Here is a 72,089-nt window from a genome sequence, read left to right as displayed (position 1 = left end):
AAAGTAATACAGGAGGAGTTAAGTAAATTAGACAGAGGAAAAGCAAATGATCCTGATGAAATTTCATGTTGGGTGCTACGAGAATGTGCAAAGGAGTTAAGTAAACCATTATTTTTAATTTTCAAGAAATCCTTCAGTCAAGGTAAACTACCTGCTATTTGGAAGAAAGCAAATATTGTCACTTTATTCAAGAAAGGGAATAGACAAAATCCACTCAACTACCGACCAGTATCACTGACCAGTGTTGTAAGCAAGGTATTAGAAAAGCTTATAAGAAAAGCTTGGGTAAATCATCTAGAAGAACACAATATGATAACAGGAAGACAGTTTGGTTTCAGAAAAGGAAGATCATGTGTTACTAATCTGTTGAGCTACTATGACAGAGTGACAGACACAATACAGGAAAGAGAAGGATGGGTGGACAGTATCTATTTAGATTTCAAGAAAGCATTTGACACAGTACCACACCAAAGACTTTTATGGAAACTGTACCATCATGGAGGAATTCGAGGCAAACTGTTTTGCTGGATGCAAGATTTTCTCATAAAAAGAGAAATGAGAACAGTACTAAGGGGAAACTACTCATCATGGAAAGAAGTGACTAGTGGAGTACCACAGGGCTCAGTGCTGGCACCAATCATGTTTTTAGTGTATATAAATGATATAGACAGTAACACTGGAAATGAAAGCTATCTAAATATGTTTGCAGATGATGCAAAAATACAAAGGAGAATTACTAACAGACCCTTGTAAAGAGCTACAAGAAGAATTAAATAAACTTCATGAATGGAGTAATACATGGCAAATGGAATTCAATGTGGACAAGTGTCATGTAATCAAGTTTGGTAAAAGTGGAAAAAGACCTGATTAGGATTATACGTTAGGAACTAAAACCTTACACACATCAGAAAGAGAGAAGGACCTAGGTGTGATTATCAATAACAGACTATCTCCGGCTGACTACATCAGTGAGAAGGTACGGAACATGTATACACTGCTTGCAAATATGAGAATAGCATTCACATACATAAATGAAGACATGCTAAGAAGGATAATAACATCATTCATCAGACCAACCCTGGAGTATGCATCAGTAGTCTGGAGTCCTCATCTCAAAAAACACATAGACAAGATTGAAAAAGTTCAAAGGGCCGCTACAAGATGGATACCAAGCTTAAGGGATCTAAGCTACGAAGAAAGACTAAATAAACTGAATCTACCAACACTACAGGAGAGAAGGAAAAGAGGTGACATGATTATACTATATAAATGCATATCAGGGAAGGAGAAAATAGACATAAATGATTACTTAACATATGGGGAAGCATCAACAAGAGGACACTGCAAAAAACTGCATAAGAAGAGAGGTGATAAAGACGTGAGGAAATTCAGTTTCCCAAACACAGCAATTGATCAGTGGAATGCACTACCGAATGAAATAGTGTGTGCCAAAACAATTAACAAATTTAAGGATATGTACGATAAATATGGTTTAAGACACGGGACAGTACGAGCTTGACTCATTCCTGTAAAGATACAATTAGGTAAGAACAATTAGGTAAGAACACACATACACACACACAAAATCCTTGGTGTAACATACAATACATCAATGTCATTTAAACAACACATCACAAACATTAAAGATAAATTAACACCAAGACTCAGTGCCTTGAGGTCATTTGCCCTCACAACGTCTGGACACAACAAAGAAACCACAACCACAGTATACAAACAATATATACGTTCAGTAATGAATTATGCAAGCCCTGCTTGGGCTCCTGACCTCACTAAAACACTCTACAACACTCTACAGACCATACAGAACAAGGCCCTAAAAATAATCACAGGCTGCACAGCTTCTACACCCACAGACCACCTACACCAAGAAACCAAAGTCCCCAAGTCAAGGATCATCTAGACATGAGAGGCACCCAAATTCTCGCCGAAGCCTCCACAAACCCACACCATCCACTACACTACGTGGCAACACATCCACACACACCTAGGAACATTAAAACTACACACACCACACGATATCATACCCAAATACTGTCATCACTCCCCCCTCGCCCGCCTCAGACCAGCATCCAGAAGCATATCCATGCTTGGATCACTCGCCGCTCCATTCAGTAATTTAAAGACAACACACAGCTGCATACACGGCCTGTCTCCCTTGTGAGGACAGGATTCACCTGGCCAGGCTGAGATGTGGGCATCATCCAGCCCTCTTAAGTTATCAGATGAAGCTGGATGACACCATCGCTGATGCCTGTCCAGGATGCAACATAGCATCCCATACTATTAAGCACATTATGGAAGACTGCATTGCACACAATCACTTACGCCAACAACACAACATACACTCCTTGAGAGCTCTGTGAGAAAGCCTGGTCTAGGCCGTGGCCTTCCTTAGGGATTCGGGAGTGATCGACCAGTTTGCCTAGGGAACAACTACTATTACTACTACCTCTTTCCCTCCTAAAACTTCCCCGTTCTTCTCCAACTAATTTCTTTTTTATATGCCTAACTCTGTCAATGACTACCCTACCATATACCTTTCCTATTACACTCAGAAGACAAATACCCTTATGATTGCCACACACTTCTTTTTTCCCCTTTTCTTTTGTAGAGGAATAATTATACCTGACTTCAAATCCTCCGGGACTCCCCTCCTCCCAGGCCAATGTGCACATCTTCCATATCCATTCTACTACTATCTCTCCCCCATGTTTCATCATTTCACCACACCGTCAATTCCTGGGGTTTTCCCAATTTTGACTTTCTTAATAGCATCCACCACTTCCATCCAACTGATCGCTTCCTCCCTTCTCAACTCCCTTCTTGTCCCAGCCATTCCCTAGTCGTTCCCCAGCCACTCATACTCGCATTACTTTCATTCTGTATGTTTAACAGTTTCTTGAAGTGTTCTCTCCATCTGCTCACTTATTCTCCTATCTCCACTAGTAATCTACCATTTTTATCTTTCACTCCCCTACTAACTTCACATTCTTTACTTTTCCATTCATATCTCCAACCAGAAACGCTGTCTCATTCTTTTCAAACTTTTCCACGCACACTTCCAAATTTGCCCTAAACTCATTCACTCTGCTTGCACGATCTTGCGCTGACGCGTACACACACGCAAAATCACCCACGTTTGTGATCCTACTTTCAATCCTACCCACACAATCCTTGAATCAACTGATCCATACCCTCTTCTATTCTCCTTCCATGTCTTGCCTACAACAAAGCATGTCAATAGGTAAATATGTAGGTAGGTATCTTGGTAAGTAGGTGCCACCAATGTCAGTATTGTGGATAATCGTAGGGAATCATTGCCCCCAGTGTCGGGTATCGTACAGTTTCACAAATTACTTCTGCCAAATGTAGGTAATAGTCGTAGCTCAGGAGGCGAGGCACACATGTCACCAGTAGATGTAATGAGTTGTGAGGCGTTGGACAGCATGGAGATTGGGTTTTGTCTCTCTAGTCTCGAAGTAGGATCTTTCCCTGTCTCACTCGCCCCTCTGTCTGTCTTGTAAGTGAAGGTGAGGTAGAGACACTCTGGGGTTAATGGGTTTTATTGTGACAGTTGTAGTGTTCACTGCCTACCCCTGCATTTGTGCAATGAACAGAGTGACAGTTCATCTTTTACTGGTTGCTACCGCCTTCCTACTGCCCCTACAGCTGATTTCTGAATATATATTGCTGCCTGGTTTCCGGCTGGCTGACGTGTGTGTGTGTGTGTGTGTGTGTGTGTGTGTGTGTGTGAATAGTGTCTAGCACTCCTCCGTCATGTGGCTAACTGGCTTCCTTGAGATGTATTCTGTGTTTGACATACATCATGTGTTTTGACATTCTTGGTAGTCTAGGCCAGGGGAAATTATGTGTTTCTCTTCCTGATACCAGACATCCACCAACTTATTACATATTATGCTAGTGTTACATATTGTACTATGATTATATTAATGCCTATAACTATTCCATATGGTGCTATTTCTATATTCATGCCTATAAACATACTCCCTCTTTTGCTCTCTCATTCTCACCTACTCCTGCGCATATGCCCTGTCCCACTCTCTTACACTCTCACCTCTCAACTTAGTCTCAGTTAATTCGCGTCCATTTTTGCACCCTGAGGCACCTGGACAATCTCTCACTCTCTCACCTCATCATTTGCACCCCTTACATTCCATGTTGCAATCAGTACCATTTCCCTTGTTCGGTCCTTGGTCGTCGTCTGGTTGTTAGTCCTGGTGCGAGGGTTCTTGTTTGTTTTTAAGTTAGCTGTTTCCTGGGGAGCGGCACTAACCCTCCGCCAACCCAATTGTTGACACAAAGTAACACTTGTTGGTTGGTTATAATGTTACCACCTAGCGTTTTAAATGATCTCCTAGTTTACAGAAAATCATTTGGCATAACACTCAACGTACAGCTATCGTAAAATAGAGTACCACTACACTAAGTGAGTGGATGTTGGGCGCCCCCACCGACTGTTTATATTTTAGACCAAGTTACAAAAAAGCTGGGGAATATTTTACTAAAATTCCGAAAAAGCATATGCTTAAACAGCAGATATATTTCTCGGAACTGAATTAAGAGACGAGGAATGGAAATACAGTAAATTCCTCTGGCCTCGAAATCCATCAGACCCTGGTAGTCCTTTGAAAAAGTATCGTTTCAGATTTTTTTTTTTTTTTTTTTTTTTTTTTTTGCGCTAGCACTTTCTTATAATGTAACACACTAACGCACAACTTTCAGAATGCTGAGTGTCCCGAAATATGACAACCATTTTACATGGACAATATTAAAGGTGTTACAGAAACTGAAACAGAAATATTACAACTAATGGACTAACGAACCAAGAATGTAGAAAGGCAAATTTACCTTTGCAGAGCTGGAACACCGTTTCACTTTTAAACTATAAAATAAGGTAGGACTGCCCAGAATATGATACCGCTACCGGTAGTTTTCAGAATGATTTGGGTTACAATTAGAATGTTCATTCTGATGAGCTGAGTTTGAAACCTTTCGAACTTTCCCGAAGTTACCCTCACTACAAGGGCCATGTTAAGTCAGATTTCTATGTTATTTGATATATTAGGATTGTTAAGTCCAGTGATTATTAAGGCAAAATGTTTGGTACAAGAATCTTGGTGTAAGAAATTGGACTGGGACACTAACCTGGATGAGGGGTATGACGAAAAATGGTGACAGATCAAGAATGAAAATGAAAATTCACCAAGGATATACTTTCTTGGTAGATATCCAATGTGAAACAAACTTGCATATATTTTGCGACGCTTCTCGATGGGCGTATGGAGTAATAGCCTGTTGTATGTCTAAAGATCATAATAGACTTGTCATGTCCAAATCCAGAGTTGCACCACTTAACAAAGAACTCTTCCACAAATGGAATTAGCATCTACTGAAACAGAAGTTAGACTGGCTAGGTACGTACTTAGTTACTACTTTAGAAAATTCTGTTGCTGAAATGTTCATATTTTTTTTTTTTTTTTTTTTGCCTATCGACCATTGGGGCCGGAGTCCCTGGTCATTAAGGCAAAAATATATATATGTATATACATTGATACATATATACATATATATATACGAACATATATATATATACATACATACATACACACATCCATGCATATGAACATACACACTTTCATGCATATATATATATATATATATATATATATAATTTTTATTTTCATATCATATGGACTGACAGTGATATATGTCTTTACTGGAGAGATAAGGAGGAGAGTAAACCCTCTTGCGCACGCGTAAGTTTGGTAAGTTTTAAGGGACACGATTTTATTCAACAGCCCGCCCGGCCAGCCAGCCCGCGTACTACTGAAAACACATTTTCGCCAACCAAACCTCAATGTACTGCCATGAAACCTACATTATCTTATTCGCCAATGTTTGTTCTAGCCGATAAGCACAAAAAAAAAAAAAAAAAAAAAAACGAAAAAAGGCCAGCGTGAATAAACATTTCGGAATGCCAATCTCACTTCTCAACATCACAGTTCGAATGTTTTCCATCATACAGGAAAATGTTATCAGAAGTTTTGATAGAGAATTTCATCAGCTTTCTAATGAGCTTTGTCCGGTTGTGATAAGATTTGTAGTTTTCGAGAAAATAGCCAAAAACTCAAAGCCTTAAAAAAAAAACTGATTTTTGTTCAGGGAGTTCTACCGCAAAAGTTTTCTTGCACACTTTATGTTTTTTATTTCATAATATTGTGTAGAATTTCATGAGCTTTCTAGTGGTACCAGCAGATTTTTGATTGGCTTCATAGTTTCCGAGTAAATCGCAAAAAAACTACAGGGTACTCACGGCCGCGCTGCACTCTCGTCATGCGTACACAACAACCGTTATATTTCCGCCTACGTAACGACTTTTTATCAGAGACATTGCATTGTTATGTCCTGTACATACGTAGAATTCACTGATCTTTATCATGGTTTTTACAGGAAATCGATACGTCCAATAGTTTTCCAGTAATTGGACTACAAAATTAAATGCTCCTCCGAGCGCTGCCTACTTTTACCGCAAGCGAGAGAGAGAGAGAGAGAGAGAGAGAAACACTGCTTCCCCGCCTTTATCTCAAAAATATGCTCCCAAAGGCTTATATTTTGGTAATGACCATACGTAGTATTCACTGATCTTTATCATGGTTCTTACAGGAAATCGATACGTCCAATAGTTTTCGAGTAATTGGACGACAAAGTTAGAATACTCCTCCGAGCACTGCCTAGTTTTACCGAAAACGAAAAAAAAAAAAAAAAACTCTCCCCCCCCGCCTTTACCTAAAGAGTATGCTCCCAAAGCCTTTTTTTTTTTTTTTTTTTTTTCTTATGTACAGACTAAAATCTCCAAGGGGTGTTTTTATAGTGCTATAACCTACTCGACATGACCACTACTCTTTTTCCTAGTTACTGATAATAAAGCTGTACTTTCTGTCATATATGTAATCTATCTATCTATCTATATACCTAGGCTGCTTCCCCCAAGGAAAGGGAGGTAGCCGAGACAGGACGACACACTCCCCATTTACTCATCCATTCAAACACATTCATTCGCATCTTAGCCCCAAAGGGGAGAACGGACAGATCCTCACCGCACCACACCGCACAAGAGTCAACTGCGCAATGCAATCAGTGACATCCGCAGCAGGGCCCGACAGCAGAGCTGGTTTACCCCTGCCACATCAAAACAGACCCATCCCCTTACCCGCACCTGACCTGACTATAGTCTCACCAATCTAAAACCCAGGTTTGGGTGGAGTCTAGCCGGGGATTTCCCGGCGTACAGCGTTGCCTTGTTTCCTATACTCTCATTGGCTAGTGGCTGACCTGACACCGTTAGAGTTCGTCCGCTCCCATCTCGCCACCTGGCCTGACATGACTTCACCCACTTCTGTGTGTGTGTGTGTTTGTGTATGTGTGTGTGTGTAAAGACAAACTAGTTTAAGTTATAGATATAATCAAAATAATGAATTTAAAAGTCGCATTCTTTCTCTCTCATATAATTTATGATTTTTTACCTGGTTATAGCCTTTAAATTACACTCTACATATTAAAACTTAGACTTTCTTTCCACACCACCCAAGAGGTAAAAGTCACGGCGCGTTTTTTTTTTTTTTTTTTTTAAGAGGTTTCCCCGATAGGCCTATTCCTCTTCTCTTACAGCATGTAAGAAATTATCATGAATCCTCCTCATCAGAAGAGGTGAGAGTGATAGTGAAAGAATCAATGAAATTATCAATTGCCACATCTCTTTTTGCATCATCTGTTTGAATTTGTTCTGCGTGTATAACGGCATTTCTCCAGTTTTCTGATGTAATTTTCTCAATTGCCTCATGAATAAGTGGCTTCATATCGGCATTCCGGAATGTATTCCTTTTTGAGACATAGCCTTTAAGCTGAGCCCATATGAGTTCTATTGGGTTATACTGGCAGTGATAAGGAGGCAGGCGTACAACTCGATGGCCGTGCTCTGAGGCAGTATTGTCGATGACGTAATTTGTATCGGCAGCAGTGATGTGGCGAGTCACAAGTTCCATAAGTTCCACTTTCAGGAGACCCTCTGGTACTGTTATCCCCTTCTTCTCCAGCCATTCTATTATCGTTGCTTTATTGTTGGAACCTGTTGGTGGTTTATGCTTTTTCCTTGAGTGATAGGATGCATTATCCATCACAATAACTGAAGAGGGAGGAATGTTAGGTAACAGTTGTACCTGAAACCACTTCTCGAATGTCTCGGCATTCATCTGATCGTGGTAATCCCCGACATTTTTTGCTTGGAATATCAGGGCAGCTTCGGGAACAAATCCATTTTTGGTTCCGGCGTGCAGAATAATCCAGCGACCACCTTTCCCTGTCGGTACCCGCACTCCCTCGGCTTTTCCTGAGGTGCTGTCTACCCAGCACTTAGAAACCGTGTGGTTCTGATTTATCCAAGTTTCATCTAAGTAGACGATAGTCTTGTCAGAGCTTGTAAGTGCCTTCATTTCTTTCAAAAACTTGCACCTGGCAGAGGTTACGTCGCTGCGTTCCATTAGAAATTTCCGTCCATCAACGCTTGCGTACCGAAATCCTATTTTCTTCATAACTTTTCTTAAAGTTTCACGGCCGCCGGGGTAAGAAAGGTTACTCTTCATTTCTGCGTGGATTTTTTCAAGGGTAGGGATTTCTTTTCTGTCATAGAAATTTAAAACAGTTCTGCGTAACATATCTTCATTGAAGTTATCAAAAAAGTTTGCAATTGGTTTTACACGTTGCCTTTTCTTGGGAGACGAAAACTCTGGAGAGTTTTCTTCATTATCTCTTGCTTCTCTGCGTATTGCTTCAATCCTGCTCTTGCTAAGTCCTGTTGCTGCAGCTGTTCGATGAATTGCCCTTGAAACATCATCGAAAATTCCTCCGTACTGCTTCTCCTGCAGAAAATACTGGCTTACGTTGAAGGCCATTTCTTTGGCTTGACTATGTAGATGCGAGCGAGTTGGCGTAGCTGCCATTGTGTCTGCATCAACATAGAAAGTGAATAGTGGAAGCACCTGACAGAAGCTTAACTCTCCCTCCAATGGATTAACTCCCAGTATGGGCCTGGTGTTGCCGCTCGTGAGTGTTTTAACTTATTTATTTCTATTAAGAAAATAGCGTATGTTCTACTGATTCCTTCAAATTATATTATAAACGTAATTGTTACATTACTTACCCAACTTAGAACTACCGTGAAAGTCGGTAAAAGTAACTACATATTTTTCAGCACCACTGTAAAATATGTATGACACGTTTCTTTATTGATGTACAAGAGCCATATGCATTACACGTTTACCTTCCTTTTATATGCTAGAATACTTACGTTTATATTGTATTAGTATGTGTGTACCTATCTGTGATGCCTATTACATATATAACAGAATCTACTCATCGCTCGTTTAGGAAGTATGGCATGGCTGCACCCAGCGCCAGATCCCACCCAAACCTGGGTTTAAGATTGGTGAGACTATAGCTGATCAGACCAAATGCGGGAGAATATCCCCTCAGGGCTGCGTCATCACTTATTCATTCACAATTTCTCTCCATTTATTTCTGTCACGCACAGCCACTCTTCCTTGCTCAACAGACATCCCTCTTGCATCCAGCGCTTTCTTCACACTGTCCATCCATCCTATTCGTGGTCTTCCTCTCAGCCTTACACCTCTCACATCACATCTAGTTATCTTTTTCACCAATCGCTCATTATCCATTCTCTCCATGTGCCCAAACCATTGCAACACCCTCTGCTCAACTCTATCAGCCATCTCCTGAACAACTCCAGTTCTCCTTCGCACTTCATCATTTCGCACTCGATCGATACGAATCACTCCACACATACTCCTCAGACACCTCATCTCCATTACATTCAAACTTTTCCTCTCTGCTACACCCAAATTCCATGTTTCAGCCCCGTATAACGCAGTTGGTACCACAACACCCTCATACAGCCTTCTCTTTACATCCATTCTAAGCGAACGACATCTAAACACTTTTTTCATTCCTCCCAGCACCTTTCCTACTTCATTTATTCTAAACTTCACTTCTGCATCTATTCTTCCATCCACAGCAACATGTGACCCTAGATATTTAGAACACTCTACCTCCTCAAGCAACTCGCCATTGAAAACTATATTCATCCCCCTACCATCTACCAACCTCGTACACTTCATCACTTTACTCTTATTTTCATTTACTTTCAATTTCCTCCTATCACACACCCTTCCAAACTCCTCTACCAACTGTCTCAATCTCTCCTCTGAATCAGCCACCAGTGCAGTATCATCTGCAAACAGCAGCTGCTTCAGATTCCACTCTCCACCATCAACATTCACCAGACTCAGACCTCCACCTAAAACTCTTGCATTCACCTCCCTTACAACACCATCCATGTAAATATTAAATAACCAAGGCGACATCACACATCCCTGTCGCAGCCCCACTCTCACGGGAAACCAATCACTCACAGCATTTCCCACTCTTACACACGCTCTACTATTTACATAAAAACTTTTCACCCCTTTTAGTAACCTACCATCAAGTCCATACAGTCTTAAAACAGTCCACAAAGCTTCCCTACCAATTCCATCATACGCTTTCTCTAAATCCATAAATGCCCAAAACACATCCTTGCCTTTCGCTAAATATTTTTCACACACTTGTCTCATAGCAAACACCTGATCCACACATCCCCTCCCTCTCCTAAAGCCACACTGCTCATCACCAATCACTCCCTCTGTACCCTCTCTAACTCTCATAATTAACACTCTACCATACACCTTACCTACAACACTCAACAGACTTATACCCCTAAAGCTAGTACATTCATACTTATTACCCTTGCCTTTATACAAAGGGACCACACAAGCACTTGCCCAGTCAATTGCCACCATACCTTTCACAAAGCACACATTCAACAATCTTATTAACAAGTCAACAATAGTCACTCCACCACCCTTCAGGCATTCCAAAGCACACCCATCCATACCTGCAGCTTTCCCTGTTTTCATCTCCTTTACTGCCTTCTCCACTTCCTCCTTCGTGATCAAAGAATCATTCAACTCTCCCAACGCATTTATTCCTTGCACCCTCACATCTGCCACAATCTCAGCCACCCTTTCCTCCTCTACATTTAACAATCATTCAAAATACTCTGCCCATCTCTTCCTTACTGCATCCATCTCAATTAACATCCTTCCATCCTCTGCTTTTAGTCGTTCTTCCTTCCCAGACTCTCCCTTTCACACCCTTCTCACCTCCTTCCAAAACATTTTCTTATTCTGTTGAAAATTCTCTGTCAGCCGCCTACCCCACCTCTCATCTGCTGCCACTTTAGCATCACGCACAGCCCTTCTCGCCCTATTCCTCATTTCCTTATACCTTTCATATGACATCTCATCCTTCCTCTGTAGCCACACTTCATATGCACGTCTCTTTTCGGCCACAGCCATACTTACTTCCTCGCACCACCATTCACTTCCTTTTCTTACACCACCACCCACACGTCTCACACCACACGCCTCTTTTGCATGCCCCACCACAGCACTCTTAAACAACTGCCATTCCTCCTCCACATTGCCATTTTCACGATGTTTCACTGCGTTCCACTCATCTTTCAATTTCTCCTGATACTCTCTCTTTTTCTCTCTTTTATCCAACTCACTCACTTTCAAAACCTCCCTGCCACACCTATGTCTCCTAGCTCTAACCCATCTCTTACCTATTCTTAACTTTCCCTCCACCAGGTAGTGGTCAGACATACTTCCACCCTCCCCTCTCAGAACTCTCACATCCAACAATCTTCCTATTACATTCCTAGACACAACCACATAGTCCATCAATGCTCTATCAACAACCCTTCCACCCTCCTGTCTCACTCATGTATACTTACAAATATCTTTCTTCTCAAACAGCGTAATTCCAATCACCGTCTCTCGCTCAACACACATCGCTATCATTCGTTCTCCATTTTCATTTCTTCCAGGCACATTGTAATGCTGTGTTTTTAAGGCGACTTCTCGTCGTAAAAACACTAGCTACTGAAGCGGCGTCCTCTTTCTAGACCGGAAGTAAAGCACTAACAAAGGAACAGGACATAAAAACCAGGCAGTATACCGTAACACATCTATTACCTAGATCCTACTCGTAACAGTACACATAGAATGATATTTAAGATACAGAGACACAGAGATACAGAGTTAACACTTGGCTTCACAGAATAATCATATGCAGTACAATAATCACACAGGGAGATTGCGAGTGTTCTTTAATAGGGTTCTTATGTCACTTGGGGGTAATATATAAATGGGGTTGTTCACTTTAAGAATACACAAGGTTGGGAGTCTGGTTTAGGGATATTACTGTAAAAGAGGTAGGGTGCGGATAGCGACACTCGACACTGTCACCTTGTCACGGAGACACGTATACTTAACTTTTGACTCGCCCGCGCCCCTACCTCGAGACTCACAGAAAACTCCCTGGTTCCTTAGTATGGGGAGGGACTAAGATAATTCACAAAGTTCACTTTCTGCCCTGGTAACACTAAGTTCTGGTGGGCCACTGTTTACTATATTTTCTTGGGTAGTCACTGTCACTGTTTTCCTCTCTTTCCTGGGTATTGTCACTGTTAGTTACACTTTAGGGTACAGGGAGGCTCTCCCGTCTGGGGGCCTCGATCTGAGAGGCGGCCCTCGTCTTAGGGCCGCGCCGGTGGGGTGCAGGGAGGCCCTTAGGTCTGGGGGCCTCGACCTGACAGGTGGCCCTCAGGACTGAGGCCGAACAGCCGGAGTAATCGGGCCTGTTTCTTCCGACTCCGGGGAGTGAGGGAGCCTGGATCACCTTCGTCGTGGGTTGTGGAGTAGAGCCTGGGCGTCCTGGGGCTGCGGGTACCAAGAGGGAGAGGCGCCATCAGGACTGGACTGCGGCAGCGTCTCCTACGGGGCTCCGGCAGGAACAAGGAACTCCCGGGTGTGGGCGGTAAGTCCGATTTCGGGCCTTGCCACCACTCTAGTGTCTCCTCCGGGGCTATATTCCCGGATGGCGACGAAGGGCTCCCCGAAGGGAAAGAGGCTGAAGGAGGACTCACGTTGCCCGTGGTCTCTCGGGTGTGTCTGGAGGCCGGAGCCGGGGGTCTCTTTCCCCTATTACACACTTTGGCTGTAGCCGTGAACTTGCCCGGCGTACGGGGGACACCTATAGGGTGATCGGGGTCGCCCTTTCGCCGCGGCTTGGGACCGCCGGCGTGGTGTTGCTCCCATAGTAGGAGACAAGCCGGAGGGAGGGGCACAGAGGCCACACTCTCTCCAATACGGACTGAACCTACCTTCAGGGAATTCTCTACCCTGGTACGTGCCCCGGCCAGAGCCGAGTGTCTACCCGTATGAAAGACAACTACCGGTCGAACGAGTTCGCCCGCACGCTGCGGCTGGGGACCGTCCACGGGGTGTCGCTTCCATAATAGGGAAGTGCTACACGTACGGTAGCAGGGGCTCTTTACCCTGATCCGTATTCTGGTCGTAGCCAAGAGCCGATCACCTCCCACAGGAACATCTGCCAGGCAACCGGGGTCGCCCACTCGCTGCAGCTTGGGACCGTCCACGGGATGTTGCTCCTGAGGGGGAGAACAGCAGGAGAGGGATGCACTAAGGCAACTCTCCCTCCCTGGTGTGTTAAGGCCAGAGCCTGGGGTCGCCTTCCCCTTTACACACTCTTTTAGGCCATAGCCTAGGTTCATCGTTCTCTTTTTACTTTTTGTTAGGCCGTAGCCTTGGGCCTCCTGCCCTTGGGCCTCCTGCCCTAGAGGGTGTAACAAAGCCGTCAATACGGTGTTACCTGGGACTGATTTTATTTCAGTCCCACCCCTATTCTGTCGATCACTGCTCGTCCCGCACAGTAGTTCACTTCCCCTGATCACCTGGGGTTGGGGCACTTGCGGGGAACAGGGACCCAGGGCCGTGATGCCCTGATGACCCTTTTGCCTGGGGTCACTAACCTCACCGGTGTGTCCTCCTGGGGTGGTGGTGGGGTGGCGGCTAGGTGGTGGTGTGGGGGGTGGTGAGGTGGGAGGTCCTGCGTCGGGCACGGCGGGCATTTTACCACCCTCCACGTTGTTGAAGTCACGGCCCCGTGACTGGAGGTGGTAGGTGGTGGAGGTGGATGTCTGGTAGGCCGGGGTAAGGTGTTGGGTGAGGCTGACCCAGTGAGTGGTGAATGTGTTGGGCTCCTGATGGAGGTTGAGCGTGAGGTGGAGGGAGGACGGATGGTTGGTCCGGCGTAGGAGGCGTAGCAGGTGGTAGGTGCCCCTGCTTCTGGCTGGTGGGCGGTTGTATGGCTTCCAATGGACTTTCGTCACCTTCATCTCGGGGAATGGTGCCTGGTGGAGAGATGAAATTTGAATGCTGGAGAGTGACGGGAGGTTGGTGGTTTTATTGGGGCTACTTCGGTGGGAGGAGCGTCGCCTTTGGAGAATTGGGAATTGGGAGAGTTCCAACGTGCTTGGTGGAGGGGGAGGGTTATGGGGGAGGTGTTTGGGGGGGTATGTGGAGAGGGTGGGTTTTGGGGTGGGTGTGTGATGGGTGGAGGTGTCGGTGTGTATCTTGCGGGTGGGCGTGAGAGGCGTCCTGATCTGGTGGTGGTAGTGGTGATGTTGGGTGTGGGTGGCGAGGGTGGTTGTGCGTGTGGTGGTGGTGAGGGTGTGCGGGGGTTAGGGGGGGGATGGTTGGGGGCTCGGTGTGGCGCGTATAATGAGAGTGGTCATGAGGGAGGGTGGTGGCGGGTGTGGAGGTGGTGGGGTGGTGAGTGGTGTGGTTTTCGGGGGGGGGTGGGCGGTTGTGGTGCTGTGGGTGGCATGGGCGAAGTGGGTTGAGAGGTGGTGGGTGGATGGGTGTTAGGTGGGTGAATTTCAGGTTGTGAAGTAGTGGTGGTTTCAGCCTGTAGTGGTGGTGTGTCGGGGAGTGGGCTGGTTGCTGGTGAGTTTGAGGAAGAGGGTGAGAAGGAGTAGGAGTAGGAGTCTGGGGGGTGATTCTGAGAAAGGTCGGGGTGGACAGGTGTGCAGGCCGGGGTGCAGGTAGGCTTAGCGCGGGGGTGGGCAGTGTCAGGTGGGTGGAAGGGGCGCACGTGGCGATTTCTGTATGTGCGGTGTTGTCCTTGTTGATCTATAGTGACTTGGTATGGGTTGGGTACTCGCACAATTTTGTAAGGTCCGTTGAATCGGGGGGAGGTTTTGGGTGGGGTAGGCAGGTTTGCGACGACAACGGACTGGCCAGGTGTGTATGGGTTGGAGTGGGTTGCGTCGGGTGCTAGGTCTTGTGAATGCAGATGTTGGAGGCGGCGTTTGAGGTGGTGGAGAGGGTCGGTGGTGGAGGGTGGGGTGGGTGGTTGTAGGTGGTGGCAGAGTGGTAGGAGTAGGGGCGATTCTCCGAAAACTCTTTCATGTGGAGTTATTCCGTCTTCTCGTGGGCATGTATTTAAGCCCCATTGGATGATCTTGACGTGGGCAGGCCAGTCTTCGTTTCCTGTTTGCATAATGCGTGTGCGGACCTGGTTCATAAGGGAGCAATGGCTTCTTTCGCAGATGCTGTTGCCCTGGGGCCAGTAGGGGGATGAGTGGGAGATGTGGTATCCGAATATGCTTGCTAGTTCTTCCCAGACTTTTCCCGTAAATTCTGGAGCATTATCCGAATGTAGAGCCTGTGGAATCCCAAAATAAGGGAATACATGTCGGGTGAGGGCATCGGCAACTGATACTGCGCTGTGATCTTTGGCGGGGCAGGCGATGATAAACTTTGAATATACATCCACGAAGGTAATTATGTACTTGTAGCCTGCTTTTGGTGTGAGAGGGCCAACGACGTCTAAGGAGAGTAGTTGCCATGGTTTTTGTGCTGTTAATTTTCCTGTAGGGCCTGGTGTTCGGGTGATTTCCTTTCCTAAGGCACATGCTCGGCATGATTGTATGATCTTCTTTGCGATGGTGGATGGGCTCGGGGTCCAGTACATATCGTTAAAGACTTGTAGCAGTTTCTTCGTTCCCAGGTGGATGCCGTTATGGGCATGGAGGTGGAGCATGGTGTCGTGAGCAGTGGCGGGGCTAAGGACGATGTGTCCGTTTGGGTCGAAGAGGTGTTCGCCGTGTGGGTGGAGTTTAGCGAATGTGGTCGGTGGAATCCAGGTAGGGCGTTGTTTGTTGTGCCACATTTGGACCAGGTCTGGTTCTGTCGAGATGGCATTGACTGGAAGACGGGATAGGGCATCGGCGTTTGTGTGGAGTTTGCCTGGTAGGTATGCGATTTCGAAGTCATACTCTTCGAGTGTCTCTCGCCAGCATATCAGTTGGGCATTGGTGGTGTTTGATTGCCGTAGCCATTGTAGGGACTGGTGATCTGTAATGACTATCACATGGGTGCCTGAGATGTAGGAACGGAAGTATTCTAGGGACCAGATGATCCCTAGGCACTCGCGTTTGGTGGCTGCGTAGTTCCGTTCTGCAGGATTCAGGGTGCGGCTGGCACAGGCGATGATGTACTCCCTCCCATTTTGTACTTGTGCAAGGACAGCCCCTATGGCGATGAGCGATACATCAGTATACAGGCAGAATGGGAGGCTGTAGTCTGGGAACACGACTACTGGGGCAGAGGTTAATTTGGATTTGAGGGTGGTAAATGCTGTTTTCCTTGTTTCGGTCCACACGAAAGGCTCGCCCTTTTTTGTTAGATCGTGTAGGGGCTTGGCGATATCAGCATATCCTTTGACGAACTGCCTATAGTATGATGTTAACCCAAGGAAGGCTCTGGTTTCATGTACGTCGCGGGGCAGGGGGATGTCTGCGATGGCACGTAGTTTATCTGGGTCTGGTGAAATGCCTTCGGCGTTAATTAGGTGTCCCAGGAAAGACACTGATCGCTCGGCCAAAACGCACTTTGTTGGTTTCAATTTTAGTCCTGCTTGGCGTATGCGGTGAAACACTTGTTTGAGGCGGTGGAGGTGGTCGGCCCAGGTACGACTGAAGACGATGACGTCGTCGAGATACGCCAAACAAGTCTCCAAGGTTAGTCCACTGAGGACTGACTCCATCAGACGGGAGAATGTGGCAGGGGCGTTGCAGAGTCCAAAAGGAAGGACGTTGAATTCATAATGTTTGCCATTTGATGTTGAGAAGGCGGTTTTGTGTTTGTCGTCGGGGTGTACTGGGACTTGCCAATAGCCCGATTGGAGGTCTAGGGTGGAGAACCATGTCAAGCCATGTAAGGAGTCCAGTGAGTCGTCTATCCGGGATAGGGGAGTTGCATCTTTGACTGTGACGTTGTTGACTCGGCGGTAGTCTACGCAAAAGCGCATTGTCTCATCTTTTTTTCTTATGAGTACCACCGGTGAGGACCATGGGCTAGTGGAGTTGGAGATCACGCCAGCATCTAGCATGTCCTGGACCTGCCGGTCTTCTTTTGCCCGTTGCTTTGGATTCTTTCGTCGTGATGGTTGGCGAATTGGAGGTCCGGTCATTGTATCTCATGGCTGAGATAGGTGGTATGGCCAAGGTCGGTTGGGCCGGAGGAGAATAGGTCCTGGAAGTCCAGGAGGAGTTGTCGTAGGTTGTTGGTTTGGGCAAGGGATAGGTGTGATGGTAGGTCGGGGAGAGTGGGATGGTCCGGAGGTGGTGCTTGGCATGGTTTGGCTTCTTCTGTGTCGCCGATGATGAGTCCTCTTGGTAGGGTTAGTGGGGTTGTGGCGAGGTTGGCGATACGGATTTCGTGGGCATGTGGGGGGAGGAAGGTGGGGCTTACTGAACAGGAAGAGAGTGGTCTGGTGGGGATGGATGGTGAGAAGAGGACGGAGGTATGAGAAGGTTTGTTTAGTTTTACCCAAGCTTCGTGGTGGGGTGGAATAGTGATTGAGGAGGCGATAGTGGCAGGAAAAGATGGGGAGGGGTCCAGATGATGTGTGGTGGGTGGTGGTGATGGGGGTGAGGCAGTGTGAGAGGTTGGGTTGGGGTTAGGTGTATGAGTGATTTGGGACAGGTGAGTGTTTGATGGTAGTGTGTGAGTGGTGGTGTTCGTGATTTTTCTTCGATGTTTTTTTTTTTTTCTTCTTGTTGATTGATGCTTGGTTGGGATGGGCTGGACTGAAGTGGAGGCGGCGTTGATGGCAGTCAATGGTGGCGTGTAGTTTCTGGAGGAGGTCCAGCCCTAGATATCCATCATACTGATTGCACGTCGAGTCGAATATGATGAATGGGTGGCTAGTGGATATTTGTTGGTGGGTGTGGGTTTGAAGGGCCCGTGTTTCCCCACGGATAGGCAGGGGGCCGTCCCCCGTGTCGACGAGGTTGGCTGAGGTGGGGAAAAGAGGGCCAAATGCAGCGATGTGGCGGGAGTAGAAGTGGGAGTAGAGGCACGATCCGGCTGCTCCCGTATCCACTAGTAGTCGTGCCTTGACCCCGTTCAGCCAAATCTTGTTGTAGACTGGGAGTCTGTAGTTCTGTGAGGTGGCCCCCGCCACCGTGGGGAGGTGCGGGGGCGAGCCTAAAAATCCATCTGTTGTGGAGTGGTGTCGTCTTGGTCATCATCGTCCGTTCCCGAGTAGTGTGTTGGCGGTGCGTCGTCTTCCAGGGCGTCGTCGTCTAAGGAGACTTTCTTGCGCCCTTGGTGTAAGGTTCTGCACCTGCTAGCTTTAAGCTGTTCCCTAATGTCGTGCAAGGGGCAGGTGCGACTGCAAGCTGTGAATTCCCAAGGATTAATTGTGATGAGGTTTCCTTGCTCCCTGGGGTTTGGGCGTTTCTTCTGCGGGTAAGCTCTAGGCACTGTGGGAGACGGCTCTGTAGTTGGCTGGTGAGGCAGCAGCTTAGGTTTGGATGGAGGGTGTTGCTTTGTTGGAAAACGTGTCACCGCATGGAGTGGCTGTGGTGTGGGGCGGGCGGCGAGCAGACGTCGGACGAGTTGCAGGTCGTTTTCCATGTCCCCTGAGGGGTCGTAGATTGAGAAGTGCTCCCTGACTGTGCTGGGGAGGATCCTCAATAGAGCATTAAAAGTATGTATATCCCAGGCATTTGTAGGTGCCTTGGGATAGGCAGCGCTGACGAGGCGCCGAGCCTGGATGAATGTATCATCCAGGTTCCAGTCGTAGGTAAGGGCGTCGAGTTGAGAGAGAGCGACAACTCTGCCTATTGATAGCATAAAAGCCTGTCTCACTATTTGCGAGAATTAGTCCCATGACAGTTCTGGGACGATTTTTGGTGCGACAGTAGTGATTATTTCACCCAGGTTAGGTAGTGTGACTGCAATCTCTTCTCTGTCTGAGTCGAAACCTTATGTCTAGAAGGGGTTTGACTATATCTAAATATACTTCTATGTCGCAGTGGTCCGGGTTGAACCTCGGCAATTGGATGTGTGGGTTGGCTGCCATTGTGCAAGTTTCCTTTCTTCGTTCCTCCATGCTTTTACTCGGATCCAGAACCACCGCTTGCCACCAGTGTAATGCTGTGTTTTTAAGGCGAATTCTCGTCGTAAAAACACTAGCTACTGAAGCGGGGTCCTCTTTCTAGACCAGAAGTAAAGCACTAACAAAGGGACAGGACATAAAAACCAGGCAGTATACCGTAACACATCTATTACCTAGATCCTACTCGTAACAGTACACATAGAATGATATTTAAGATACAGAGACACAGAGATACAGAGTTAACACTTGGCTTCACAGAATAATCATATGCACTACAATAATCACACAGGGAGATTGCGAGTGTTCTTTAATAGGGTTCTTATGTCACTTGGGGGTAATATATAAATGGGGTTGTTCACTTTAAGAATACACAAGGTTGGGAGTCTGGTTTAGGGATATTACTATAAAAAAGGTAGGGTGCGGATAGCGACACTCGACACTGTCACCTTGTCACGGAGACACGTATACTTAACTTTTGATTCGCCTGCACCCCTACCTCGAGACTCACAGAAAACTTCCTGGTTCCTTAGTATGGGGAGGGACTAAGATAATTCACAAAGTTCACTTTCTGCCCTGGTAACACTAAGTTCTGGTGGGCCACTGTTTACTATATTTTCTTGGGTAGTCACTGTCACTGTTTTCCTCTGTTTCCTGGGTATTGTCACTGTTAGTTACACTTTAGGGTACAGGGAGGCTCTCCCGTCTGGGGGCCTCGACCTGAGAGGCGGCCCTCGTCTTAGGGCCGCGCCGGTGGGGTGCAGGGAGGCCCTTAGGTCTGGGGGCCTCGACCTGACAGGTGGCCCTCAGGACTGGGGCCAAACAGCCGGAGTAATCGGGCCTGTTTCTTCCGACTCCGGGGAGTGAGGGAGCCTGGATCACCTTCGTCGTGGGTTGTGGAGTAGAGCCTGGGCGTCCTGGGGCTGCGGATACCAAGAGGGAGAGGCGCCGTCAGGACTGGACTGCGGCAGCATCTCCTATGGGGCTCCGGCAGGAACAAGGAACTCCCGGGTGTGGGCGGTAAGTCCAATATCGGGCCTTGCCACCACTCTAGTGTCTCCTCCGGGGCTATATTCCCGGATGGCGACGAAGGGCTCCCCGAAGGGAAAGAGGCTGAAGGAGGACTCACGTTGCCCGTGGTCTCTCGGGTGTGTCTGGAGGCCGGAGCCAGGGGTCTCTTTCCCCTATTACACACTTTGGCTGTAGCCGTGAACTTGCCCGGCGTACGGGGGACACCTATAGGGTGATCGGGGTCGCCCTTTCGCCGCGGCTCAGGACCGCCGGCGTGGTGTTGCTCCCGTAGTAGGAGACAAGCCGGAGGGAGGGGCACAGAGGCCACACTCTCTCCAATACGGACTGAACCTACCTTCAGGGAATTCTCTACCCTGGTACGTGCCCCGGCCGGAGCCGAGTGTCTACCCGTACGAAAGACAACTACCGGGCGAACTCGTTCGCCCGCACGCTGCGGCTGGGGACCGTCCACGGGGTGTCGCTTCCGTAATAGGGAAGTGCTACATGTACGGTAGCAGGGGCTCTTTACCCTGATCCGTATTCTGGCCGTAGCCAAGAGCCGATCACCTCCCACAGGAACATCTGCCAGGCAACCGGGGTCGCCCACTTGCTGCGGCTTGGGACCGTCCACGGGATGTTGCTCCTGAGGGGGAGAACAGCAGGAGAGGGATGCACTAAGGCAACTCTCTCTCCCTGGTGTGTTAAGGCCGGAGCCTGGGGTCGCCTTCCCCTTACACACTCTATTAGGCCGTAGCCTAGGTTCGTCTTTCTCTTTTTACTTTTTGTTAGGCCGTAGCCTTGGGCCTCCTGCCCTTGGGCCTCCTGCCCTAGAGGGTGTAACAAAGCCGTCAATACGGTGTTACCTGGGACTGATTTTATTTCAGTCCCACCCCTATTCTGTCGATCACTGCTCCGCCCGCACAGTAGTTCACTTCCCCTGATCACCTGGGGTTGGGGCACTTGCGGGGAATAGGGACCCAGGGCCGTGATGCCCTGATGACCCTCTTGCCCGGGGTCACTAACCTCACCGGTGTGTCCTCCTGGGGTGGTGGTGGGGTGGCGGCTCGGTGGTGGTGTGGGGGGTGGTGAGGTGGGAGGTCCTGCGGCGGGCACGGCGGGCATTTTACACATCATGCATACCAACTACACCTTCAACTACTACATTTCCCACTCTAGCATTCAGATCTCCCATCATTACCACATTCACATTCGCTCCAAAACTCTGCAGACACTCATCAACATCATTCCAGAAAGACTCCCTTTCTTCTTCATCCCTTTCACTACCAGGCCCATATGCACTCACAAACACCCACAACTCACGTTCAGATTTCGCTTTCACCCACATCAGTCTCGATGACACCTCCTTCCATTCAATCACACACTGCTGTAATTCCGGACTCACTAACAAGGCCACACCTCTTGCCCTTCCTCTATCAACACCTGACAATCTTCCATTCATACTTCCAAACATAGACTCACCCTTCCTTTCATCTTCGTTTCACTCAAAGCTAACACATCCAACTTTCTTCTCACAAACATTCTCCCAATCTCCTCCCTTTTAGCCTCAATCGTACTACATCCATGCACATTCAAAGACCCAATCTTCAGGGTACGGGGATAACTCCATTCCCCATCCCTTTCTCTGGCCTGTAATATGTAGAAGAAAATGGTTATTTGTGTGGAAAGTATAGGGGTACTGAAATAGGTCAGTATACAGATCAACAAAATTAGGAAAATTCACTTCCTCCAGGGGTGTTGAGCTGCTTGCAGGACCTTGTGGGGTTTGAAGATGAGGAATTATGTACTGTGTGTGTGTGTGTGTGTGTGTGTGTGTGTGTGTGTGTGTATGCTCCACTAGGGAATAATTCGCTTGGCATGGTACCGTTCGAAGCACTCACCCACGCAAAGCGGCACATCACAAACAGGACACATGTGACATGTGTCCCTCCTCATCTTCGCCAGGGCACACAGGGTGCACCGGAGCCTCCTCCAGATGGGGATCCTCTCCCGTCAAAGGCCCAGTGTGTGATCCAACCGCACTTTGTCGTTGATGACTCCCTTATGCTTGGTTGAATGTCCTGCTGGTCTTCCCTGTCCTGTCGTCCTGGAGATGCATCTGCAGGGCCGGGCATGGCAGTGGCGGCAGGTTCTCCCGATGGACCAGGAACTGCTGGAGACGGTCGTCTGGGCACCCGTGCTGGTCCTGCAGGTGATGGTGGCACTGACTACTGTGCTGGTCCTGCTCCTGGAGATGATGGTGTTGGCACCTGCGCTGGTGCTGGTCCAGGAGATGGTGCTGGCACCTGTGCTGGTGCTGCTGCAGGTTCCGCAAGACCCAGAGGTCCTGCTGGCCATCGGGTTGGAAGGTCAGGGGCATGGTGGATGACTTGCCCTGATGCGGGCCACTCTGCTTCATCAAAGAGGAGGGGCTTGTCAACTATCTCCCCCACAAATTCCAGCGGACTGACTGACCCCGCACGAGCACTTCTTATACAGGGCAAACACATTGAAAATGGCCATCTGAACAAAGTAGGTGATTTTCTTGGTCCACTTCACGGTCAGCAGCTGGATGGGGTAATACTGGACCATCTTGTTGAAGTGGTCCACCCCACCCATGTGTTGATTGTAGTCCTCCACCATGACGGGCTTGTCCACGGTCTTGTGGACATAGGTTGTCCTCCTGTCAGGACTCCTTGTCTTCCCTCAAACCTACTCTTGGAAGGTGCTTGTGCTGTGGAAGGTGGAGACCATATTGACAATACGCTTGTCCTTCCACAGCAACACCATCACATTGTCCTTGTGCCTTGCTGCCATGCCCCCCTCTGGTGAGCTCTTGGCCCTGGCGATGTCCTGTGGCTGCTTTGGTGCTCCTCTTGCCAGGCATAGGGTCCTACACACATAGGTTCCTGCACCTCAAAGTTCCAGATGTACGCCGAGGAAGCCTCAGCCAGGATGTAGAACTTGATGGAGTACTTCAAGGGCTTCATGGAGTTGTAGATGCAGAAGCTGAGGCACCCCTTCCACACCAATGAGCCCTCATCCAGGCTGAGGTGCTCCTCGGGTAGGTATGTGTCCTGGAACTGCTGAAGGAAGTACTCCATCACCGTGCGAACCCTGATGAGCGGATCACGATTGTCCTGAGGTATAGCGAGTGAGTTGAAGGCATGGAAGTGTTTCAGGATGGCCCTGAAACGCCTCTTACTCATCACTCGCTGGAAAAGGGGTTAGTTGTGGAGATGGGAACTTCTCCAGTAATGCCTGATGGTCAGCATATTGACCACCCTCATGAAAAAGTACAATCCCAGGAACTTCACCATCTCCTCTTCATTACAGATGAACAATGCATCCAACACAGTCCCCAGGAATGATGCGTAGCTGTTGGTCTCGTGGGTGAAATACGTCAACAACTTCCTGGTGAAAAACAGCTGGAAGAACTGGAGTGGTGTTGTTGGCGGATCCACCCTCATTCCTGAGGATCCTGTGAAGGGCCCATTATGTGGTGTGAATGGGCCACTGCTCCACCCTGGATCCTCTGAGGCAACACCTCCCGCAGTGGTGGCAGTGGGTTGGCCTACTGACACCCTTCTGCTTCCTTGGTCACCCCTTGGCCGCCCCCCGTAGCCGGGCCATGAACCACAGCAGCCTCGTTGGTGGTGACGGCTCTGATGATGAGGATGAGGAGGCTGTCTAATGCTGCTGCAAAACGTCGGAGGGGGATGAATGCTATCAGAGACAGCACCCTCATCGACCAGTCAGGGGACGATGACAGAGTCACATCCGCACCAACTGTGCTGCAGACACTGCACCACGTGCAGGTGCCAGTATCACATAATTAGGCCCTGCTACCGGTGACATGGGCTTGGCCAAAGGGGAACTGGAGGCTAGAGGTGGAGAGACTGCGATGGCTGCTGGAGCGTGAGGTCCAAGCAAAGGCGATCCCTGTCGTCCAAGTGAAACCTGGGCTGATGGTCCCAACGCTGATGGTGGTGTCTGCTCCCGTGGCAGGGGTCAGGACAAAGTCTCCCGATGGGAATGGTGCGGGACATCATCCCAGTCTTCCCCACTTTAAGCATCGCTCATCAGCTCCTTCTCCTCGCTCTCGGTCTCCTCCTCAAAAAAAAAACCTTCTGCCACTCCTCAGAAGATAAACCCTTCTTCTCCATCGTGGCAAGCACTGACACACTAAAGTCCAGTATGAGCTATAGGTTCTCAGCTGAAAAACAAGAGATATTCAATGTCATGCAACAACTTCCATTGAGAGCAGCACTACACAAGTGATGTTACATCTTTCTGTATGACCAATTGCTGCACCATTTACGAACAGTTCACATAAAAGACAACTTTTCAGAAGATAAACCCTTCTTCTCCATCGTGGCAAGCACTGACACACTAAAGTCCAGTATGAGCTATAGGTTCTCAGCTGAAAAACAAGAGATATTCAATGTCATGCAACAACTTCCATTGAGAGTAGCACTACACAAGTGATGTTATATCTTTCTGTATGACCAATTGCTGCACCATTTACGAACAGTTCACATAAAAGACAACTTTTCAGTGTCTTTGCACGGTGTCATACCTGTCCACTGTCGTCTGTGGGTTTGTGCCATATATATATATATATATATATATATATATATATATATATATATATATATATATATATATATATATTTCTGCCCTTTTTCCCATAAGGTTCCCCCCACACATGATATACACCCTAACAATAGCTCCACGAACGCTCGTGGAACACATCACTAACATTTCATATAAGTCATAAGTTGTCAACCAATGTCTTTGCAAGGTACAATATATACCTGTCTACAGACGTCCGTGGGTGTGCCATATATATATATATATATATATATATATATATATATATATATATATATTTATTTATTTATACATAGAGAGAGAGAGAGAGAGAGAGAGAGAGAGAGAGAGAGAGAGCCTCTGTGGCACAGTGGTAGAGTGTGCATTTCGCACGGTGGTGAGCGCGGGTTCGCCTCCCGCCAGAGTTGTAAAAAACTCTGGGAAGCATTCACCAAGCCACTTGCTACTTTGGCGGCCACAAGGGGTGCTGTGGTTGAACCAGCGTCGCATACTAGTATGCTTGCACCCAATCGGCTTAAGGCGGGCCGATTACACTTGGTTCACAGACTACACGCACATCCAAAGCCACGACAACACTACAATCACACTCACAAGCACTTCTCACAGTACATACAGTCTCTACCAGACAGCCTAAGCCACTGTGTAGAAATACATTGGCTGTATCGTCTCTGCTTCGTAGGGATAGTACGGTCCTGCAGTGGACCCCTCAACGGCTGATGATGATCATATATATATATATATATATATATATATATATATATATATATATATATATATATATATATATATATATATATATATATATATATTGTTACGGAACAGAGAAAACTGTCCCGCAAAGTTCCAGATTCAAAACAAAAGAGTTAGGTAAAATTACAAGTTAAAGTTTAATGCTCAAACTAACAACTAAACATTCAGGACTCATAAGGATAATGTAATGGCAAAAAACAGGTTAAATATATGGTTAACTGCAATAGCCTCTATTAACACGAAATTAGCAAGAGTAAATTTATCTAAGTCAGCCCTGATAAAATGAGAAAACCGGATAACGCTCAGTTAATGCAAGATATATTATTACAGATACAAAATATTATTAATAATAGCTGACACCAAAAACACATGAATCACAAAAAACCTCACTAGGCCTACGAATTAATACCTTATGCTATACAGTACAAGAAAAAATGCAATAACACTTATACTCAAATTACACAGCTGCTAGATGGTTGGAGACTTCCTGAGCACTCACAATAATAACAACTGTACAGGGGAGGACAGAGATGCGAACAAAATGAGGAGTAGATCTAAGTGGCAATTAATGCAGAGACTGAGCTCATTATATAGGGGCCGGCAGAGCTTGATACAACTTGTAAGAAGGACGCGCAAATGAAGCCATAGGGGACAAAGAGTTGACACTCCTGCTCTGAACAACAGAAAGAACGACTTACTCTACTATAAGGGAGGAGAGGGGGAGTGAGGTAGAACACGCACTATGGAAGCCACGAGGCGAATCGTGATCAAACATACAGCATACTGTACGTTAGAATTATACAAAGGATGATGAAATCATAGGCTATGTAACACCTCCCCACAAAGAAAAAGAAATTTACAAAGGAAATTTCTTATTACTCTAAAACAATCTGTCTAAAGTCTAGATAAGCAATCTGCAATAACATTTTCTTTCCCCTTGATATGTTGTATGTCTAATGAATACTCCTGAAGAAGTAGACTCCATCTTGTCAATCTCTGATTTTTATCTTTAAACTTACTAAGGAATTTCAGTGGGTTATGATCGGTATAAATGACTATGGGGTCAAAACCAGAACACAAATAAAATGAAAAATGCTGTAAACCCAAAATCAAAGCCAAAAGCTCTTTCTCAATAGTTGAGTAGTTCTTTTGAGGTGAAGTGAACTTCTTACTGTAATAAGATACAGGGTGTTCAATACCCTGATCGTCCTCTTGCAGGAAAAGAGCCCCAGCTCCTGTATCACTTGCATCAACAGCCATCTTAAAAGGCTTAGCAAAATTTGGAGTAGCGAGCACTGGCTGACTTAATAGGATAGCTTTAAGTTTGCTGAAAGAGGATTCACAGTCATCGGTCCAGACAAATTTAACTCCCTTTTTCAGTAGGTCTGTAAGTGGTGATACAAGAATTGAAAAGTTAAGAACAAATCTCCTGTAATAACCTACCATTCCCAAAAATCTTTATAGCTCTTTCCTACTTTTAGGTCTGGGAAGATCACTTATAACCTGAACCTTAGCTCCTGGTGGTGCAACGTGTCCATCACCAATTACGTACCCAAGGTACTGAACTTTAGCTTGACCAAACTCACACTTTGATAAATTAGCTACAAGATTAGCCTGAACCAAACGCTCAAGAAATTTACTGACATGGCATAGGTGATCTTTCCAGTTGTCACTGAAGATTAATACATCATCAATATAAACAACACACCCTGCCAAACCCTCTGTTACAACATTCATGAGCTTCTGAAATGTGGCTGGTGCATTCTTCATACCATATGGCATTACAGAACATGCAAAAGTCTTTCCTAGTGTTACAAAACATGAGATCTCCCTAGCACGTTGAGTCATAGGTACTTGCCAGTATCCCTTTAACAAACCAAACTTACTTATGTACCTAGCCTTTCCGATCTTGTCTATGCAATCTTCCACGCGAGGGAGAGGGTAAGTGTCTGTTTTGGTTATCTGATTAACACGTCTGTAGTCGATGCAAAGCCGCTGTGACCCACCTGGCTTAGGGACTAGAATGACAGGAGAACTCCACTCGCTCTGACAGGGCTCAATCATCTTGTGGTCCAACAGGTAGCCAAGCTTCTTCTGGATGAGAGGAACTTTCACTGGGTTCACACGGTAAGGAGGCAGTTTAATTGGCTTTGCATCTCTAACATCGACATCATGCATCAACACAGTGGTTTTTCCTGGAGTAGCATGGAACACTTGCAGGTACTCCTGCAGTAATGCCGAAAACTCCTGCCTTTCCTCGGGAGGTAGATGAGAAAGCTTAGTCTGGAGATCATTCATGATATCAGGATTCTTCCGCAAACTATCACTCAGGCTCATGCTGCATGGGAGAACTTCACTTGCAGACTCGGGTGGAACAGCTACAGTGCAGACTGGGTTATTTTCGTCCCGCCTGTGATATAACTTTAGCATGTTCATGTGACAAAGTTGCTTGTTCTTTCTACGATGTGGTGTGGCGATGACATAGTTGACATCACTGAGTTTCTTCTCCACGAAATAAGGACCACTAAACTTGGCTTGAAGAGGTTGCCCATGCACCGGTAGCAGAATCAAAACCTGATCTCCTGGCTGAAAGTGGCGTAACCTGGACTTCTTATCATACCAAGTCTTCATCTTCTCCTGAGCAGCTCCTAAATTCTCTCTCGCCAGTTGTAAAGCAGTGGACAGCCGTTCTTTGAACTTCATCACATACTCCAGCAGGTTGACGTCATCTTCCTCCGACAGCCAGCATTCCTTGAGTAGCTTAAGGGGTCCTCTTACTTCATGGCCAAACAGTAGTTCAAAGGGTGAGAAGCCCAGTGATTCATTTGGAGATTCTCTTGCGGCAAATACAACGAATGGAAGACCTTTATCCCCATCTTTCTGATGTTCCAAACAGTATTTCTTGAGCATCGATTTGAGTGTTTGATGATATCTCTCCAACGCTCCTTGGGTCTGGGGATGGTAAGCTGAAGACGTGATCTGGGAGATGCGCAACTCTTTCAGAGACTGCTTGAAAACATTTGACATGAAATTACTTCCCCGGTCTGACTGTACCTCCTTGGGTAGACCAAACTTTGTGAAGAACCCTAGCATTTCCTTAACCACGTTCTTTGCTGAGATATTTCTAAGTGGAATGGCTTCAGGATAACGAGTAGCCATATCAATCAGGGTCAACACATAAGAAAATCCTGAAGAAGTCTTAGGAAGAGGGCCCACAATATCCACCAACACACGGGTGAATGGCGCCTCAAAAGGAGGAATGGGAACTAGAGGTGCAACCTTTTCGGTCTGAATACACTTCCCCACAACTTGACAGGTGTGACAAGACTTACAATACCAGGAAACATCTCTGAAGATACCTGGCCAGTAGAAGTGTTTCAAAATGCGTGCCACAGTCTTCCTCACTCCAAGGTGTCCTGCCAAACTGGAATCATGAGCCACTCTAATGATATCCTGCCTACAAACACGAGGGATGACAAATTGATGTACAACCTCCCATTCACAGTCGGCTGATGCTGTTGGGGGTCTCCACTTTCTCATAAGTACTCCTGACTTTATATAATAACAAGTAGAAGCACCAGCTGACTCTTCCTCACTGCAAGCAGAGTTAACTAGACCTATCAACTCAGGGTCAGCAACCTGCAACTCAACCAACTCTTGACGAGACAAATTATCAACACTACGGGGTACTGCCCCATCTGGTGAGTGGTCCAAATTAGCAAGAAAAGTGTCAGCTAGGATAACATCATCATCATCATTATCCTCTAAGTCACCAGTAACTTTAGACTTAGCCCTAGTGACGGCACATGCTGAGAACACGTCAGGGATATCACAATCATGGGTCGCAGCCACTGGCTCACTAGACAACTGAGGATCTGGACACACTTGACTTCCACCAATATCATTTCCAAGTAAGAAAGTTACACCTGACATTGGGAGTGTCTCAACCAACCCAACCATAACGGAACCATTAACAAAACCAGACTCTAAATTCACTCTGCACAGAGGGACAGAGAAGTAATTATTCCCTACACCTTGTAAGATTACAGTTTCATCAGAGGAATGAACATTAGAGCCTAGAACACTGGTCAGCATAAGGGATTGGCAAGCACCTGTATCACGATATATTTGAACTGATTTCCTGTTATTACTGTCCAGAGGACTGACAAAACCATCAGCCAGGAAATTAGCACATGAACTCTTGAGAGTGTCACCCACGTTACTGCTCAAAAGAGGAGCTTCATCATGAGAATTTAATTTACCCCTCAAAGCAGGTTCAGTTAACTCTGTTAAAGAATTCTGGGAACTCTCAAGGGTGGACACTAGACCAATTGACTGAATATTTAAAGACTCCTTTTTGTTCACATCACGCTGTCTCCTGAAACATTTCTCCGTAGTATGACCAAGCTTACTACAATAAGCACATTTACTTTTCTGAAATCTAGAGGTGAAGCTGGTATTTACTTCCTGAGAAACATCATCTTTATTCACTTTCCTGTTACCTGCACTCTGAGCAGAGGCAACGTATCTACTCTCAGCTTTCCTTTTTTCTTTAGAATATCTCTTGTGAGTGAGAACCTATTCATCAGCTAAAACTGCAGCATCAGACAAATTATCTATTCTTTTCTCAAGATATAGGCTTACATCTATATTAATACACCTTTTGAAGTCCTCCAGCAAAATCTATCTATCTATCTATCTATTGCCAGACGCCTCAATCCCGTTTGGGGTGGCCACAAACAAATCGCCTCCAAGTCGCCCTGTCCCCCGCCATTTCACTGCCCTGCTCCCAACTCACACACCCCTCTCTCATATACCTCTCCACCCCATCCCTCCATCTCATCCTCGGCCTCCCCCTCCCTCTTCCCCCCTCCACCTCACTCACATACACTCTCTTCGTCAGTCTTTCACCCTCCATCCTCTCCACATGGCCAAAATCATCTGCTTAAATTTACCAAAATCAGAATCCACATTCTTAGAATTTAATCACTGCTCTAACAGATCTTCTTTGATTTTTGCATACTCAACATGGGATTGCTTATCTTGCTTATAAGTTGTCCTAAGTTTTACTCTATAGGCTTCAGGAACAGGCTCATAGGCCTTAAGAATCAAGCTCTTAACTACATCATAATTATCAGATTGATCCTGAGGCAAAGATGCATAAGTTACTTAAGCTTTACCGGTGAGAACAGTTTGAAGGAGTACTGGCCAATACTTTTTGGGCCAATTAAAACCTGTAGCTACCCTCTCAAACAATGAAAATACTTCGTTAAATCAGATTCATTAAAAGGAGGGACAAGTTTAACATTTTAGCCACATCAAAATCATCAGAGCTAGATGATCCAGTTCCACCTTGTTTCATGCGATACTCATGGTCTGCCTGAATCCTAGCAATTTCAACTTGTGCCTCAGCCTCCTTAGCACGGGTCTCCTGCAGGGCTAGCTGTAACTTAGCTAATTCAATCTGCGTTTGCTCATTTGGAGGAGTTACATTAAACAAGCTTTCATTAATCATGTCAACAATTTGATCTTTAGAATGATGAGAGCGAACAATTCCCAATTGTTGAGCAACAAGATTAAGTTCATTCTTTGTTCTGTTTTCTACATCACACACTGTTTGCACATTTGACAAAAAATCTTTGGCTTCATCAAGCGTAGTAATAGTAGACATCATGAATAAATCACAGTCACAAAATATCAAGCAATATCCTTATGATAATATCCTGAATATCCTGATAAGAGGTCGCCAAATTTATGTTACGGAACAGAGAAAACTGTCCCGCAAAGTTCCAGGTTCAAAACAAAAGAGCTAGGTAAAATTACAAGTTAAAGTTTAATGCTCAAACTAACAACTAAACATTCAGGACTCATAAGGATAATGTAATGGCAAAAAACAGGTTAAATATATGGTTAACTGCAATAGCCTCTATTAACACGAAATTAGCAAGAGTAAATTTATCTAAGTCAGCCCTGACAAAATGAGAAAACCGGATAACGCTCAGTTAAAGCAAGATATATTATTACAGATACAAAATATTATTAATAATGGCCGACACCAAAAACACATGAATCACAAAAAACCTCACTAGGCCTACGAATTAACACCTTATGCTATACAGTACAAGAAAAAATGTAATAACACTTATACTCAAATTACACAGCTGCTAGATGGTTGGAGACTTCCTGAGCACTCACAATAATAACAACTGTACAGGGGAGGACAGAGATGTGAACAAAATGAGGAGTAGATCTAAGTGGCAATTAATGCAGAGACTGAGCTCATTATATAGGGGCCGGCAGAGCTTGATACAACTTGTAAGAAGGACGCGCAAATGAAGCCATAGGGGACAAAGAGTTGATACTCCTGCTCTGAACAACAGAAAGAACGACTTACTGTACTATAAGGGAGGAGGGGGGGAGTGAGGTAGAACACGCACTATGGAAGCCACGAGGCGAATCGTGATCAAACCTGCAGCACACTGTACGTTAGAATTATACAAAGGATGATGAAATCATAGGCTATGTAACAATATATATATATATATATATATATATATATATATATATATATATATATATATATATATATATATATATATATTTATATATATATTTATATATATTTATATATATATATATATATATATATATATATATATATATATATATATATATATATATCCTGTGGCTGCTTTGGTGCTCTATCTATCTGTCTATCTATCTATATCTATCTATCTATATATATATATATATATATATATATATATATATATATATATATATATATTTTATGGTGTTTCTCTTTCTCTGTCTCTGTATATACTTACTATCTATCTTTCTATCTATAGCCCGACGCCCTAATCCCGCCAAGGGTGGCTGCAGACAAAACGCCTCCAAGTCACTCTGTCACCCACCATTTGACTCCCCTCCCCCCAGCTCACCCCCCCTCCCTCATATACCTCTCAACTCCATCCCTCCACCTCATCCTCGGTCTACCCCTCCCTCTCCCTCCCTCCACCTCACCTACATACACCCTCTTAGTCAGTCTTTCATTCTCCATCCTCTCCACATGTCCAAACCACCTCAGTGTATTTCTCCTAATCTTTTCAACCACATCCACATCTACCCCACAACGTTCCTTCACTTCTTCATTCGTCAGCCTGTCCCTCCATGTCACTCCACATGCTCCTCTCAAGTAACTCATTTCCACTGCTCTCACTCTTGACTTGTTCCCCTCTTGCAAGGTCCACGCCTCGCTTCCATACGTCAGGGTAGGGATCACAATACCATCATGCAGTGACTTCTTAACTTCCATACTCACCTCCCTATTTCTCATCACTGCTTTCAGTGTGCCAACAACCTTCCTTCCCTGCTGTACCCTTTCACGTACTTCATCCCCCAAAGTTCCATCCTTACTCATCACACTACCCAAGTACTTGAATGCACTCACATTCTCCATATCCTCACCATCCAACCTCACTGCACACTCTGTGACTTCATTCCTCTCAAACACCATAACTTTACTTTTGTTTACATTAACTTTCAGCTTCCTCCTCCTACACACTGTCCCAAATTCATTCACCAAACCTTGCAACTCCCATTCATCTTCACTCAACAATACTGTATCATCAGCAAACAGCAACACCAGAAGCTTCCAAATCTCACCCTCATTCATTAGGGCCACCCCCACATCCACTGCCCTACCTTGTACCTCCTTTACGACCCCATCCATATATATATTAAACAGCCATGGAGACATTGCACACCCCTGTTTCAGTCCCACATTGAGATCAAAGAACTCACTCAGCTCACCATCCATTCGCACCATAGCCCTAGCTCCCTCGTACATACTCTTCACACCACTCAACAATTTCCCCTCCACTCCATATATTCTTAATACCTTCCACATACCTTTCCTATCTATTCTGTCATAAGCTTTCTCCAAGTCCATGAAGGCAGCGTACACTTTCCTTCCCTTCTCTAGATACTTCTCCACTAAACATCTTAGAACAAATATCTGATCTACACACCCTTTTCCCTTCCTAAATCCCCCTTGTTCTTCTCCAACTAGCTCCTCTGTCATATGCCTAACCCTATCAATGAGTATTCTACCATATATTTTACCAGTCACACTAAGAAGGCAAATACCCCTATGGTTACCACATACTTCTCTCTCCCCTTTTCCTTTGTACAGAGGAACAATTATACCTGATTTCCAGTCCTCTGGAACCCTTCCCTCTTCCCAAGCCAATCTACACAACTTCCATATCCACTCCACAACAATCTCACCCCCATACCTAAGCATTTCACCACACACTCCATCAATTCCTGGGGCCTTTCCCAGCTTAATCTTCTTCATCGCTTCCACTACTTCCGAGCTACTGATCTCTTCCTCCCTCCTCTCATCTCTTCTTCTCCCAGCCATTCCCCAACCACTTATACTCACACTGCTCTCACTCTCTACATTCAACAAATCCTCAAAGTGCTCCTTCCATCTCCTCAATTTCTCTCTCTTCTCCACCAACAATCTATTATTCCTATCTTTCACTTCCCTACTATTTCCCCTTTCACAATGCCTTACTTTCTTTACCTCCTTCCAAAACAATTTCTTACTCTCCCTCCATTTCACTGCTCTCACTATATGATACTATATCTCGACAAACACTCGTGACACATATAACTAACATTTTATATAAATCATAAATAATCAACTAATGTCTTAGCAAGGTACAGTACCTGTCCACTGACGTCTGTGGTTGCCCGGCATCCTTACGTCTCCTGCACACCTGCCGTTAAGGTATCACTGACATATGCTACGCATATACAATATCCCAGAATGAACATTCGTGACACATATCACAAACATTTTATACAAATCATGAATAGTCAACAAATATCCTAGCAAGGTACAGTACCTGTCCACTGACGTCCGTGGTTGCCCGGCGTCCTTACGTCCCCTGCACACCTGCCGCTAAGGTATCACTAACCTACGCTACGCAACCACAGTATCCCTTCACGAACATTCACGTCACATTTCACGTACATTGTACATACGGGAGGGTATCGTAAAGTTTTAATTATCACCATGAAGTAAAGGAGACAGAAACTTCATTTTGATTTGTGGTCCTTAAGACTTCTGTACATAGTCACTGTCCAGAGTCACACATTTCTCCCACCGTTTCTTGACCGTCCGCAGGCCGCCATTGTAGAAGTCCTCAGATTGCACTGAAAACCATTGTTTCACCTCTTGAATGACGTCATGTGTCCTCAAATCGCCGACCCCGCAGTGGGTTTTTCATCTCTGGGAACAAGAAAAAGTCGCTTGGGGCGCGGTCGCAAGCATAGGGCAGATGCAGCAAGATTTCATAGCCACATCGCCTTGTTTCCACAGTCGTAGCTTGAAATGAGTGAGCGGGTGCATTGTCGGCAAGGAAATGGACGCCTTTGGTGAGCATACCGCGGTGTTTCTTCTTCAGAGCATCTCACAACTTGTTGAGAAGTGTGCAGTAGTATGGGCTAGTGATGGTCTGACCCTTTGCAAGGTAGTCTGTGAGAATGACTCAATGACAGTCCCAAAAAACTGACAGCATGACCTTCCCTGCGGACTTCTGCACCTTAGCCTTCTTGGTGGGAGGGTATTTGGCATGCTTCCACTCCTTGCTCATCTCATTGGTTTCTGAATCACACAGATAGATCCAACATTTGTCCATAGTTACCCTTACCATATGACCAAAGAAATCCTCTTCATCCTGCTCCAAAAGAGTCAACATCTGCCTCGACAGGTCATGCCGTGTTTGCCTCTGGAGAGGAGTCAGCAAGCGCGGAACCCAGCGTGCTGACACCTTAGACATGTGCAGTTCATTGAGAATAATTTTCCACACACTGCCATAACTAAGACCAATTTCATGCATGATTATGTGGATGGTTACTCGTCGGTCTTCCAGGATAAGATCCTCCACTTTCTTCACTGTGGCAGCATCATCCGTGAGTGATGGTCGTCCAGTTCTTGGCTCGTTTGTGAGGGACATGTCGCCAATTTGGAAATTCCTTTTCCACCTCACAACAGTGTCATATGATGGGCAATCATCACCATAGACAGCCTTCATTTCATCATGGATTTCCCGGGCACTGTAACCCTTCAAATGCAAGAACTTAATCACATTGTGAGCCTCAATCTTCTCCATCCTGCAGGTTACTGACATCTAGCACCACCTGTAAAAAAAGTAAACAAAACTTGGAGAACATTTTTGCACCATCATGCACATAAGGACCAGTAATTACACTGACCAAATTTCATCAACATAGCTCAATAACTTCTGGGTGATAATTAAAACTTTACGATACACCCCCCCGTAAAGTATAAGTTCTCACTAAATGTCTGAGCAAGGTACAGTACCTGTTCAATGATGCACGTGGTTGTTAGGCATCCTTACGTCCCCACACACCTGCCACTAAGGTATCGCTAACCTATGTTACACATCCACAATATCCCTTCACGAACACTCGCGGCACATTTCACGTACATTCTACATAACGTATAAGTTGCCACTAAATGTCTGAGCAAGGCACAGTACCTGTTCAATGACATCCGTGGTTCCTAGGTGTCCTTACGTCCCCTGCACACCTGCCGCTAAGGTATTGCTAACCCATGCTCCACAGCCTAAATTGTTCCTTCATGAACACTCGCTGCTCAATTCACATACACTTCACACTAAATCATACGCAAATACATGACTACCACAATAATTCCACCTCTACCTCCGCAGTTATTATGTTCCTTACTACGGTACAACGTGACCATGACACAGCACCTTCACCTCGAGATTTATGACGCACTGCTATGTTGGCACACACCACACTTCTTCATGAACACTCGCAGCATGTTTGATGTATACTTCACACAATTTCATACGCATATACAATATCACTTAAATTCCATCTCTAAACACCTCTAATAATCCCTTCCTGACTATGGCGTACAGGTAACGCCTGCCCCATTCCACACTATGGCTATGGCATACGTAAAGCATGCTAGTTCCAATGACAATAGAATATTCTGGTCAACTCTTAATTCTTTCAATACAGTAATAACTTTAACAAGTCATCTTCCACTCCTCCACTAAAATCTTTAGATGGCAACATTACAAATTACCTGCATGAGAAAACAGATATTTTTGCCAGTACATTTGCTAGAAACCATAGACGATACCAGCCAGAATGTCCCAGTACTAGAACTTGACTTTCCCGCAACTGCCCCAAACTCCCTTGCTATGGACTAAAGTCTTTGTTCCTTTGATTTCCTCATATCGTAGTGACAGGAAAATAGGAGTAAAAGTAGATGATGAGTATTCCAATTTCCACTCAATTAACTCCGGCGTGCCGCAGGGATCTTTTCTGGCGCCAACCGTGTTCCTGGTTCATATTAATGATCTCTTATCTGCCACCCACAGTCCCATCCACTCATACACAGATGACAAAACACTACATATTTCATTCACACTCAGACACCCATTTACAAAGTCTAATGTCTCTACCTCTCAACTCAATATAGCCATCTCCATAAATCAAGACCTAACTATGATCAGTGAATGGGGACAAAACAACCTTGTCTCTTTTAATGCTAGTAAATCTAAATATATACAGTTTACTAAGAGACAGATATTGCCAGATTCGTATATTACCTTCAGTGCTACTAATATTCCCATTGCCAAAATTATTGAAATTCTCGGCGTTTCATTTAACAATGCCCTCAGCTGGACCTCTCATGTTAGATCACTTGCTAAAACCACCTCAAAGAAACGGATTATTGTACACAGTCCGTAACTTCTTCACTGACGAGCAGTTAGCTATAATTTATAAGTCATGTGCGCTCTCAGCCTGAATATTGCTGAACCTTGTGGAATGGATGTGAAAAGGTTGCATTGAAACAATTAGACAAAATTCAGAACAAAGCTGTTAGAATTATTAACAACCCTGCCATAACAAATAAACTACCTCCCCTACAAGTAAGACGGAATGTTGCCCCTACAAGTAAGAAGGAATGTTGCCTTCTTTGCATTATTTTACAGATATTTTTATGGCAAATGCTCAGATGAAGTTGCGTCCATGGTGCCACCTCTCCATGCCTTCCCTCGTGCTACACAGGCATCTGGTAGCGCTCATGACTGGAATGTCACTCAGCCATACTGCAGAACTTCTGCCTAACAGAATTCTTTCATTTCTCGAACTGCATCTCTCTGGAACTTGCTTCCCCAGAGGTGTTTCCCTCCAAACTTCAACCTACAGCTGTTCAAGTCTAACTGTTACAGATATTTTATGAACAGAGGACACCAGTATTCTGGCGTATGGATTTTTTTTTATTCGTTTGTTTTTCCTTCCTCTCTTCTGTCATTAAAAAAAAAAAAAATTGCGTCAATTGATGCGATTAGAGTTTTATGCCAAAATGCATAATCGCATCAATTGAGCAGGGCCTGTAAAAAACTGCGGAGCGCTTCCTCTGCCCCGATTATGATGTACAAGGCTTCAGGCCAGTGAGAAATCACCCCTGAGGTGGCGTGGGGGGTACCCCCCCTGGGCTGCCTCCATGCCACCCTCTACCACACTCCCTTACTTCCTCCTTGTCCCCCATCACCCTCCCACCCCTCCATGCACCTGTATCTCTCCTTCCACCACCACCTGTGTCCCTTCCCACCCACTCTCGCCCCTCTTTCCACCTTCCTAGGCTTGTGTCCCCCCTGAACCCCACTCCATCCCTCCTTCCTTGTCCCTCACTACCCTCCCACCCCCTACAGACCCCCGAGAGGTATCAGACCACCAAGATGCTACAGAACACACGAAGTGCTTTCTTTTCATGCGAAAAGTTGGTTATTTTTCCAACCCCCGTACCTACAGGCCCACTCCCCACAGCCTACTTTATCTCCCCACAGCCTAGTATATAATCTCTCCACACCTACCAGTGCGGGCAGGTGCGCAAACACTTGCGCACCTTTGGGCTCCGGTGAATATCATTTGCGCATTGTGCACCACAGGAGACCATGAGCAATATTTCGCTTTCGCACATGACAAGGCAGGTGCTCACGTGCAAATTTAGTTGCACTTGCACGACTAAATTTGCGCTTGCGCACCTGTCCTGTGGATTGCACACTGCGCAGTCCAAGGGACATGTGGTCTTGGGAGCTTCCTGTATGTCTGAACAAAGGATGGGGGAGGCTCGGGCGGGTCACGAGGGTTCTGGATTGCTGGGGGGAGGCGGGAGGGATGGAGGGTAGTAGCATTTCTTAAAGTGCTTCAACAGAGATAATGTATTTTAATATTTTTTAAATTATTATTATTAGTAAATAATAATAAATTAAAAATACATTAGTTATTAAGAGTAGAATATGCAATTCCTTACAAAAATCAGTAAAACATATTTATATCAAATGTCCACAGCCTAATAATTTATTAGGCTGTGGATATTTGATTTAAATAATGTTTTAATGATTTTTTTGAGGAATTACATATGCTCGTCTATATCTATATTGAATTATTAAATAAAACGTCTTGCGAAAATGCAGACAAAAGTAAAACTGGCAACATCACAGCTTTTGTTTCCCTGTCCCTCCGCTCTGCACTCGCAGCCCGCTCACTCCTCTGTTTGAACTTCCACGAGTGAAAAAGTTACAACATGACAGACTTGTGATACCAACTCTAATGTATGGAAGTGAAGCTTTGACCTTGTTGGAGGGACAGAAGTCAACGGTGAGAGCTGTGGAAATAAATGAGTTATTTGAAAGGAGCATGTGGAGTTACATGGAGAGACAGACTGACAAATGAGGAAGTGAAGAATCGTTGTGGTGTGGATGTGGATGTGATAGGAAGAAACACAGTGAGGTGGTTTGATCATATGGAGAGGATGGAGTGTGAGAGACTAACGAGGAGAGTGTAAGTGAGTGAGATGGAGGAGGAGAGATGGAGGGGGAGGCCAAGGATGGGATGGAGGGATGGAGTGGAGAAGTATATGAGAGAGGGTGTGTGTGAGCTGGGAGGAGGGCAGTGAAATGGTGGGGGAGAGGGTGACATGGAGGCGATTTGTTGCTTGTTTGTGGCCAGTGGCCACCCCTTCCAGGATTAAGGCGTCTAGCAATAGATAGACAGACAGAATAATGATAAAAGTAAGTATGCTAATTTATTTAAATATCTCAATATTATACAGTAATTCCCACAAATATATGCAAATGGTTTGTGCTAGCACTTTGCAACATTGCGCAAGTTAAATATTAGATTGTACACTTCCGCAAATTACAATAGAAATTAATAATAAATAAAAATAAGTACGTATGCTATTTTATTTAAATATCTCAATATTTTACAGTAATTCCCACAAATATATGCAAATGGTTTACGCTTGCGCTTTGCGACATTGCGCAAGCTAAATATTTGTCAGATTGTGCACTTGCGCTTGCACAAGGTCCTTCTTTATTTGCGCTGCCCACCACTGACGCCTAAATACACCTGTTTTCATGGTTGGTGTGGCAAAACACTTTGAAATGACCTGTTTCAATAAGGAAAATATGTAATTATCAAAATTTTCACGTTTTAGAGTGGTTTCGAGGGGTAACTAATATAATTTTTTTTTAAACCTTTGACACGCGATTGTGCGGTAATCACTTGGCCTACGGGGGGTCCGGTTTGTGTTGTCAGGTGTGTAAATTCTTCCACTTTAGCCAGAAATGCAATCACTTTGCCCTTGGTGAAAGTCGTCAAAACACTCCCGAATTGCGGTTGTTGGAGGTACACTGCCTGGAATAATTGCGGTCTTTAGGGGTCAAATGGCTAATGAAGGGTGAGTTGTGGCGTGATGGTCCTGAATGGTTGTTAGTTGGTCATTGCCTTGAACAAGAACATTATGGTAAAGCTGAGGTCAACACAGTAAAGCTGGATCCAGCTGTCATAACCGAGCCAGATACAATAGATATTATTGGATTCTCTTCATTGAGGAAATTCCTCAGTACTGACAAAAGTGTTTTTGAATTTCTGAAGAAAATAGATGACTTAAAGCAAATGGAACCCATAGAATACTGACTACAAGAGGTGCAAAGAAAGTATTATGGTGAGCTACATGACTTGTTACAGTTGCTGAGAGTACAATTGTGAAGTCTGATTTACCTCTCCAAACTATGCATCCTGTTTTGCTGCAAAATGATTGTCACATGAGCTGACTTGGCAAGGAGGAATGCCTCACACAGTGGCCCAGATCCGTGAAGGGTATTGAATCTCTAAAAGCTGTGAAAAGGTACCTGGGGAACTGACATATATATTAGGTACAAACAACGACCTTCTATTTATCTGGGACCGTCTTCATTACCAAGGCTCGGAGTACATAGAGATAGGCCTTATTGTGTAACTGAAGTCGACTTTACCAGTGATACAACTGTTAATCACGAGGACATTCCCCATACAGTGCATATGTTTGTTCACATGTATATGCACAAAGACAGTGCACTTGAAGATGGTAGAAGACATATTCAGAAACCTTTCTGAACATGCTTAGAAGATCTGGAGTTAGAAGATCATGTTCTGGTGAGTTTATAAGTAACAATGGAATTAACTTTGATGGAGCATCACCTTAAACTTTGTATATAATGAAAGACCCCCAAACTAAAACAATCTTGAAGAGAAAGAGTTATTCTACGTCAAGCTTAATTCAGTTGTGGAGCAGTGCCCCTCACAGAATACACTCCAGGTTCTGACTGACTTTGGTTTTGAAGGAATGACTAGGTCCCCTTGGTTCGGGAACCAGAAATTCCAATAGTTCTTACCTTCTGGATTTCTCAAAGTATCGTAAGTTGAGAATAGATGGATCCTGGTTCCAGCAGCCAGATCACCACTGGACTTGGTATTCCATTATCGAAAGAGCTGCAAAGGAGATTCAATACATACTTGTTAATATTTGCTGGAGGAATTTTCTAAATTGCAGGGTTTTCAGGACCCCAGAGTTCTTTGTTACTGATCACAGACTTGTTGCTACTCTTAGGCTACAAATAATAACTGAGACGCTCAAAATGCTACCCAAAATAGTTCCATCTTCAGAAACTCAGGTATGAGAAGTGTGCTTATGAGTATGCAGTGGCATTCTCAAATCGGTTTGAGGTGCTCAGTACTGCTGAGGACCCTGTTGAACGATGCGATACCTTCTAACCTGGCAGTCGCTGATGTGCACGCTGGAGAGTGTTCATGGTCAAGGAAGGGAATTCGTCTCACTTTGGATGCTGGCTGAGGAGTGCTGTGTTGCCATACTGGATAGGGATCAGAAGTAGCACATAATTCTGTCTTTACAGGCATGAGATTCACTGAGAAGGGAGCAGGACAGGTATGTAAGGGAAGCTGCTGAGGTAGAAGACTGCTTTCATGCAAATGACCTTCGACCTGCTTACTGAGCCCTGAAGAATCTCCAATTCAGACCTACCTCTCAGGTCAGCTCTGTTCGGACAGCAGATGGATGACTCGTGTCTGGAGCTAGTGAGTACAGAGCTCGTTGGGTCATGTAGCATACTTTGAGCAACAGTATATGGCTCAACCTAACAGTGGAGAGCCTCCATTGGCTGGTGCACAACCACTGACTACTTTCCAACCAATTAATGGTACAATATCGTGCCTTCTCTAAATTAAATAAAGAAAGCAGTGAATAGGCTTAACTGTGGTAGAGCAGCTGGTGTCTGTGGCATCTAAGCAGAACTGATCAGTGCTGGGGGTGAAGCCATGATCAGGGCATTACATGCAGCCTGGTATCATTCCTCCTGACATAACAAAGGTTTTAGTTACCCCTGTCTGGAAAGGGAAAAGGAGACCAATGTGACTATTAACTACCGTGGTATGGCAGTGCTTAGTGTGCCAGGGAATGTTCATGCTTACATTCTCCTAATGTGCATCTAGGACACACAGTAGGAGAATGTAGCAATATGACCAAATGCGCATGAAATCTACAGTTGACTGTTTCCTTGCTCTCTGAATTATTGTAGAATGCAGTCTTGAGTATCGACAAGGTCTACTTCCAGCCCATGTGGATCTCTGGAAGGCGTCTCACTTTATAAATGGAGGTACTGGTTTACTGGAACTCCTGCAACTCTGTGGGATCTGTGCAGGGCTGATCCAACTGATTACCTGGCCTGTATTCAAACACTGTGAGTGTTGTCAGGTGTGGAAGGGAATCATCCAACTTCTTCCCAGTAGTACTGGGAGCAGATTGTAACACCAGTCAAACAGGTTGGTACTTCCAAGGTGGATGGAAAGCTGGTGATAGGGAGACTTGGAGTTCCTATTTCATCAGCCTTCAGGACTAACTTCTGACCATTCCTTTATGCTGAACTTTCTCAGTGTTTCAGTAACATAGAGAGTAGGCCAGAATACTCTTCTATACAATTTCCTGTAATTCTCAACACCAAACTACACGCCCATTACGCACCACAGTTCCTACTCTAAATTCAGCAAAAACGGCATCACAGAACCGAGCCTAGGAATCCCGAAGCCGGGAGGAGTGGAGACCATAAAAGCCCCCACCATCTGTCCCTCTCCCAGTGACATAAAAATTATATGCATGGAACCATTGTCTGACTAACTTTTTATTTTTTTTTTTTTCTACAATATTCGTGGCCTTTAATTTACTCTCCATGAAAAACCATCTTTCTTCCTTTAAACCTCACCTTCTCTTCCTCAGTGAGACTAAGCTATCTCAAGTGAGCGATAACAAACCCTTTTCTGTATCATCCTACTTTCTCTATAATCACTTAAAACTTAAGGGTGTCTGTTGTGCGTACGTATACAACATATGTCCTTGTGTTCCTGAACTTGAATCATCTGAATTCTCTACACTGTGGCTTCAGCTATCCTGTCATCCTCTGACTAAATATATCTGTGCTGTGTACTTACCTTCTTATTCTATACATTCATATATATATATATATATATATATATATATATATATATATATATATATATATCTATGTATGTATGTATGGAGCCTCTGTGGTACAGTGTAAGTTCACTCGCTGGTGGACGCGGCTTCACCTCCCGCCAGAATTGTAAAAACTTTGGGATGCGTTCACCTAGCCACTTGCTACTTTGGAGGACATAAGAGGTGCTGTGGTTGAACCAGTGTCGCATACTAGTCTGCTTGCACCCAGTCGGCTTAAGGCGGGCCAATTACACTTGGTTCACAGACAACACACAGACATCCGAAGCCACTACAACACTACAGTCACATTCATAAGCACTTCTCACCCTACATACAGTCTCCACCAGACAGCCTAAGCCACTGGGTAAAGATACGTTGGCTGTATCGTCCCTGCTTCGGTAGGGATAGGCTGGTCCTGTAGTAGACCTCAACGGCTGATGATGATGATTATGTACTGTATATATACAGTACATGATGATTATGTACTATATATATATATATATATATTTATATATATATATATATATATATATATATATATATATATATGTGTGTGTGTGTGTGTGTGTGTGTGTGTGTGTGTGTGTGTGTGTGTGTGTGTGTGTGTGTGTGTGTGTAAAACAACTTTACCTCATCATCCTTCCCTCCTCTTTTCTATTCTGATGGCTTTGTAGCTATTTCCTTTACTGATAACGCAGATACTTTTGCTCAGACTTTCTCCTCTAGTTTCACCTTAGACAATTCCGGTGCTGTTCCTCCATCACTTCTCCCCTTTGACATCCTCATGGCTTACATTAAAATATTAACAACTGATGTATTTTCTGCCATCACTGGCCTCAATACAAACAAGGCATATACTCGTAGGCCTGATAAGATCCCTCCTGTTGTCCTCAAGAACTGCCTAGGTAAACTCTTTCGCCTTTGTCTATCAACTTGTACCTTTCATTCTTGCAGAAAGTTTGTTCTCATTCAGCCAGTCCCAGTTTATCCTGAACAGAAAAAATTTAAAGCATCTTTCCTATCACGACCTTCTTTCTGAAGGTCAGTATGGGTTCCGTCAGGGACGCTCCACTGGCGATCTTCTCATCTACCTTTCAGACTCCTGGTCATCCTCCTGTCGGGACTTTGGCGAAAACTTTGCCATTTCACTTGACATCTCAAAGGCTTTCGATCGAGTCTGCAATAAATCTTCAATTTTCAAACTGCCCTCTTACGGTTTCTATCCTTCTATCTGTGCCTTCATCTATGGCTTCCTTTCTGGTCGTTCTATAGCTGCTGTTGTAGACGGTCACCTTTCTTCTCTTAGATATATCAATGGTGGTGTTCATCAGGGCTCTGTCCTATCACAAATTCTCATCCTTTTATTCATCAATGACCTTCTAAGCTGTACATCTAATCCTGTCCACTCATATGCTGATGATTCCGTCCTTCACTTTTCCATTCAGTTCCCACAACGTCCATCTCAGCTGTTACTTCAACAAACAAGGGATGAGTCTATGGCACACCAAATGTCTGACTTGGCTTGTATCTCTGACTGGGGTAAAAATAACCTTGTTTTTAATGCATCAAAGACTCAGTTCTTACATCTATCAACCCGACAAAATCTTCCATAGGCATATCCACTAATGTTTAAAAATATCCAGCTCAATTCTGTATCATACTCAGACATACTTGAGGTTTCATTCTCTCGGAATTTATGTTGGAAAGGTCATATTACATTTCTTGTATAATCTTCTTCCAAGAGATTAGGTATGTTAAGCCGACTCTGTACCTTCTTTACCCCGGCACAGTTGTTGACTTTATACACGGGTTTTATTTACCCCTGTGAAGAGTACAACTCTCATGTATGGGAAGGCTCCCCACATACAGCTCTGCTCAATAGGGTTGAGTCAAAGGCTTTTCGTCTCATTAACTCTCATCCTCTTACTGGCTCCCTTCAATCTCTATCTCTTCGTCGCCCTGTTGCATTTTTTTTTTCTATCGCTACTTCAATGGTCGCTGCTCCTCTGAACTGTCTGCTTGCATCCCACCACCTCTACAACGGGCGTGTAGCACCCATCTAGCAACACACTCTAATCCCTTTTCTGTCCAACTCTCTAATGCAAGAATTAACCATTACTTCCAGTCCTTCAATTATGCCACAGGTCAGCTCTGGAACTGTCTCCCTTTGTCTGTATTTTCTACTTCCTATGACCTCCAGTCTTTCAAAGACAGTGTGTCCAGGGATCTCGAAATGAACGGATCTTGAATTTGGCTCTCTTTTGTATTGTTTTTGTTTGTTTTTCTTGGAAAGAACGTTTTGCGGGTTCCTGGCCTTGGGTTCCTTCTTCCTTGCATATAGATAGATAGATAGATAGATAGATATAGATGTATCTAGATACATAGATATATAGGTAGATAGATAGGTGTCTAGAGAGAGAGAAAGAAAAAGAGATTTTATATATATATATATATATATATATATATATATATATATATATATATATATAAAATCATATAAAATCTCTCTCTCTTTCTCTCTCTCTAGACACCTATCTAACTACCTATATATCTATGTATCTATTTTATATTATATATATATATATATATATATATATATATATATATATATATATATATAATATATATATATCTACCTATATATCTATGTATCTATTTTATATTATATATATATATATATATATATATATATATATATATATATATATATATATATATATATAATCATATAAAATCTCTCTCTCTTTCTCTCTCTAGACACCTATCTATCTACCTATATATCTATGTATCTAGATACATCTATATCTATCTATCTATCTATATGCAAGGAAGAAGGAACCAAAGGCCAGGAACCCGCAAACCGTTCTTTCCAAGAAAAACAAACAAAAACAATACAAAAGAGAGCCAAATTCAAGATCCGTTCATTTCGAGATGCCTGGACACCCTGTCTTTGAAAGACTGGAGGTCATAGGAAGTAGGAAATACAGACAAAGGGAGACAGTTCCAGAGCTGACCTGTGGCATAATTGAAGGACTGGAAGTAATGGTTAATTCTTGCATTAGAGAGTTGGACAGAAAAGGGATTAGAGTGTGTTGCTAGATGGGTGCTACACGCCCGTTGTAGAGGTGGTGGGATGCAAGCAGACAGTTCAGAGGAGCAGCGACCATTGAAGTAGCGATAGAAAAAAAAAATGCAACAGGGCGACGAAGAGATAGAGATTGAAGGGAGCCAGTAAGAGGATGAGAGTTAATGAGACGAAAAGCCTTTGACTCAACCCTATTGAGCAGAGCTGTATGTGGGGAGCCTTCCCATACATGAGAGTTGTACTCTACACAGGGGTAAATAAAACCCGTGTATAAAGTCAACAACTGTGCCGGGGTAAAGAAGGTACAGAGTCGGCTTAACATACCTAATCTCTTGGAAGAAGATTATACAAGAAATGTAATATGACCTTTCCAACATAAATTCCGAGAGAATGAAACCTCAAGTATGTCTGAGTATGATACAGAATTGAGCTGGATATTTTTAAACATTAGTGGATATGCCTATGGAAGATTTTGTCGGGTTGATAGATGTAAGAACTGAGTCTTTGATGCATTAAAAACAAGGTTATTTTTACCCCAGTCAGAGATACAAGCCAAGTCAGACATTTGGTGTGCCATAGACTCATCCCTTGTTTGTTGAAGTAACAGCTGAGATGGACGTTGTGGGAACTGAATGGAAAAATGAAGGACGGAATCATCAGCATATGAGTGGATAGGATTAGATGTACAGCTTAGAAGGTCATTGATGAATAAAAGGATGAGAATTTGTGATAGGACAGAGCCCTGATGAACACCACCATTGATATATCTAAGAGAAGAAAGGTGACCGTCTACAACAGCAGCTATAGAACGACCAGAAAGGAAGCCATAGATGAAGGCACAGATAGAAGGATAGAAACCGTAAGAGGGCAGTTTGAAAATTGAAGATTTATTGCAGACTCGATCGAAAGCCTTTGAGATGTCAAGTGAAATGGCAAAGTTTTCGCCAAAGTTCCGATAGGAGGATGACCAGGAGTCTGAAAGGTAGATGAGAAGATCGCCAGTGGAGCGTCCCTGACGGAACCCATACTGACCTTCAGAAAGAAGGTCGTGATAGGAAAGATGCTTTAAATTTTTTCTGTTCAGGATAAACTGGATAACTTTGGAGATACAGTACTAAGCAGTTGGGCGATAGTTAGAGGGTTGGGAATTATCATCCTTCTTTGGGACTGGCTGAATGAGAACAAACTTTCTGCAAGAATGAAAGGTACAAGTTGATAGACAAAGGCGAAAGAGTTTACCTAGGCAGTTCTTGAGAACAACAGGAGAGACCTTATCAGGCCAACCTCTTATATATATATATATATATATATATATATATATATATATATATATATATATATATATATATATATATATATATATAAGAGGTGGGCACCGCAAATGAAAATTCACTTCCGCAACGCAAATCCGTAAACCGAAACAATTGCTTTCCGCAACCGGAAATCCACATAATTCTTGAAATTAGCAGTTCCGCAAGTGCAAAAACGCAAACGCAAACCATTTTAATCCCTTTCATTACAACAGCATCAACTTCATTTTATTCTGTTTACCAATAGAGCAGGGATGGGGAACCTTTCTCCTATTAAGGGCCATTAGGATATTTTTAACATCATTCGTAGGCCATACAAAATTATCAACTTAAAATCAACTGTAGCCCAGTACATAATATATACTAATACATACATATCTATCTATCTATCTATCTATCTATCTATATTCGTTCATGAATTTATGAAATTGCATTTATGAATTCCTTCGCGGGCCTGATCAAATGATCTTGCGGGCCTTATACGGCCCGGAGGCCGGATGTTCCCCACCCCCTCATTAGAGGATTATTACCCATCCCCACCCCGGAAGGGCTTGGGGACGGGTACTGTTTTCACTCGGTTTGTCCGTCTGTTTATTTGTTTGTCAGACTGTCGGTCTGTCTATCTGTCTCTTAACAACTTTACACGAAAACTGCAGGTGCGATTTTAACTAAAGTTACAGGGATGATGAACTACGACCTTCTGATCACCTTATTAAATTTTAGGCCATATTGGGCCAGGGCCCAAAAAATAAAAAAATAAATCGTTTTTTCGTCAAAACCCCTTTCAAAATCGTCATATCGACATGAAACCAAAACCTAAAAGTGAATCTTTCAAATCTGCGTCTTATAACATGCCTCATTACATCAGGGCGATCATCCCTCACTTAGCTGTAGGGGAGGCAATGTCAGGTGTGTCCGGCCTTAAATTTCAAATGGACATAAAATCGTCAATTTTCATCCGATATACTTCAAATTTGATACGTGACATCTTTGATAGATATCCTGTTGTGTTTATACGTCAGCACTAAAATGACTGCTGGGGAAGGGTTTATTGTGCCTTGGCACCGCTTCTTGCATTAAGTTGAGGATGATATTTTTCATAATCAAGGAATTAAAAATCATCCCTAGTTACTCATCCACTACAATTATATTTTTATTTATTCTTACTAACAATGGGTGACTTCATGAAGTCTGGAAATTGTCTAAAGTAATGAATGCGATATATAAAGTCACAGTAAAACTAAAGTATGTATTTCAATTACTCTTATTAGTATATTACTTTTTACTACAAAATAAGGGTAAATCCTTCACTATTATATACAAATGAATTAAATTATTACACTTCACAGCTCACACTTGACGAAGTTGACATACTAGTCCTCCTCTATTCCTCGACTCTAATCCTCAATCCTCACTCCATAGTCACAGTCACACTCCTCCTACAACTGAGACACCTGCAACATATAGTATCTCTATCTATGTCTACCTATCTATCTATCTATATTGATACCGCATGCGGAAAGCAGGTTGTCTGGTAAGGAAAATGGTAAAATTGTGTTCATTTTCATTTCGTATATTTCTTGTTTAGTCTGTTATTGATCTACCTAAAGATTTTTGCTGAGATTGAAATACTGGCACTGGCAATGCTGTAAGTCTGACAAATTTGAAATTTAGACTAAAGGTCATATTCTAGCTGGACTGAGAGGCTTCGTAGCACATCTTTGCACTTTTCATATTGTTACTGGCCTGTATGTTGAACAAGTCTTTCTAGTATCGATGTAGGAAAGAAGGAATAATGAAAAACTAGTACCGAGCCAAAATGTGGCTATATGGTACTAAGATAGAAGGGAGAGGGGTTAATAATTGAATTAAATGTGTGATATGAAATGTAGAAAGGAGAGTGATAATACTGGAAATAGGAACAATGGCAGAGGCACTAAGGAAACAAGTAAATTGTGGGGGCCGACGGAGTGAGGAAAGGATGTGGAACGGTGCAAAACGTTGTTGGAATGTAGACGGGCAATCAAGCAAAGGATGACGGATAGTCATAGGGCAGTCGCAGTGTGAGCAGGTGGGCTGATCATGGCTCATCAAATGACCGTGAGTCAGGCGGGTATGACCTGAGCGAAGACGAGCAAGGATTGTTACCCATTGACGATTGGGGTTGGTTGATGTGTGCCAGGAAAGAACAGAAGGTTTAACACTATGAAGTTTGTTGTGAACCTGTTGGTCCCATGAGGATTGCCAACGATCACGAAAGAGGTGGGTTAGGAGAGGGAAACAAGCAAAAGCCGGAATGGGGCGGAGGGAGGACCTACAGTAGAGGAGGAAGCAGCAGAGCGCGCCGACAAGTCAGCCTGTTCGTTACGTGCAATTCCAGTATGGCTAGGAACCTAGCAGAGGCGAACTGACTTTTTCTTAACAGAAAGACGGAACAGCCACTCGTGAATTTGGGTGATTAGAGGATGAGAAGAAGGCGTGGTGTGTAAGGAAGTGGGCGCACTCAGAGAATCAGAAGATATAACAAAGGTGGAAGAAGAGAACCTCAGAAGATATTTCAAAGCAAAAACTATAGCATACAGCTCAGCAGTAAGAATACTGGCAATGGAGGGAAGCGTACTATGAAAGGAGGAGTCAGGGAACACAACAGCAAACCCAACACCATGGCAAAATTTAGAGCTGTCAGAGAAGATATGCATAGCAGAAGAGTGACAGGACATATGCTCGAGAAAAAGGAAGCGAAGGATATCGGAGGGAAGAAGAGACTTAGAACAAGGGAGAAAAGAAGGGCAGACCACAACTGGAGGCAGAAGCCAAGGTAGGAGAGAAACTGGACATAGTGGAAGAATACAAGGAAAGGTAAAATCAATTGACTGAAGAAGGGTAGGGACTTGAAGGGGGACCGGAAGGAGGAGACGGGAGGCCGAGCGAAATGAGCGTTGAAGTAGGCTGGGAGGGCTGAGTAATTTATTCGTAGGGAACCTGACAATGAGAAGGGAACCTGACAGTAAGAAGAGAACGACGATAAAAGAGGGGGGAAATGCCCGACTCAGCACAAAGACTTGTAGCGGGAGTCGACCAAAAAGCACCAACAACTAAACGAAGACCAGTGTGATGAAGAGAATCTAGGTTTGAAACAGTGCGAGTGGAGGCAGAAGAATAAACCTGGCAACCATAATCGAGTTTGGAAAGAATAAAGACGGAGTGAAGACGGAGAAGTGTGACACGATCAGCACCCCATGAAAGATGTGACAGCACTTGTAGCAAATGAAGACGGTGAAGTGTAGAAGACTTGAGGGAAGAGATATGTGCATTCCAATTTACCGAGAGTCAAATGTGAGGTCAAGAAATGTGGCAGATGATTGGTAGGGAAGAGGGATGTTATATAAGTAGAGAGATGATTGTGATATGGTTCGTGAATGAGTAAACGTTATTGCACAGGACTTAGAGGTAGAAAAACGAAAACCATGTGCAGTAGCCCATGTGGGAGCTACATCAATGGCGGACTGAAGAAGAGATTGGAGTCGAGGCAGATCTGAATCAGCAGCATAAATAGCTAAATCATCAACATACAGGGAGGCCGATACAGAAGTGGGCAGAAAAGAGCCAATGCCATTTATAGCAATAAGAAAAAGGGTAGTACTAAGGACGCAGCCTTGGGGGACACCTTCATGCTGGTTAAAGGCACGGGAAAGGTGGTCTTTTAAACAGACACGAAAGGTCCGGAGGGAAAGAAAATTCTAAAGAAAAGCACCCATGTTACCATGCAGACCAAGGGAGCGAAGGCAACGAAGAATATGATACCTCCATGTCGTATCGCGGGCTTTTTGTAATAAAAAAAAAGACGGCAATGACCGACTGGCGGAGGGAAAAACCAGAACGGATGAAATATTCGAGTCTGAGAAGGGGATCTAAGGTGCTGCATGCTTTGCGATACCCAAGCTACCAGACTACGGGATTCAAGGTGCCACATGAGCCTAGTATTGACCATCCGTTCAAGCAGTTTACATAAACAGCTAGTCAGGGCTATGGGATGGTAATCTTGAGGATGGGGTCCAGGTTTACCAGGTTTAAGAAATGGGAGGATGATCGCTATACGCCAGTCAGCAGGAAAGAAACCTTTCGTCCAGAATTTATTATTTAGGGCCAAGAGAAAGGATGTGGCGTGTGGAGAGAGATGTTTTTACATAGCATAATGAACACCATCACGCCCCTCACTCGTATTCTTACAAGCTTTAAGTGAAGACGATAATTCACGAAGAGAAAAGGGCTCCCTCAGCTAACAACATAAAAGAAATCGGTACGGATTCCGAATCGATTTAAGGCAACGAAAGTCTTGAGAGAGATGAGATCCACTACTAATGAGACTAAAATAATTACCTAAGGCATCTGCAGCTAAGGAATCATTAACTACAGACTGGCCATCGATATGAAGAACCAGGGCTTGGGGTGGGATATGTTTGCCGATAATCTAAGAAGTCGGGACCAAATTGCTGCAGCAAGCGTATTTACAGAGATGGAAGAAACATACTCTCTCCAACTAGAACGTTTAGTCTGGCTAATGATACAACGGAAAGCAGCGGAAACGGCGAAATATGAGGAGGCTACGAATCCGATCGGGGGTGGACTGTTTATGACGAAAACACTTCCATGCGGCACGTTTCACGCGGAGAGATCATAAACAAGCAGGAGTCAACCATGGAACACGTTTGGCAGTTGATGGTGGCGTATCACGAGGAATGGCAGTGAAGGCAGCACTGAAAACCTGGACAAGGAAAAAGGACAATATATCTTGCAGAGACGAAGAAGATGAAGGAGGAAGCGGGGACACTGTAAGAGAAAAATATAACTCCCAGTCAGCAGCATGTAACTGCCAACAAGGGGGACAAGGAAAAGCATAGTAAGAGGCAAGAGAGACTTTAATGGGGAACTGATAACTAAAAAGAGTGTCTTCTAATATCGACCAATGAAAATGGCGAGAAACTGAAAGTGGGCAAAGGGACAGATCCAAACAAGAAAGGGAACGAGTACGGAGATCAAAGTGAGTACGGGTGCCAGTGTTAAGGATAAAAAGATCTTGAGAAGAAATTGTTCTAATAAACGTCCCCTAGTGGTGATCACAATCACCCCACAGGGAATGTCGGCAATTGAAGTCACCAAGAAGAAGTGGGGGAGGAAAGGAATGAAGGAACGTAACAAATTTAGGAAACTCAAGAGGATCACAAGGATAGAAATAGAGAACTAACAGTGATCCACCGACGGAGAAAGACACGAGCTGAAGTATGAGGGACAGATGAAGAAATAGGAAGTGATTCAAAGAGGACATCATTGCTGATAAGGAGGACAGTGTCATATGAAGGAGGGGATCCAAGAAAAGTATAGCCAGGAATATGAACCGGGGAAGTATGAAGAAGGAAGATAAGAAGAGGGTTATGCGAGGAAATAAGAAAACGAAGGTCCGTATGATGAGTTCGGAAGCCTCTAATATTCCACTGAAGGAGTGCCAGAGCTGTGGAAAACCAAGTGTGGGAAGAGCACGGAGACTGCTTACGGCGTTGAGGGAGTGAGTATCCAGGAGGCACAGATAAATCAAGAACAGAAGACACTGGGGAAGATAGGGAGGACGTAGAGATCACAGAGGAAGCGGGGGGTTGAACAGAGGAAGAGAGAAACAGAAGAGAGGGGAAGAGGTGCTGGAGAGGTAGAAATGGGAGGGGAAGGCGCAGGAGAGGTGGGAGGAATGGGAGTATGGGGGAATAGGTAAGGGGGGGGGGAATGTATATCTGCAGTGACAAGGGTAGGCAAGGAAGAGGTACGGTGAAGATAACTGATGATGCTTTGCAGGAATTCTGCGTCCATAGGAGAGGACAAAGGTTGAGTGTGAGCTGGTGGTATAGCATTCTGGTGCTGTTGTCTGAAGGAGAGGGAACAGTGGACTGGTTGTATAGGCTGAGTAGTAGAGGAAAGGGGGAACAGACCAGGAAAATAAAATGGAGGGGATACAGCAGCACATTTATGTTTGTTAGCTCAGGGAGAGGAAGGTGAGGGAGGAGAAGAACGGGAGTACAGAGTATAAGGAAGTGGAGTGGAGGGAGCAGAATGAACAAAAGAGGGAAGGTAAGATGCAGAATCAGGAAGAGAAGCAAGAGTGGCAAAAGAATTTGAGAGGAACAGAAGTAGACACCAGACGAGCTTGGAACTTGTGATATAGGAGTGGGTCTTGTCACACGAGCATAGGAGATGCTAAGGGAGTGCCCCAAGCGACCTGCCTGACGACGAGCTTCACGGAGGGTAAGTCCCGTTTTGCACCTGATGTGAGACACTTCTGCTTCAAAAATGTAGGTGGAACATTTCCTGTAGAAGGCTGTATGTTGCCCCCCCACAGTTTGGGCAGGAATGAAAAGTAGACATGCAGGTGGACGCTGGGAGTCCAGCCTGCAAGCAGTTGGGGCAAATAGCTGTATACCGGGAATATTTTCCAGGGTGTCCAAATCGCCAGCAGGAAGTGCACTGACGAGGAGAAGGAATATATTCCTTGACAGAAAGGGCTGTGCCTCCAATAATAATGGAGTAGGGAAGGTCACGGGACTCAAAAAACTATTTTAGCGATGTTTGCTGGTTGTTGGCAGCTTCCTTTGGGAGGGATTGTATAACACTGTACGGACAAGATTTGGTGATGCTGTTCAGAGAGGATGAGTTTTACATCCTCAGCACATTCGGAGAAAGGTCTACTCCCAAAAAGAGATGTACGAGGGAAGTCAGACAGTACCAGTCAAGGAATTCAACTGAACATCTGGAAAAACAGGGACTGGATTCCCTGACGAATCCACTGATGTTCTGACCTTCTCTGCTTTTGCGGCATTCTGGACTTTGAGGAGGCGAGAGCCATTCGGTCTTACAGAGAATGTTACATCAGAGCCTACCTGCAATAGCAGGGAAAGATGAAGAGACAGGTCATCCGTTTGGCAAGTAATTTTAAAATACTGAGACCAGTTCTGGGATCCAAAATGGGAGGTGGTCAAAGTAGAAGTAGGGAGTCGTGAGGCAGTACAAGGACGGAATGAGGAAGCTGAAAAAACAAGGCAGATAGACGGAGGAAGGCGGAGAGGTAGATATGGTGCAAGGGTTACTATGGATGAAGAACAGATAGATGGAATAGTATATGGAAGGGACTGTGAGACAGGAGTTGGTGTATAAGAGCAGGAAGAAACAGGCAAAAGAACGGTGGAAGGAGTCAGAGAAGCAGCAAGAAGAGAGGCCGGGGTCATCTTCAGGGTCAAAAAATCGGCAGAACCAGGGAAGGGAGAACCTGAAACCGTGTCCATAGTTTTACTTTGGAAGGAAAAGGCTCATTGTGACTGTTGAAAACGAAATGATTCTTTGGGTAAAACACAGAGTCTAGAGGCCCGGCCAATGGCCCATGTAGGGATCAAGTTCCAAGTATGCACTCCCTACCCTACCCTAGATGGGACAGCAACACCGTGTGGAAGTGTAGTCATATTATGTTATGACGCAATACTATATGTAACTATGGTATGTAACTATAGAGCTATAGGTAACAATATATATATATTTTTTTTTTCATAATAATCATGGCGGCGTAACTGCCAGGGTCATATGCCGCCGTATAACGAAGAAAAAGCAAAAAACAAAAAACAGAGGATAAGCCACACAATCAAAAAGGAGAAATTCTAAATATCCTTAAGAAGTCCTGCCTCCTTCACAAAGGAGAGGGTTGCCCCTCCCAAGACACAGGCATCCTCCCCAAGCACGGAGGAAAGATGATACACACCACCATCCGTTTGGTGGTCAGAGAGGAACCGACGCCGCAAATCCTCAAGACTAGGACACTCCACCAACAGGTGCCGAACAGTCAAGGGAACCAGACAGTCATCACAGAATGGAGGAGCCCTCTCCATTAAAAAACCGTGAGAGAAACGGGTGTGGCCAATGCGGAGGCGGCACAAAGCAGTCTCCCATTGACGAGGGAAGCCCTGGTAACTGAATGAGCCCACATTCTGGCAAATCGAGCGCAAATTATTGGCACCCACAGCATCCCAATGCTCCTGCCAACAGCACCAAACCCTGAAGGCAATAAAGGAGTGCATATCTGCAGCAGGCAGACGATACAGAGGGGACTGTGCAATAGGGGGACGAGCCGCTGCCGCCTTGGCCAGCTGATCAGCTCGTTCATTCCCTGCCACTCCTACATGAGCTGGAACCCAACAGAAATCTACACGACGTCCACGACGCCCTAAAAGGAAAAGCCACTCTCAAATGGATAAAACCAAAGGATGAGAGGGATTAAAAGACTCCATTGCAGAAAGAGCACTTCGTGAGTCACTAAAAACAGTAAAAGCAGTGTGGGGGAGAGTGAAGAGAATCTGAAGGGCAAATAAAATAGCAGTCAGCTCAGCCGTAAAAACAGAAGCAGTCACAGGGAGGCTCCCACCTCGACAGAAGGTGGGAAACACCACACCAAAGCCCACACCCGCATCAGACTTAGATCCATTAGTATAAACTGGTATGGAGTCCCCATGAGAAGAGGCATGCTCTAAAAACGGAGAAAATAAAACCTGAGAAGGAAGGGAGGCCTTACTGGATGATAAGAAACGACAAAATGTCACCCTGGGGAGAAGCCAGTAGCCCACCCTCGGGACACGGTGGGGAGTGATCGGCACAGAAGGAACAGAGAAGCTAGACATAATTGACTGCACCCTGAAACCAAAGGGCTTTGGAAAGGATGGCCGAGTGGCAAAAATAGGTGACCGAGAATCTTGAGAGACCTTGACAAAGGGCACAGAGTCTGGGAGACGAGATAAGTGATACCAACATCTCATCAAAAGGGAAGAGCGGAGCAAGTCTAGAGGAAGGACACCAGCATCAGCCAACAAACTCGAAGTTGAGGAAGATCGGAATGCCCCAGTGGCGAGATGAACACCAGCATGATGTATGGAATCTAAAATACGAAGCCGGGCTTCTAAGGCAGAGGAATAAACTTCACATCCATAATGAAGTTTGGATAAAATCAGAGACTGATGCAAGAGGAGGAGGGTCTTGCGATCAGCTCCCCAGTATGTGTGCGCTAAAACTTTCAAGAGACCCAATGCTCTGAGACACTCAGCTTTTACGTACCTCAAGTGAGGGACCCAAGTCAACCGGCTGTCAAAAATCAGCCCTAAAAACCGGGTTTCCTTTAAACACGAAATACGACACCCATCTAAAAAAAGGTTTGGGTCAAGGTGGACTCCACGAACGCGGCAAAAATGCATGGCAACGGTCTTCTTGAAGGAAAATCGAAAACCTCGTTCATCAGCCCATCTAGAGACACGGCTGAGAGCCATCTGCATCCTTCTTTCTGCCATTGACATCCGTGAGGCAGTGACAGAGATTGATAAATCATCAACATAGAGAGAGCCACGAACACCATCAGGGAGCACAGAAATAACGCTGTTAATTGCCACTGCGAAAAGGGTAACACTTAGTATGCTCCCTTGTGGCACACCATCCTCAAGGGGACGTGCAGTAGACAGCTCACTCCCGACTCGGACCCGAATAAAACGGTTAGATAAAAACTCCCGGATAAAAGTGGGGAGTTGCCCACGGAGACCAAACTCATAAAGAGATTGCAATATACCATGACGCCAGAAAGTGTCGTACGCCTTCTCCAAATCAAAGAACACTGTGATATGATGCTGGTTAGTTGCAAAAGCCTGGCAGATGGAAGATTCTAAAGAAAGAAGAGCATCTGTGGTCGACCGCATCTTCCAAAACCCACACTGGACTGGAGACAAGTAACCACCCTTCTCTAAGTACCACACGAGCCGACTATTCACCATCTTTTCGAGGACCTTACAAAGGCAAGATGTCAGCGAGATAGGGCGATAATTAGTGGCCTGCAAGTGATCCTTACACGGCTTAGGGATGGGGAGAACCACAGCAACACCCCATGAGGTCGGAAACCCACCATTGCACCAAATTCTGTTATACAGTGACAACAGAAAATGAAGGGCTGCATCAGGCAAGTGGTGTAAGAAGGCATATGGGACATCATCCAAGCCTGGAGACGAGTCGCGACACTGCGACAATGCCGTCTGAAGTTCAGAAGCAGAAAAAGCAACATTATACGACTCCTCCGCAGTAGATGGAAAACTAATGCCCAAAGATTCCAGGTGCCGTCGGCGGCGTGCCGACGGGGATGAAGTGTCCTTCCTAGAGACATTAGCAAAATGAGCTGCAAATATCTCGGCAACAGACAAAGAATGAGCCACCACCACACCTGCATGAGATAAAACAGGAGGAGAGGGAAAGGGAAATTTCCCTGAAATCTCCCTCACCCGTTTCCACACTTTTGTGAGAGGAGTCTGTGAAGAAATTGAAGAAACAAATGATGCCCAAGACTTCCTCCTAGCCTCCTTCATAACCCGCCAGGCATGAACTCGGGCCCTCCTATATGCTGCTAAGTAACCAGGGTCACCTCGTTGACGAAGTCAGGAGAAAGCAGCACGTTTAGCCTGAACAGCAGAAGCACACTCATCGGTCCACCAGGGAACTGGACGGCAAGGAAAGTGACCAGCTGTTCTCGGAATACTCTGTAGTGCCGCCGAGTGTAGTAAGTCTGTGAAATACTCAACAGCAGCATCAGTGCTGACAAAATCCTCCACACATCGGTTCGGGGAACACAGCTCCTCAAAAACTGGCCAGACCGCCCTATCCAAGCGCCAGCGGGGAAGACGACGCCAAGGCGCACTCTGTGTCGATCTTAATAAAATAAGGAAGTGGTCACTGCCATGTAAGTCCGGTAACACAGCCCATGTAAAATTCAGGGCTACCCCTGCAGAGCACAGACAAATCAATAGAAGTAAAAATACCCGTTTGACTATGGAAGTAAGTAACTTCACCAGAATTTAAAATGTACAGGTCCACATCCTCCACAATGGAGCCTAACATAGTACCTCTAGCATCAGCTGTGAAGCCACCCCACAGGGGATGATGACTGTTCATGTCGGCCAGCAAGAAATAGGGTGAGGGAAGTGCACGAATAAGATTTTCAAGATCAACCCTCTCAATAGTGGCACTAGGAGGGAGGTACAAAGAGCACACAGTATAACGACGGGGAAGGAAAATCTGGAGAGCAACAGCCTGCAGTGGAGTGTTAAGACTCACAGCAGTGAAAGGTATGTCACTGCGTACTAGAATAACCACACCCCCACCATGACCCTGTCCAGGAAGAGGATCTGAATAAAAAACCTGGTAACCAGGTGGACTGGGAGGAGCAGCATCACCAACCATTGTCTCTTGTAGGCAAACACACACAGGTGAATACTCAGCCAGAAGCCAACGGAGTTCCTCCCAGTTGGCTCGTAAACCACGGCAGTTCCATTGAATAATATTAGCCATTAAAACTATTGAAATAAAAAGGGGCAGGGGAGAGGGACAAACAGAAAACCATAAAAAAAAAAAATACTAAAAATATTAAAATGGAGGAACTATATACACAAAAGAAAGGGTCACTTAGTGGAAATCACTGAGCGACCCTGGGAGACAATCTTCTTGGGAATGCGGATACGCCCACTAAGGGGCTTGTCACAGGCAGCAGCGTGGCTAGAACGAGGGCCTGGGGTCTGCGAAGTGTTGGGAGACTTCACAGACACCCGTCGCTGCCCAGCAGGAGAGGAAGAGCTACTCCGAACCCTGCCCGGGGCCCCCAGTGAACCAAGAGGTCGAGCAGGAGGGATTGGGGTCCTGGCCTCCAAACGTGGAGGGGGCAGGACAGGATCCTCCGAGGTAACTGGAGGAGGAACATCCGATACCCCGGAGGAAGAGGTGCCAGACTGACCTGACACCCCAGAAGCCCCCGAAGACCCAGAAACAGGGTCCGAGGGCTGTTGCACAGATGGACTAACTACAGAGGATGTGGACTCCACGACCGACACCTTGCTTGGAGGATCTTCAAGACTCAAAGACTCTGAGGAACCACGATGACGTTTAGCAAATGAAGAATGTGCACCATGACTACCAGGGGATACCATAGATGTAGAGGTCGAGTCTTGAACTGTAGCGGCAACCATCTCAAGTGCGGGAGATTGTTGCACTGACATGGAATCAGCAGATGAAGGCATAGGAGCTGACACAACAGGAGGAACTCGGGTCTGCTGCTGGACAGGACGACGAGGACGGCTATGACCGGACAAAACTGACGCATAAGACACTCCGTTACGGAAAACAGATGACATGGCTCTACTCCTGGCCTCAGGAAAGCTTATTTTATCCTGATTACGGATGAGGAGGATCTCCTTCTCCAAGCAAAACCGGGCACAGTCTTTAGATGAAGCAGGATGTGCCTCGCCACAGCGCAAACAACAAACAGGTCCAGGACAGTTCTGTCCTGCATGAGTGGATGCTCCACAACTGACACACACCACTGGGAGGCCCTGTTGCAAACGACGACAGACTCGCCCAACATGCCCGTACATCTGACAGTGGTAGCAGCGTCGTGGATTTGGTACAAAGGGTTTGACCCTAAGGGACAACCAAGCCACCTTGATGGATGAAGGGAGAACAGTACAGTCGAACGTCAGCAACAAGGATGGAGTTGGGGTAAGAACACCATGAACCTTCTTCTAAACCTCTCCACTTTAACAACCCTGTGGACCTGGAGTTCTTCAAGCAGCTTCTCTTCACTGTAACGCAATAAGTCTTTGGAGAAAACAACACCTCGACTATGATTAAAAAAGGCATGAGGAACACAAGTGAACAGTGGATCTGGGTCCTTACACTGGGCAGCCAGCCGGGAACCCTCTTCAGGGGATGTAACGTCCACTAGGAGGCTACCATCCCCGAGGTGAAATCTTCGGCTCTCTCCCACAGATTGACACAATGCGCCGATGAACAGTAAAAATGTCCAGATTCCCAATAGGCTGACCATCCAAAGTACGAATGGTGTAGTACCTTGGGAAATTAACCCTCTCATAGACACCTGGCAGGACCTCACGGGCATGTCCACAAGATGTTGTTGTCTGTTGCCGGCTCTTCTTCTTTGTAGTGGCCACTGACCACAAACCACTGGAACCAGGCAAGTATGGTTCCAAGGTGGCAATGTGGGCCTCACCAGCCAGAGGCACATGAGGCGCACAGGAGGGAGACTGTGAAGGATGGTCAGGGAAGGAACTAGGGTCGTCAGCCGCAAGAATGGTGTAAGAAGCCATATATAATAATAACCACCTTCATTCCCCCACCCCTCCACCCACCATGGAGCCCAACAAGGGGAGGCCATATGCCAGGGAAAACACCACTGGCGACCCCAGAGGTAGTGGGAAAGTATACGCAGGTAACCACCAAGGGACCCTGACAAGGGTGACTCCAGGACGATAGGAGCCACCTAGTCCCCCAGTGCCCACTTGACCCTAAAGCCACTAGGTGACTAGCCTGGACGGCTAGCCAGTGACCAGCCGATTGACCTGGTCGGGCCCAACCAGGCCACCCATCTAGCCAGAATAAGGGACCAAAGAGGTGTATTGCTAGCTGCAGGGCGCACCATGTAGCATTGCTCAACCTCCAGGACTCCCGTCTCCCAGCATTACGGGACGCCACGCACGGCAAACATGTGGGGAGGCAACAGTCCCACCCTAGATGGCAAATGGGCAGGGACTGACATCACCAGTAGGCCTCCTCTACAAGTGATGTAGGGAGTGCTTGGTCCACGAGGCCGACAAATGCCGAACCCTACAAAGGTAGGCATGCCTCCCAAGTAGGTGGCACTGCCAATCACGCTTCAAGCCCCACCACCACGTCAAGGTGACCCCTTACAGTGGGGATATAGGTAACAATATGTACAACAGGTCTGAAGTTCTCCAGGACAATACACTCCCTGGCCTAGACTAATCAAGAATGCCAAACACCTCTGATCATGTGCCGAAACATGACACACACACACACAAGGCACGGAGGAGACCAGATGCACGCCGACATCGCTCCATACAAGGCCAACCTGGCCAGTGGCATTACATATATTTGTATCTTTATATGAGTCAAGATCTGTATCAGGTTTGACCAAATGGTGTTCTAATATTAAAAAAAAAAAAAAAAAAAAGAGAAGAAGTTTTAAAGCAGGACTTGTTCAAACAGAAAAGAAAACAAATTAGAGTAAGAATGCGCACAGTCAGCTGATCGTTGCTTAGTCTACAATCTGCCCCAGGGAATGTAAGTACCATATGTGTTTTTAGTACTGCAACATGACCACATACTTTGGTAAAGCAAATTTGGAAAAGACAAGGGATAAAGGTAGAAAGTAGGACGATGATTTCTACCAAGAACTGGTTGAAATGGAGACTCATAACAAACTGGTTGAGGAAGTACACAGGCTTGAGACTGCTTTTCAAAATGAAATTGATGGAATTAAGAAACAGATGCACTTGCAAAAGGAAGAAATAGAAAAATTAGGAAAGGAAGTCAACAAGAAAGACATAACTACAGGAGAGCTATCAGTTGAAGTGGGTACACTTAGGAGAAAAATTAGTGAAATGGCAAGTACAGTAGTCAACCATGAGAGTATTATGGAAGAGTAAAAAGTGATACAGAGACAATTAGGCAAGTAAGCAGTCTGATAGATCACAGCAGTGATATTGAGGAAAAGATAACACAGGTGAATGAAGCTGTGCAAAGCTACAAAAATGATGTGGAAGCCACATATGCTGAAATGGTGAAAGTAAAGAAAGACTTAGAAACAAGGGTGGAAGAAAAAAGCATTAAAAAGGAAGTGAAAAGAATAATCCAAAACAATCCTAAGTTAGTCAGAGATTCAGTAGATATCAACAAATCTATAGTAATCACTGGTATAGAAGAGGAAGAAGTAAAAAACAAGATCTCAAGAGACAAAAAGGAGGTGGCAAATGTAATGGGCATATTGAAAGAAGTATCAGAGGAAATTTGTAGTAAAGATATAGAGGAACACAAAAGGTTAGGGAAATACGAGAGAAGTAAATCAAGACCCCTAAAGGTAACCTTCCAGAGTGTAAAAACTGTGGAGGAGATACTAAAAAATGCAAATAATCTTATGGAAAAGGAGGAGTTCAAAAATGTATGGATAAAAAGATGCCTAACACAAGAGCAACTGGAATTACTGAAAGAGAAGAGGGAGGAAGCAAAAACAAAAAATGAGGGAAGATCAGAAGAAGAGAAGAACACATTTTTTTACAAAGTAATTGGCTTGCAGGTACGAAAGTAGTACATAAACAGGAGGGAATAAAAAGGAGGAAGGTAGTAGAACCAAATCATGACAAGTATATAAACAAGATGATTAAGTTGATGTACTCAAATGTGGATGGAATGGTATCTAAATTATTAGAGATGAATGATTATGTCAGAGAAAATGAACCACATACAATATGCTTAACTGAAACAAAATTAATACCAAGGATATCGAATGACATCCTAAACTTAGAGGAATATAATATATGGACAAGAGATAGGAACTTAAAAAAATGAGGAGGAATTATAATATTAACTAAGAAAAATCTAAAAGTCAAAGAAATAGAATTAGACATACCCTCACAAGTAGAACTGATTGCAGTAGAGATCAATACATCTGAAGGGAAAGTAATTGTAGCCAATTTGTACATGCCACCCAGATCAAACACATGGGAAAGAGACGAATATGAGGACCTGGCGGAGAGTACAATTCAGAGTTTAAGAGCATTACTACATAAAATGGAAGAGAAATAAAAAAGAATTATACTAACTGGAGATTTTAATACAAACATAAATTGGAATACTCTAGACATATTAAGCCATGAAAGCTGTTGGGACCAAAAGCTCCTGGATCATGTGCAAGAATTTTTCCTAACGCAACATGTAAGGGAAAGCACCAGAAAAAGAGGACTCGATGTACCCTCAATGCTAGATCTCATATTTACTAGGCAAGAAAACGATATTGACAATTTAATATATCACCCTCCATTCGGCAAAAGCGACCATGCAGTACTAAATTGCAACTTCAGGATTGCATATGACATAGATAACAGCAATGAAAGTTACAAAAAGAGCCTAAACTATAAAAAGGGAAAGTATCATGACCTAAAGAAGTACTTCTTAGAAATAGCTTGGGAAAAGGAGCTTAGAGGACAAGATTTAAATGCTATAAATGAAAAATTCTGTGAACTTTATGAAACAGGAGTCCAGAAGTACATCCCACAGCACAAAGAAGCAGAAAAGAAAATAAAGAAATGGTTCAATACAGAATGTAAAAAATCAAAAGAAAAAAGAGATTTGTTGTGGAATAGATACAGAAGACACAATAGTGAAAGGGCATATAATAATTACAAACAGGCAAGAAACGATTAAACAAGAATAAGGAGGGAAGCCCAAAAACAGTTTGAGGAGGATACCATAAATAAAAGTAGTGATCATCCAAAGCTATTTTACAGCTACATCAGAAGCAAAACCAAAGTAAAAGATAAAATACAATCCATTACGGACGATGGAATCACCTATACACAAGAGAAAGATATTTATGAAGCACTAAACAAGAATTTCCAATCAGTTTTTACAGAGGAAAAAATTTTTTGCAGGGATTATGTGGAACATGCATGTCCACACATACTACCAGATATACAAACATCAGAAAAAGAAATACAGGAGGAGCTAAGTAAATTAGACAAAGGAAAAGTAAATGGTCCTGATGAAATTTCATGCTGGGTACTATGTGAATGAGCAAAGGAGTTAAGTAAACCATTATTTTTAAATTTCAAGAAATCCCTGAGTCAAGGTAAACTACCTGATATTTGGAAGAAAGCAAACATTGTTCCCTTATTCAAGAAAGGGAATAGACAAAATCCACTTAACTACCGACCAGTATTAAGTACGGTATTAGAAAAGCTTATAAGAAAAGCTTGGGTAAATGATCTAGAAGAACACAGTATGATAACAGAAAGACAGTTTGGTTTCAGAAAAGGAAAATCATGTGTTACTAATCTGTTGAGCTACTATGACAGAGTAACAGACACATTACAGGAAAGAGAAGGATGGGTGGACAGTATCTATTTAGATTTCAAGAAAGCATTTGACACAGTACCATACCAAAGACTTTCATGGAAACTATACCATCAAGGAGGAATTCGAGGCAAACTGTATTGTTGTATGAAAGATTTTCTCATGAAAAGAAAAATGGGAACAGTACTAAGGGGAAATTACTTGTCATGGAAAGAAGTGACTAGTGGAGTACCACAGGGCTCAGTGCTGGCACCAATCATGTTTTTAGTGTATATAAATGATATAGACAGTAACACTGGAAATGAAAGCTATCTAAATATGTTTGCAGATGATGCAAAAATACAAAGGAGAATTACTAACACAGACTCTTGTAAGGAACTACAAGAAGAATTAAATAAACTTCATGAATGGAGTAATACATGACAAATGGAATTCAGTGTGGACAAGTGTCATGTAATCAAGTTTCGTAAAAGTGGAAAAAGACCTGATTGGGATTATATGTTAGGAAATAAAACCCTACACACATCAGAAAGAGAGTAGGACCTAGGTGTGATTGTCGATAACAGACTATCTCCGGCTGACCACATCAGTGAGAAGGTACGGAACATGTATACACTGCTTGCCAATATGAGAATAGCGTTTACATACATAAATGAAGACATGCTAAGAAAGATAATAACATCATTCATCAGACCAACCCTGGAGTATGCATCAGTAGTCTGGAGTCCTCATCTCAAAAATACCCAGACAAGATTTAAAAAGTTCAAAGGGCCGCTACAAGATGGGTACAAAGCTTAAGGGATCTAAGCTATGAAGAAAGACTAAATAAACTGAATCTACCAACACTACAGGAAAGAAGGAAAAGAGGTGACATGATTATGCTATATAAATGCATATCAGGGAAGGAGAATATAGACATAAATGATTACTTAACGTATGGGGATGCATCAGCCAGAGGACACTGCAAAAAATTGCATAAAAAGAGAGGTGATAAAGACGTAAGGAAATTTAGTTTCCCAAATAGAGCAATTGATCAGTGGAATGCACTACCGAATGAAATAGTGTGTGCCAAAACAATTCACAAATTTAAGGATATGTACGATAAATATGGTTTAAGACACGGGACAGTACGAGCTTGACTCATTCCTGTAAAGATACAATTAGGTAAGAACACACACACACACACACACACACACACACACACACACTAAATAAGAATTTCCAGTTTTTATAGAAGAAAAAAAATTTGATAGGGATTATATAGAACATGTACGCCCACACATACTACCAGATATACAAATATCAGAAAAAGAAATACAGGAGGAGTTAAGTAAATTAAACAAAGGAAAAGCAAATGGTCCTGATGAAGTTTCATGTTGGGTGCTACATGAATGTGCAAAGGAGGTAAGTAAACCATTATTTTTAATTTTCAAGGAATCCTTGGGACAAGGTAAACTGCCTGATATTTGGAAAAAAGCAAACATTGTTCCCTTATTCAAGAAGGGGAAACAAAACCCACCCAACTACTGGCCAGTATCATTAACCAGTGTTGTATGCAAGGTATTAGAAAAGCTGATAAGAAAAGTTTGAGTAAATCATCTAGAAGAACACAATATGATAACAGAAAGACAGTTTGGTTTCAGAAAGTGAAAATCATGTGATACCAATTTGTTGAGCTACTATGACAGAGTAACAGAAACATTACAGAACAGAGACGGATGGGTGGACAGTATCTATTTAGATTTCAAGAAAGCATTTGACAGAGTACCACACCAAAGACTTTTATGGAAAGTGTACCATCAAGGAGGAATCCAAGGAAACTGTATTGTTGGATGCAAGATTTTCTATTAAAAAAAAAAAAAAAAAAAAAAAAAAAAAAAAAAAAAAAATTGGAAATGAGAAGAGTACTAAGGGGAAATTACTCATCATGGAGAGAAGTGACTAGTGGAGTTCCACAGGGCACAGTGCTGGCACCAATCATGTTTTTAGTGTATATAAATGATGTAGACAGTAACACTGAAAATGAAAGCTAAATATGTTTGCTGATGATGCAAAAATACAAAGGAGAATTACTAACACAGACTCATGTAAAAAGCTACAAGAAGAATTAAATAAACTTCATGAATGGAACAATACATGGCAAATGGAATTCACTGTGGACAAGTGTCATGTAATCAAGTTTCGTAAAAAAGACCTCATTGGGATTATAAGTTAGGAAGCAAAACCCTACACACATCAGAAAGAGAGAAGGACCTAGGTGTGATTATCAATAACAGACTATCTCCGGCTGACCACATCAGTGAAAAGATACGGAACATGTAAACACTGCTTGCAAATATGAGAATAGCATTCACATACCTAAATGAAGACATGTTAAGAAAGATAATAACATCATTCATCAGACCAACCCTGGAGTATGCGTCAGTAGTCAGGAGTCCTCATCAAAAAAAAACACATAGATAAGATTGAAATAGTTCAGAGGGCTGTTACAAGATGGGTACCATGCTTAAGAGATCTAAGCTACGAGGAATGACTAGAAAAACTGAATCTGCCTACATTACAGGAGAGAAGGAAAATAGGAGACATGGTTACGCTGTACAAATGCATATCAGGGAAGGAGAAAGTAGATATAAATGATTACATAACCTATGGGGATGCATCAGCAAGAGGCACTGCAAAAAAATGCATAAAAAGAGAGGCGATAAAGACGTAAGGAAATTTAGTTTCCCAAATAGGGCAATTGATCAGCACAACCGAATGAAATAGTGTGTGCGAAAACAATTCATAAATTCAAGGACATGTATGATAAAAATGGTTTAAGGCACGGGACAGTACAAGCTTGACTCATTCCTGTAAAGATACAATTAGGTAAGAACACACACACATTAGCCAGAAGCTAGAGGGGGATATCAGTCCGATATCACATGTAGGAAGGTTAGAGAAGGAGAGAGAACCAGAGAGAGACAGCCAGGAAAGAAGGAGAGAGAACCAGAGGGAGATGGTCAGGAGAGGAGAGAGAACCAGAGAAAGACGGCCAGGAGAAGAGAGATATTCCCAGAGAACAATAGGAGTAGGAGAGTGAGAATCAAGTAGGAGGACCGTAGCTAGCACAAACTGCTACTAACCAAACATGGGTCACCCCAAGCTCTTAACTTTTATTCAAGTAACTGTCTCACAATAAACAACATCAACACCAATCTGCCTATTTCATCATCCTATTTAAAATAAGAAGAGGAAAACGGAACACTGACATCTCTAATACACCTTCACCATTACTCTCTCCTGGTGCCACTCCCATTGACGATACAAGCAGAAAAGCTTCTCTGTCTAATTAAAACCTCGGCTACATCTATTAACATTGCTGGCGAGCGGTAACAATGAACCGACTACAATTCTATGTCCATTAACATTGGTGGTGAGCGGTAACAACGAACCGAACTACAATCAAACCACACCTTATAAGTTTATATAAACAACGATAAACTACACTCATCGATATTAGTTTATACGTTCATCGTTATTGGCAGCAGCGGTGAACAACGGTAAACTACAACAAACTAAGTTCATCGATATTGCTGACAGCGGTAACAATGAACCGACTACAATCAAACCATGCCTAACGAGTTTATACACAGCAGACTACATTCCTGAACCGTTACAACGGTAAACAACAGTGGTAAACGAACCGACTACGCTCAATTTGGCTACTTCACGCAATCACAAGTATCAAAAAAAAAAAAAAAAAAAAAAGCAAAGAAAAGACCGAGAGCTGGCGGAGCATCAACGCAACTTAATCCCTAATCGCTCCTACCCACCTCAACCACAACTCAACGATTTACGAGAAAGAACAACAATGATACGTAATGTCTATCGACAACTCTACAAGCCTACAAGTTAATCTCAACAAGTAAGGAAAATCAAACCCTACAAGTTAAGAAGAAGAAGCGAGCAAGGAAAGTGAGAATGGAGGAAGTGCATCTGTACTGTGCCAATAGTGTTGACCCAGCATGGTGATGTAACATCAACACATTTCTCCCTCCCTGATCCTCCACCACGACCTCCACCTTCTCCAACACTACCACCACCACTTTCTTCACCACAACTACCAGAGTGAGGCAGCTACTCAGCAGTGTGTCATCAGTTCCTTTGCTGAGTATGGACAACGACACCGATTGCTGACGCAGTCATAGTAGGACCCTGACCTACCTCAGTGAAACCCTACCAACACCCTTCAACCAACATCACTATCATTATCACTACTACAGTTAATATCAGTGAGCTGAACATTTACTCTATTAGGCTACTTCATTTATACACTACCTTACGTATATACATAGTGACAAACAATAAATAGCCTTACATCACCATATAATACATACATATGAAAATCTAGTAAAACCAGAAAATTAAAATATATGTGCACACATATCCTTCATATTACAGTTACAAGGAAAGTCAAGTGAAAATGCCAAACACAAATGAAGCTGGCAATATTTTGTTGTACTCAGCCAGACACGTAGGTGCTTACAACCAATACCTAAAGATGAAACTTATCAAGTTGACTTCGCAACCTTTAGAGGACTACATTACCAAGTGATGTGTGGTACAAAGGAAACAAAGTGAATACTGTACATACTATAAATATTATTTAATTTTATATCAAATAAAATATGGGGTTACATATAATATCATTTGAATTTAAATATAAACTGCAACAAAACTGAGCCAATACACCTATGGTGCAGTACATCAAATACAGCTGATTCATTATATGATTTTATTGCTGTTATTGTATGAATATACATATGTTATATACCTACAGTGACCACACTTGTGATTCCTGCATTTATGTTCCAGTTGCTACAATTATGTAACTACACCGCTCGCTGGTGCAGTGGTAACGTTCCCGCTTGCCAACTGGTGGACGGGAGTTCGCGCCTCGCTCAGGTTGCGAAAAGTTTCACTGACGAAGTGGGTGGTTACTGTCCCCCTTGAGCAAGGGGACAGGTGTGTGCGTGTGTGAAGGTCACAGCCTTGCCCTTAGATCAGACTATATGAGCTTTCAGCTCCTTTCCGGGAGGGTAAAAGCTGACGATCACGACCATCAAGTGATCCTGACCGACCCGGTGAATTACAAATACTAGCATTACAGCGGTTATATTACAGCTGCTACAGTCCTGTACTGACAATTAGTTACAACCACATTTTGTAACAGTTGCCTTATCACGATGTAAGTACAGTGTAACTACAGTTTTGTAATAACCACGCTTGTGTAACAGTTGCATTAAAACAATGTAACTACAACTGCATTAACACAATGTACCTGCAATTTGAAACAACATTTTGTGACAGTTGCATTAACAAGATGTAACTACAGTTTTATGAGAACCACAATTATGTACCAGCCAGGGGCGCCGAGAGAAGTGAAATGTGCGGGGGCAGGACTAGGTTGGGGCCCCCACCCCTGCAGTAGGTAAAGGTAGAGGTGGGGGGCGTACGATATATATATATATATATATATATATATATATATATATATATATATATATATATATATATATATATATATATATATGGGGGGCGTACGCTATATATATATATATATATATATATATATATGGGGGCGTACGCTATATATATATATATATATATATATATATATATATATATATATATATATATATATATATATATATATATATGGGGGCGTACATATATATATATATATATATATATATATATATATATATATATATATATATATATTTATAAAACATTATTTTTTTATTGCTCCAGCAACTTAAAAATACAGTTAAGTGAAATGTTGACGAGACATAGTTTCATCTACTAGAGTGATAAGACATACACATGATATACATATGTGTAATTATTATAAAAATACAAGAAAAGCAATAACCATGCACTAAATTTATAATGATACAAGAAAAGCAAGATAATAATGATTAGTAAAAATCGTAATACAATACATAAAAGTTACATACAGAATACATATATGGCTCATTCATTTTACAAACAATGGTTCTTTCCTTGCTTTCTTCTTAGCAAAATTATGAAGCACAACATCAAGATCAAAAGATCTTGCAAGTTGAGACTCAATACTGAGTCTAACCAAGACCACAAGTCGTGCTTGGGTCACTTTTGTTCGTAGAAAATTTTTTATCAGCTTGAGTTTGCTGAATGAGCACTCTGCAAAGGCGATAGTGGCAGGGATTATTAGCAGAACGTGCAGGCTGACAGATACATTTGGGAAGAGCTCTTCTAGTCTGGACTCTGTCAATCTGTTCAAAAGCTGTAATGGGCTTAGTTGGTTCTGCCCAAAATCTGAGCAATGAACTGTTGGTAGGTGCCTCATTTTCATCACGAGATCATGACTGATATCGGCAGGATACTTATCAGCCAGTGATTTTGATTTCAGTTCCAGTTCCTCTGCTAATACTGTTAGGTACTTCCATAGGAAACTGAAGTTTTCAACTATATTCTTGGGAGCTTTGAATATAAGAGTCAGTCCACCAATTACATTATCCAGTAAAACATAAAACACAGACTTTCTGAAACATGCTTCTTCAGGTGACTCATCTGCTTCATTTTGTTCTGATCAATCTGTATCTGCTGTGGCATCACCATCATCATGATATCTTTTGCGTTTAGCTCCAGCTGCTTTACCACGTCCACGATACAGATTCACCTCGATGTCCAGGTTTGAAGCAACTAGCTTTGCTTCATTCCACATAGCTTTCCAATTATTTCGGAGATCTGTCAGTTCTACAAGCAAGACCTCTATGTTTGACACATCAACATCCAGTGTCGCATCACTGACTTGAATAAATTTATTACAGAAGTTAGTTGGAACTAGGACTTTGTACCACACAACAGACATTATCACACAGATGAA

This window comes from Coenobita brevimanus, chromosome 98, assembly GCF_032717465.1.
Source record: "Coenobita brevimanus isolate Jiangsu-jjx chromosome 98, ASM3271746v2, whole genome shotgun sequence".
In the NCBI taxonomy this organism is placed as follows: Eukaryota; Metazoa; Arthropoda; class Malacostraca; order Decapoda; family Coenobitidae; genus Coenobita; species Coenobita brevimanus.
This window is presented reverse-complemented; position numbering follows the sequence as displayed.